The sequence below is a fragment of the Podarcis gaigeae genome (genome assembly GCF_964106915.1).
Source record: "Podarcis gaigeae genome assembly, chromosome: 11".
Taxonomy (NCBI): domain Eukaryota; kingdom Metazoa; phylum Chordata; class Lepidosauria; order Squamata; family Lacertidae; genus Podarcis; species Podarcis gaigeae.
In genome coordinates this window covers 13,550,764-13,622,492 of record NC_139687.1, presented here as the reverse complement: position 1 = coordinate 13,622,492, position 71,729 = coordinate 13,550,764, and positions in this window count along the sequence as shown.

Genomic DNA, 71,729 nt, shown 5'->3' with positions numbered 1-71,729 from the left:
CAATTTCAGCAAAAATCTGACTTTTTTCAAAACACTGCAAAATGGTGCCACACGGTTGCAAATGCTCCCCTGAAAGGTATGGTGGTCGAAACAGAAGGCTTTTTTTCACAGGACAAGAAATCTGCCCTCGAAAACTTAACCGGCGGAAAAAGATTTTTTTGTAAAAATCCCTAAGGTCCGGGGTCACAATTTCAGCAAAAATCTGACTTTTGTCAAAACACTCCAAAATGGTGCCACACGGTTGCAAATGCTCCCCTGAAAGGTTTGGTGGTCAAAACAGAAGGCTTTTTTTCACAGGACAAGAAATCTGCCCTCGAAAACTTAACCGGCGGAAAAAGATTTTTTTGAAAAAATCCCTAAGGTCCGGGGTCACAATTTCAGCAAAAATCTGACTTTTGTCAAAACACTCCAAAATGGTGCCACACGGTTGCAAATGCTCCCCTGAAAGGTTTGGCGGTCAAAAGAGAAGGCTTTTTTTCACAGGACAAGAAATCTGCCCTGGAAAACTTAACCGGCGGAAAAAGATTTTTTTGAAAAAATCCCTAAGGTCCGGGGTCACAATTTCAGCAAAAATCTGCCTTTTGTCAAAACACTCCAAAATGGTGCCACACAGTTGCAAATGCTCCCCTGAAAGGTTTGGTGGTCGAAACAGAAGGCTTTTTTTCACAGGACAAGAAATCTGCCCTCGAAAACTTAACCGGCGGAAAAAGATTTTTTTGTAAAAATCCCTAAGGTCCGGGGTCACAATTTCAGCAAAAATCTGACTTTTGTCAAAACACTGCAAAATGGTGCCACACGGTTGCAAATGCTCCCCTGAAAGGTATGGTGGTCGAAACAGAAGGCTTTTTTTCACAGGACAAGAAATCTGCCCTCGAAAACTTAACCGGCGGAAAAAGATTTTTTTGTAAAAATCCCTAAGGTCCGGGGTCACAATCTCAGCAAAAATCTGACTTTTGTCAAAACACTCCAAAATGGTGCCACACGGTTGCAAATGCTCCCCTGAAAGGTTTGGCGGTCAAAACTGAAGGCTTTTTATCACAGGACAAGAAATCTGCCCTCGAAAACTTAACCGGCGGAAAAAGATTTTTTTGAAAAAATCCCTAAGGTCCGGGGTCACAATTTCAGCAAAAATCTGACTTTTGTCAAAACACTCCAAATGGTGCCAAATGGTTGCAAATGCTCCCCTGAAAGTTTTGGTGGTCAAAACAGAAGGCTTTTTATCACAGGACAAGAAATCTGCCCTCGAGAACTTAACCGGCGGAAAAAGATTTTTTTGTAAAAATCCCTAAGGTCCGGGGTCACAATTTCAGCAAAAATCTGCCTTTTGTCAAAACACTCCAAAATGGTGCCACACGGTTGCAAATGCTCCCCTGAAAGGTTTGGCGGTCAAAACAGAAGGCTTTTTATCACAGGACAAGAAATCTGCCCTCGAAAACTTAACCGGCGGAAGAAGATTTTTTTGTAAAAATCCCTAAGGTCCGGGGTCACAATTTCAGCAAAAATCTGCCTTTTGTCAAAACACTCCAAAATGGAGCTACCTGGTTGCAAATGCTCCCCTGAAAGGTTTGGCGGTCAAAACAGAAGGCTTTTTTTCACAGGACAAGAAATCTGCCCTCGAAAACTTAACCGGCGGAAAAACATTTTTTTGAAAAAATCCCTAAGGTCCGGGGTCACAATTTCAGCAAAAATCTGACTTTTGTCAAAACACTCCAAAATGGTGCCACACGGTTGCAAATGCTCCCCTGAAAGGTTTGGCGGTCAAAAGAGAAGGCTTTTTTTCACAGGACAAGAAATCTGCCCTGGAAAACTTAACCGGCGGAAAAAGATTTTTTTGAAAAAATCCCTAAGGTCCGGGGTCACAATTTCAGCAAAAATCTGACTTTTCTCAAAAGACTCTAAAATGGTGCCACACGGTTGCAAATGCTCCCCTGAAAGGTTTGGCGGTCGAAACAGAAGGCTTTTTATCACAGGACAAGAAATCTGCCCTCGAAAACTTAACCGGCGGAAAAAGATTTTTTTGAAAAAATCCCTAAGGTCCGGGGTCACAATTTCAGCAAAAAGCTGACTTTTGTCAAAACACTCCAAAATGGTGCCACACAGTTGCAAATGCTCCCCTGAAAGGTTTCGCGGTCAAAACAGAAGACTTTTTATCACAGGACACAAATCTGCCCTCGAAAGCCTAACCGGCGGAAAAAGAGTTTTTTGAAAAAATCCCGAAGGTCCGGGGTCACAATTTCAGCAAAAATCTGACTTTTATCAAAACACTCCAAAATGGTCCCACACGGTTGCAAATGCTCCACTGAAAGGTTTCGCGGTCCAAACAGAAGGCTTTTTATCACAGGACAAGAAATCTGCCCTCGAAAACTTAACCGGCGGAAAAAGATTTTTTTGAAAAAATCCCTAAGGTCCGGGGTCACAATTTCAGCTAAAATCTGACTTTTGTCAAAACACTCCAAATGGTGCCAAATGGTTGCAAATGCTCCCCTGAAAGGTTTGGTGGTCAAAACAGAAGGCTTTTTATCACAGGACAAGAAATCTGCCCTCGAAAACTTAACCGGCGGAAAAAGATTTTTTTGAAAAAATCCCTAAGGTCCGGGGTCACAATTTCAGCAAAAATATGACTTTTGTCAAAACACTCCAAAATGGTGCCACACAGTTGCAAATGCTCCCCTGAAAGGTTTGGTGGTCGAAACAGAAGGCTTTTTTTCACAGGACAAGAAATCTGCCCTCGAAAACTTAACCGGCGGAAAAAGATCTTTTTGTAAAAATCCCTAAGGTCCGGGGTCACAATTTCAGCAAAAATCTGACTTTTGTCAAAACACTGCAAAATGGTGCCACACGGTTGCAAATGCTCCCCTGAAAGGTATGGTGGTCGAAACAGAAGGCTTTTTTTCACAGGACAAGAAATCTGCCCTCGAAAACTTAACCGGCGGAAAAAGATTTTTTTGTAAAAATCCCTAAGGTCCGGGGTCACAATCTCAGCAAAAATCTGACTTTTGTCAAAACACTCCAAAATGGTGCCACACGGTTGCAAATGCTCCCCTGAAAGGTTTGGCGGTCAAAACTGAAGGCTTTTTATCACAGGACAAGAAATCTGCCCTCGAAAACTTAACCGGCGGAAAAAGATTTTTTTGAAAAAATCCCTAAGGTCCGGGGTCACAATTTCAGCAAAAATCTGACTTTTGTCAAAACACTCCAAATGGTGCCAAATGGTTGCAAATGCTCCCCTGAAAGTTTTGGTGGTCAAAACAGAAGGCTTTTTATCACAGGACAAGAAATCTGCCCTCGAGAACTTAACCGGCGGAAAAAGATTTTTTTGTAAAAATCCCTAAGGTCCGGGGTCACAATTTCAGCAAAAATCTGCCTTTTGTCAAAACACTCCAAAATGGTGCCACACGGTTGCAAATGCTCCCCTGAAAGGTTTGGCGGTCAAAACAGAAGGCTTTTTATCACAGGACAAGAAATCTGCCCTCGAAAACTTAACCGGCGGAAGAAGATTTTTTTGTAAAAATCCCTAAGGTCCGGGGTCACAATTTCAGCAAAAATCTGCCTTTTGTCAAAACACTCCAAAATGGAGCTACCTGGTTGCAAATGCTCCCCTGAAAGGTTTGGCGGTCAAAACAGAAGGCTTTTTTTCACAGGACAAGAAATCTGCCCTCGAAAACTTAACCGGCGGAAAAACATTTTTTTGAAAAAATCCCTAAGGTCCGGGGTCACAATTTCAGCAAAAATCTGACTTTTGTCAAAACACTCCAAAATGGTGCCACACGGTTGCAAATGCTCCCCTGAAAGGTTTGGCGGTCAAAAGAGAAGGCTTTTTTTCACAGGACAAGAAATCTGCCCTGGAAAACTTAACCGGCGGAAAAAGATTTTTTTGAAAAAATCCCTAAGGTCCGGGGTCACAATTTCAGCAAAAATCTGACTTTTCTCAAAAGACTCTAAAATGGTGCCACACGGTTGCAAATGCTCCCCTGAAAGGTTTGGCGGTCGAAACAGAAGGCTTTTTATCACAGGACAAGAAATCTGCCCTCGAAAACTTAACCGGCGGAAAAAGATTTTTTTGAAAAAATCCCTAAGGTCCGGGGTCACAATTTCAGCAAAAAGCTGACTTTTGTCAAAACACTCCAAAATGGTGCCACACAGTTGCAAATGCTCCCCTGAAAGGTTTCGCGGTCAAAACAGAAGACTTTTTATCACAGGACACAAATCTGCCCTCGAAAGCCTAACCGGCGGAAAAAGAGTTTTTTGAAAAAATCCCGAAGGTCCGGGGTCACAATTTCAGCAAAAATCTGACTTTTATCAAAACACTCCAAAATGGTCCCACACGGTTGCAAATGCTCCACTGAAAGGTTTCGCGGTCCAAACAGAAGGCTTTTTATCACAGGACAAGAAATCTGCCCTCGAAAACTTAACCGGCGGAAAAAGATTTTTTTGAAAAAATCCCTAAGGTCCGGGGTCACAATTTCAGCTAAAATCTGACTTTTGTCAAAACACTCCAAATGGTGCCAAATGGTTGCAAATGCTCCCCTGAAAGGTTTGGTGGTCAAAACAGAAGGCTTTTTATCACAGGACAAGAAATCTGCCCTCGAAAACTTAACCGGCGGAAAAAGATTTTTTTGAAAAAATCCCTAAGGTCCGGGGTCACAATTTCAGCAAAAATATGACTTTTGTCAAAACACTCCAAAATGGTGCCACACGGTTGCAAATGCTCCCCTGAAATGTTTGGCGGTCGAGACAGAAGGCTTTTTATCACAGGACAAGAAATCTGCCCTCGAAAACTTAACCGGCGGAAAAAGTTTTTTTTGAAAAAATCCCTAAGGTCCGGGGTCACAATTTCAGCAAAAATCTGACTTTTGTCAAAACACTCCAAAATGGTGCCACACGGTTGCAAATGCTCCCCTGAAAGGTTTCGCAGTCAAAACAGAAGGCTTTTTATCACAGGACAAGAAATCTGCCCTCGAAAACTTAACCGGCGGAAAAAGATTTTTTTGAAAAAATCCCTAAAGTCCGGGGTCACAATTTCAGCAAAAATCTGACTTTTGTCAAAACACTCCAAATGGTGCCAAATGGTTGCAAATGCTCCCCTGAAAGGTTTGGTGGTCAAAACAGAAGGCTTTTTTTCACAGGACAAGAAATCTGCCCTCGAAAACTTAACCGGCGGAAAAAGATTTTTTTGAAAAAATCCCTAAGGTCCGGGGTCACAATTTCAGCAAAAATCTGACTTTTCTCAAAAGACTCTAAAATGGTGCCACACGGTTGCAAATGCTCCCCTGAAAGGTTTGGCGGTCGAAACAGAAGGCTTTTTATCACAGGACAAGAAATCTGCCCTCGAAAACTTAACCGGCGGAAAAAGATTTTTTTGAAAAAATCCCTAAGGTCCGGGGTCACAATTTCAGCAAAAAGCTGACTTTTGTCAAAACACTCCAAAATGGTGCCACACAGTTGCAAATGCTCCCCTGAAAGGTTTCGCGGTCAAAACAGAAGACTTTTTATCACAGGACACAAATCTGCCCTCGAAAGCCTAACCGGCGGAAAAAGAGTTTTTTGAAAAAATCCCGAAGGTCCGGGGTCACAATTTCAGCAAAAATCTGACTTTTATCAAAACACTCCAAAATGGTCCCACACGGTTGCAAATGCTCCACTGAAAGGTTTCGCGGTCCAAACAGAAGGCTTTTTATCACAGGACAAGAAATCTGCCCTCGAAAACTTAACCGGCGGAAAAAGATTTTTTTGAAAAAATCCCTAAGGTCCGGGGTCACAATTTCAGCTAAAATCTGACTTTTTTCAAAACACTGCAAAATGGTGCCACACGGTTGCAAATGCTCCCCTGAAAGGTATGGTGGTCGAAACAGAAGGCTTTTTTTCACAGGACAAGAAATCTGCCCTCGAAAACTTAACCGGCGGAAAAAGATTTTTTTGTAAAAATCCCTAAGGTCCGGGGTCACAATTTCAGCAAAAATCTGACTTTTGTCAAAACACTCCAAAATGGTGCCACACGGTTGCAAATGCTCCCCTGAAAGGTTTGGTGGTCAAAACAGAAGGCTTTTTTTCACAGGACAAGAAATCTGCCCTCGAAAACTTAACCGGCGGAAAAAGAGTTTTTTGTAAAAATCCCTAAGGTCCGGGGTCACAATTTCAGCAAAAATCTGACTTTTGTCAAAACACTCCAAATGGTGCCACACGGTTGCAAATGCTCCCCTGAAAGGTTTGGTGGTCGAAACAGAAGGCTTTTTTTCACAGGACAAGAAATCTGCCCTCGAAAACTTAACCGGCGGAAAAAGATTTTTTTGTAAAAATCCCTAAGGTCCGGGGTCACAATTTCAGCAAAAATCTGACTTTTTTCAAAACACTGCAAAATGGTGCCACACGGTTGCAAATGCTCCCCTGAAAGGTATGGTGGTCGAAACAGAAGGCTTTTTTTCACAGGACAAGAAATCTGCCCTCGAAAACTTAACCGGCGGAAAAAGATTTTTTTGTAAAAATCCCTAAGGTCCGGGGTCACAATTTCAGCAAAAATCTGACTTTTGTCAAAACACTCCAAAATGGTGCCACACGGTTGCAAATGCTCCCCTGAAAGGTTTGGTGGTCAAAACAGAAGGCTTTTTTTCACAGGACAAGAAATCTGCCCTCGAAAACTTAACCGGCGGAAAAAGATTTTTTTGAAAAAATCCCTAAGGTCCGGGGTCACAATTTCAGCAAAAATCTGACTTTTGTCAAAACACTCCAAAATGGTGCCACACGGTTGCAAATGCTCCCCTGAAAGGTTTGGCGGTCAAAAGAGAAGGCTTTTTTTCACAGGACAAGAAATCTGCCCTGGAAAACTTAACCGGCGGAAAAAGATTTTTTTGAAAAAATCCCTAAGGTCCGGGGTCACAATTTCAGCAAAAATCTGACTTTTTTCAAAACACTGCAAAATGGTGCCACACGGTTGCAAATGCTCCCCTGAAAGGTATGGTGGTCGAAACAGAAGGCTTTTTTTCACAGGACAAGAAATCTGCCCTCGAAAACTTAACCGGCGGAAAAAGATTTTTTTGTAAAAATCCCTAAGGTCCGGGGTCACAATTTCAGCAAAAATCTGACTTTTGTCAAAACACTCCAAAATGATGCCACACGGTTGCAAATGCTCCCCTGAAAGGTTTGGTGGTCAAAACAGAAGGCTTTTTTTCACAGGACAAGAAATCTGCCCTCGAAAACTTAACCGGCGGAAAAAGATTTTTTTGAAAAAATCCCTAAGGTCCGGGGTCACAATTTCAGCAAAAATCTGACTTTTGTCAAAACACTCCAAAATGGTGCCACACGGTTGCAAATGCTCCCCTGAAAGGTTTGGCGGTCAAAAGAGAAGGCTTTTTTTCACAGGACAAGAAATCTGCCCTGGAAAACTTAACCGGCGGAAAAAGATTTTTTTGAAAAAATCCCTAAGGTCCGGGGTCACAATTTCAGCAAAAATCTGACTTTTGTCAAAACACTCCAAATGGTGCCAAATGGTTGCAAATGCTCCCCTGAAAGTTTTGGTGGTCAAAACAGAAGGCTTTTTATCACAGGACAAGAAATCTGCCCTCGAGAACTTAACCGGCGGAAAAAGATTTTTTTGTAAAAATCCCTAAGGTCCGGGGTCACAATTTCAGCAAAAATCTGCCTTTTGTCAAAACACTCCAAAATGGTGCCACACGGTTGCAAATGCTCCCCTGAAAGGTTTGGCGGTCAAAACAGAAGGCTTTTTATCACAGGACAAGAAATCTGCCCTCGAAAACTTAACCGGCGGAAGAAGATTTTTTTGTAAAAATCCCTAAGGTCCGGGGTCACAATTTCAGCAAAAATCTGCCTTTTGTCAAAACACTCCAAAATGGAGCTACCTGGTTGCAAATGCTCCCCTGAAAGGTTTGGCGGTCAAAACAGAAGGCTTTTTTTCACAGGACAAGAAATCTGCCCTCGAAAACTTAACCGGCGGAAAAACATTTTTTTGAAAAAATCCCTAAGGTCCGGGGTCACAATTTCAGCAAAAATCTGACTTTTGTCAAAACACTCCAAAATGGTGCCACACGGTTGCAAATGCTCCCCTGAAAGGTTTGGCGGTCAAAAGAGAAGGCTTTTTTTCACAGGACAAGAAATCTGCCCTGGAAAACTTAACCGGCGGAAAAAGATTTTTTTGAAAAAATCCCTAAGGTCCGGGGTCACAATTTCAGCAAAAATCTGACTTTTCTCAAAAGACTCTAAAATGGTGCCACACGGTTGCAAATGCTCCCCTGAAAGGTTTGGCGGTCGAAACAGAAGGCTTTTTATCACAGGACAAGAAATCTGCCCTCGAAAACTTAACCGGCGGAAAAAGATTTTTTTGAAAAAATCCCTAAGGTCCGGGGTCACAATTTCAGCAAAAAGCTGACTTTTGTCAAAACACTCCAAAATGGTGCCACACAGTTGCAAATGCTCCCCTGAAAGGTTTCGCGGTCAAAACAGAAGACTTTTTATCACAGGACACAAATCTGCCCTCGAAAGCCTAACCGGCGGAAAAAGAGTTTTTTGAAAAAATCCCGAAGGTCCGGGGTCACAATTTCAGCAAAAATCTGACTTTTATCAAAACACTCCAAAATGGTCCCACACGGTTGCAAATGCTCCACTGAAAGGTTTCGCGGTCCAAACAGAAGGCTTTTTATCACAGGACAAGAAATCTGCCCTCGAAAACTTAACCGGCGGAAAAAGATTTTTTTGAAAAAATCCCTAAGGTCCGGGGTCACAATTTCAGCTAAAATCTGACTTTTGTCAAAACACTCCAAATGGTGCCAAATGGTTGCAAATGCTCCCCTGAAAGGTTTGGTGGTCAAAACAGAAGGCTTTTTATCACAGGACAAGAAATCTGCCCTCGAAAACTTAACCGGCGGAAAAAGATTTTTTTGAAAAAATCCCTAAGGTCCGGGGTCACAATTTCAGCAAAAATATGACTTTTGTCAAAACACTCCAAAATGGTGCCACACGGTTGCAAATGCTCCCCTGAAATGTTTGGCGGTCGAGACAGAAGCCTTTTTATCACAGGACAAGAAATCTGCCCTCGAAAACTTAACCGGCGGAAAAAGTTTTTTTTGAAAAAATCCCTAAGGTCCGGGGTCACAATTTCAGCAAAAATCTGACTTTTGTCAAAACACTCCAAAATGGTGCCACACGGTTGCAAATGCTCCCCTGAAAGGTTTCGCAGTCAAAACAGAAGGCTTTTTATCACAGGACAAGAAATCTGCCCTCGAAAACTTAACCGGCGGAAAAAGATTTTTTTGAAAAAATCCCTAAAGTCCGGGGTCACAATTTCAGCAAAAATCTGACTTTTGTCAAAACACTCCAAATGGTGCCAAATGGTTGCAAATGCTCCCCTGAAAGGTTTGGTGGTCAAAACAGAAGGCTTTTTTTCACAGGACAAGAAATCTGCCCTGGAAAACTTAACCGGCGGAAAAAGATTTTTTTGAAAAAATCCCTAAGGTCCGGGGTCACAATTTCAGCAAAAATCTGACTTTTCTCAAAAGACTCTAAAATGGTGCCACACGGTTGCAAATGCTCCCCTGAAAGGTTTGGCGGTCGAAACAGAAGGCTTTTTATCACAGGACAAGAAATCTGCCCTCGAAAACTTAACCGGCGGAAAAAGATTTTTTTGAAAAAATCCCTAAGGTCCGGGGTCACAATTTCAGCAAAAAGCTGACTTTTGTCAAAACACTCCAAAATGGTGCCACACAGTTGCAAATGCTCCCCTGAAAGGTTTCGCGGTCAAAACAGAAGACTTTTTATCACAGGACACAAATCTGCCCTCGAAAGCCTAACCGGCGGAAAAAGAGTTTTTTGAAAAAATCCCGAAGGTCCGGGGTCACAATTTCAGCAAAAATCTGACTTTTATCAAAACACTCCAAAATGGTCCCACACGGTTGCAAATGCTCCACTGAAAGGTTTCGCGGTCCAAACAGAAGGCTTTTTATCACAGGACAAGAAATCTGCCCTCGAAAACTTAACCGGCGGAAAAAGATTTTTTTGAAAAAATCCCTAAGGTCCGGGGTCACAATTTCAGCTAAAATCTGACTTTTTTCAAAACACTGCAAAATGGTGCCACACGGTTGCAAATGCTCCCCTGAAAGGTATGGTGGTCGAAACAGAAGGCTTTTTTTCACAGGACAAGAAATCTGCCCTCGAAAACTTAACCGGCGGAAAAAGATTTTTTTGTAAAAATCCCTAAGGTCCGGGGTCACAATTTCAGCAAAAATCTGACTTTTGTCAAAACACTCCAAAATGGTGCCACACGGTTGCAAATGCTCCCCTGAAAGGTTTGGTGGTCAAAACAGAAGGCTTTTTTTCACAGGACAAGAAATCTGCCCTCGAAAACTTAACCGGCGGAAAAAGAGTTTTTTGTAAAAATCCCTAAGGTCCGGGGTCACAATTTCAGCAAAAATCTGACTTTTGTCAAAACACTCCAAATGGTGCCACACGGTTGCAAATGCTCCCCTGAAAGGTTTGGTGGTCGAAACAGAAGGCTTTTTTTCACAGGACAAGAAATCTGCCCTCGAAAACTTAACCGGCGGAAAAAGATTTTTTTGTAAAAATCCCTAAGGTCCGGGGTCACAATTTCAGCAAAAATCTGACTTTTTTCAAAACACTGCAAAATGGTGCCACACGGTTGCAAATGCTCCCCTGAAAGGTATGGTGGTCGAAACAGAAGGCTTTTTTTCACAGGACAAGAAATCTGCCCTCGAAAACTTAACCGGCGGAAAAAGATTTTTTTGTAAAAATCCCTAAGGTCCGGGGTCACAATTTCAGCAAAAATCTGACTTTTGTCAAAACACTCCAAAATGGTGCCACACGGTTGCAAATGCTCCCCTGAAAGGTTTGGTGGTCAAAACAGAAGGCTTTTTTTCACAGGACAAGAAATCTGCCCTCGAAAACTTAACCGGCGGAAAAAGATTTTTTTGAAAAAATCCCTAAGGTCCGGGGTCACAATTTCAGCAAAAATCTGACTTTTGTCAAAACACTCCAAAATGGTGCCACACGGTTGCAAATGCTCCCCTGAAAGGTTTGGCGGTCAAAAGAGAAGGCTTTTTTTCACAGGACAAGAAATCTGCCCTGGAAAACTTAACCGGCGGAAAAAGATTTTTTTGAAAAAATCCCTAAGGTCCGGGGTCACAATTTCAGCAAAAATCTGACTTTTTTCAAAACACTGCAAAATGGTGCCACACGGTTGCAAATGCTCCCCTGAAAGGTATGGTGGTCGAAACAGAAGGCTTTTTTTCACAGGACAAGAAATCTGCCCTCGAAAACTTAACCGGCGGAAAAAGATTTTTTTGTAAAAATCCCTAAGGTCCGGGGTCACAATTTCAGCAAAAATCTGACTTTTGTCAAAACACTCCAAAATGGTGCCACACGGTTGCAAATGCTCCCCTGAAAGGTTTGGTGGTCAAAACAGAAGGCTTTTTTTCACAGGACAAGAAATCTGCCCTCGAAAACTTAACCGGCGGAAAAAGATTTTTTTGAAAAAATCCCTAAGGTCCGGGGTCACAATTTCAGCAAAAATCTGACTTTTGTCAAAACACTCCAAAATGGTGCCACACGGTTGCAAATGCTCCCCTGAAAGGTTTGGCGGTCAAAAGAGAAGGCTTTTTTTCACAGGACAAGAAATCTGCCCTGGAAAACTTAACCGGCGGAAAAAGATTTTTTTGAAAAAATCCCTAAGGTCCGGGGTCACAATTTCAGCAAAAATCTGACTTTTGTCAAAACACTCCAAATGGTGCCAAATGGTTGCAAATGCTCCCCTGAAAGTTTTGGTGGTCAAAACAGAAGGCTTTTTATCACAGGACAAGAAATCTGCCCTCGAGAACTTAACCGGCGGAAAAAGATTTTTTTGTAAAAATCCCTAAGGTCCGGGGTCACAATTTCAGCAAAAATCTGCCTTTTGTCAAAACACTCCAAAATGGTGCCACACGGTTGCAAATGCTCCCCTGAAAGGTTTGGCGGTCAAAACAGAAGGCTTTTTATCACAGGACAAGAAATCTGCCCTCGAAAACTTAACCGGCGGAAGAAGATTTTTTTGTAAAAATCCCTAAGGTCCGGGGTCACAATTTCAGCAAAAATCTGCCTTTTGTCAAAACACTCCAAAATGGAGCTACCTGGTTGCAAATGCTCCCCTGAAAGGTTTGGCGGTCAAAACAGAAGGCTTTTTTTCACAGGACAAGAAATCTGCCCTCGAAAACTTAACCGGCGGAAAAACATTTTTTTGAAAAAATCCCTAAGGTCCGGGGTCACAATTTCAGCAAAAATCTGACTTTTGTCAAAACACTCCAAAATGGTGCCACACGGTTGCAAATGCTCCCCTGAAAGGTTTGGCGGTCAAAAGAGAAGGCTTTTTTTCACAGGACAAGAAATCTGCCCTGGAAAACTTAACCGGCGGAAAAAGATTTTTTTGAAAAAATCCCTAAGGTCCGGGGTCACAATTTCAGCAAAAATCTGACTTTTCTCAAAAGACTCTAAAATGGTGCCACACGGTTGCAAATGCTCCCCTGAAAGGTTTGGCGGTCGAAACAGAAGGCTTTTTATCACAGGACAAGAAATCTGCCCTCGAAAACTTAACCGGCGGAAAAAGATTTTTTTGAAAAAATCCCTAAGGTCCGGGGTCACAATTTCAGCAAAAAGCTGACTTTTGTCAAAACACTCCAAAATGGTGCCACACAGTTGCAAATGCTCCCCTGAAAGGTTTCGCGGTCAAAACAGAAGACTTTTTATCACAGGACACAAATCTGCCCTCGAAAGCCTAACCGGCGGAAAAAGAGTTTTTTGAAAAAATCCCGAAGGTCCGGGGTCACAATTTCAGCAAAAATCTGACTTTTATCAAAACACTCCAAAATGGTCCCACACGGTTGCAAATGCTCCACTGAAAGGTTTCGCGGTCCAAACAGAAGGCTTTTTATCACAGGACAAGAAATCTGCCCTCGAAAACTTAACCGGCGGAAAAAGATTTTTTTGAAAAAATCCCTAAGGTCCGGGGTCACAATTTCAGCTAAAATCTGACTTTTGTCAAAACACTCCAAATGGTGCCAAATGGTTGCAAATGCTCCCCTGAAAGGTTTGGTGGTCAAAACAGAAGGCTTTTTATCACAGGACAAGAAATCTGCCCTCGAAAACTTAACCGGCGGAAAAAGATTTTTTTGAAAAAATCCCTAAGGTCCGGGGTCACAATTTCAGCAAAAATATGACTTTTGTCAAAACACTCCAAAATGGTGCCACACGGTTGCAAATGCTCCCCTGAAATGTTTGGCGGTCGAGACAGAAGCCTTTTTATCACAGGACAAGAAATCTGCCCTCGAAAACTTAACCGGCGGAAAAAGTTTTTTTTGAAAAAATCCCTAAGGTCCGGGGTCACAATTTCAGCAAAAATCTGACTTTTGTCAAAACACTCCAAAATGGTGCCACACGGTTGCAAATGCTCCCCTGAAAGGTTTCGCAGTCAAAACAGAAGGCTTTTTATCACAGGACAAGAAATCTGCCCTCGAAAACTTAACCGGCGGAAAAAGATTTTTTTGAAAAAATCCCTAAAGTCCGGGGTCACAATTTCAGCAAAAATCTGACTTTTGTCAAAACACTCCAAATGGTGCCAAATGGTTGCAAATGCTCCCCTGAAAGGTTTGGTGGTCAAAACAGAAGGCTTTTTTTCACAGGACAAGAAATCTGCCCTGGAAAACTTAACCGGCGGAAAAAGATTTTTTTGAAAAAATCCCTAAGGTCCGGGGTCACAATTTCAGCAAAAATCTGACTTTTCTCAAAAGACTCTAAAATGGTGCCACACGGTTGCAAATGCTCCCCTGAAAGGTTTGGCGGTCGAAACAGAAGGCTTTTTATCACAGGACAAGAAATCTGCCCTCGAAAACTTAACCGGCGGAAAAAGATTTTTTTGAAAAAATCCCTAAGGTCCGGGGTCACAATTTCAGCAAAAAGCTGACTTTTGTCAAAACACTCCAAAATGGTGCCACACAGTTGCAAATGCTCCCCTGAAAGGTTTCGCGGTCAAAACAGAAGACTTTTTATCACAGGACACAAATCTGCCCTCGAAAGCCTAACCGGCGGAAAAAGAGTTTTTTGAAAAAATCCCGAAGGTCCGGGGTCACAATTTCAGCAAAAATCTGACTTTTATCAAAACACTCCAAAATGGTCCCACACGGTTGCAAATGCTCCACTGAAAGGTTTCGCGGTCCAAACAGAAGGCTTTTTATCACAGGACAAGAAATCTGCCCTCGAAAACTTAACCGGCGGAAAAAGATTTTTTTGAAAAAATCCCTAAGGTCCGGGGTCACAATTTCAGCTAAAATCTGACTTTTGTCAACACACTCCAAATGGTGCCAAATGGTTGCAAATGCTCCCCTGAAAGGTTTGGTGGTCAAAACAGAAGGCTTTTTATCACAGGACAAGAAATCTGCCCTCGAAAACCTAACCGGCGGAAAAAGATTTTTTTGAAAAAATCCCTAAGGTCCGGGGTCACAATTTCAGCAAAAATATGACTTTTGTCAAAACACTCCAAAATGGTGCCACACGGTTGCAAATGCTCCCCTGAAATGTTTGGCGGTCGAGACAGAAGGCTTTTTATCACAGGACAAGAAATCTGCCCTCGAAAACTTAACCGGCGGAAAAAGTTTTTTTTGAAAAAATCCCTAAGGTCCGGGGTCACAATTTCAGCAAAAATCTGACTTTTGTCAAAACACTCCAAAATGGTGCCACACGGTTGCAAATGCTCCCCTGAAAGGTTTCGCAGTCAAAACAGAAGGCTTTTTATCACAGGACAAGAAATCTGCCCTCGAAAACTTAACCGGCGGAAAAAGATTTTTTTGAAAAAATCCCTAAAGTCCGGGGTCACAATTTCAGCAAAAATCTGACTTTTGTCAAAACACTCCAAATGGTGCCAAATGGTTGCAAATGCTCCCCTGAAAGGTTTGGTGGTCAAAACAGAAGGCTTTTTATCACAGGACAAGAAATCTGCCCTCGAAAACTTAACCGGCGGAAAAAGATTTTTTTGAAAAAATCCCTAAGGTCCGGGGTCACAATTTCAGCAAAAAGCTGACTTTTGTCAAAACACTCCAAAATGGTGCCACACAGTTGCAAATGCTCCCCTGAAAGGTTTCGCGGTCAAAACAGAAGACTTTTTATCACAGGACACAAATCTGCCCTCGAAAGCCTAACCGGCGGAAAAAGAGTTTTTTGTAAAAATCCCTAAGGTCCGGGGTCACAATTTCAGCAAAAATCTGACTTTTGTCAAAACACTCCAAATGGTGCCACACGGTTGCAAATGCTCCCCTGAAAGGTTTGGTGGTCGAAACAGAAGGCTTTTTTTCACAGGACAAGAAATCTGCCCTCGAAAACTTAACCGGCGGAAAAAGATTTTTTTGTAAAAATCCCTAAGGTCCGGGGTCACAATTTCAGCAAAAATCTGACTTTTGTCAAAACACTCCAAAATGGTGCCACACGGTTGCAAATGCTCCCCTGAAAGGTTTGGTGGTCAAAACAGAAGGCTTTTTTTCACAGGACAAGAAATCTGCCCTCGAAAACTTAACCGGCGGAAAAAGATTTTTTTGAAAAAATCCCTAAGGTCCGGGGTCACAATTTCAGCAAAAATCTGACTTTTGTCAAAACACTCCAAAATGGTGCCACACGGTTGCAAATGCTCCCCTGAAAGGTTTGGCGGTCAAAAGAGAAGGCTTTTTTTCACAGGACAAGAAATCTGCCCTGGAAAACTTAACCGGCGGAAAAAGATTTTTTTGAAAAAATCCCTAAGGTCCGGGGTCACAATTTCAGCAAAAATCTGACTTTTTTCAAAACACTGCAAAATGGTGCCACACGGTTGCAAATGCTCCCCTGAAAGGTATGGTGGTCGAAACAGAAGGCTTTTTTTCACAGGACAAGAAATCTGCCCTCGAAAACTTAACCGGCGGAAAAAGATTTTTTTGTAAAAATCCCTAAGGTCCGGGGTCACAATTTCAGCAAAAATCTGACTTTTGTCAAAACACTCCAAAATGGTGCCACACGGTTGCAAATGCTCCCCTGAAAGGTTTGGTGGTCAAAACAGAAGGCTTTTTTTCACAGGACAAGAAATCTGCCCTCGAAAACTTAACCGGCGGAAAAAGATTTTTTTGAAAAAATCCCTAAGGTCCGGGGTCACAATTTCAGCAATAATCTGACTTTTGTCAAAACACTCCAAAATGGTGCCACACGGTTGCAAATGCTCCCCTGAAAGGTTTGGCGGTCGAAACAGAAGGCTTTTTATCACATGACAAGAAATCTTCCCTCGAAAACTTAACCGGCAGAAAAAGATTTTTTTGAAAAAATCCCTAAGGTCCGGGGTCACAATTTCAGCAAAAATCTGCCTTTTGTCAAAACACTCCAAAATGGAGCTACCTGGTTGCAAATGCTCCCCTGAAAGGTTTGGTGGTCGAAACAGAAGGCTTTTTTTCACAGGACAAGAAATCTGCCCTCGAAAACTTAACCGGCGGAAAAAGATTTTTTTGTAAAAATCCCTAAGGTCCGGGGTCACAATTTCAGCAAAAATCTGACTTTTGTCAAAACACTGCAAAATGGTGCCACACGGTTGCAAATGCTCCCCTGAAAGGTATGGTGGTCGAAACAGAAGGCTTTTTTTCACAGGACAAGGAATCTGCCCTCGAAAACTTAACCGGCGGAAAAAGATTTTTTTGTAAAAATCCCTAAGGTCCGGGGTCACAATCTCAGCAAAAATCTGACTTTTGTCAAAACACTCCAAAATGGTGCCACACGGTTGCAAATGCTCCCCTGAAAGGTTTGGCGGTCAAAACTGAAGGCTTTTTATCACAGGACAAGAAATCTGCCCTCGAAAACTTAACCGGCGGAAAAAGATTTTTTTGAAAAAATCCCTAAGGTCCGGGGTCACAATTTCAGCAAAAATCTGACTTTTGTCAAAACACTCCAAATGGTGCCAAATGGTTGCAAATGCTCCCCTGAAAGTTTTGGTGGTCAAAACAGAAGGCTTTTTATCACAGGACAAGAAATCTGCCCTCGAGAACTTAACCGGCGGAAAAAGATTTTTTTGTAAAAATCCCTAAGGTCCGGGGTCACAATTTCAGCAAAAATCTGACTTTTGTCAAAACACTCCAAAATGGTGCCACACGGTTGCAAATGCTCCCCTGAAAGGTTTGGCGGTCAAAACAGAAGGCTTTTTATCACAGGACAAGAAATCTGCCCTCGAAAACTTAACCGGCGGAAGAAGATTTTTTTGTAAAAATCCCTAAGGTCCGGGGTCACAATTTCAGCAAAAATCTGCCTTTTGTCAAAACACTCCAAAATGGAGCTACCTGGTTGCAAATGCTCCCCTGAAAGGTTTGGCGGTCAAAACAGAAGGCTTTTTTTCACAGGACAAGAAATCTGCCCTCGAAAACTTAACCGGCGGAAAAACATTTTTTTGAAAAAATCCCTAAGGTCCGGGGTCACAATTTCAGCAAAAATCTGACTTTTGTCAAAACACTCCAAAATGGTGCCACACGGTTGCAAATGCTCCCCTGAAAGGTTTGGCGGTCAAAAGAGAAGGCTTTTTTTCACAGGACAAGAAATCTGCCCTGGAAAACTTAACCGGCGGAAAAAGATTTTTTTGAAAAAATCCCTAAGGTCCGGGGTCACAATTTCAGCAAAAATCTGACTTTTCTCAAAAGACTCTAAAATGGTGCCACACGGTTGAAAATGCTCCCCTGAAAGGTTTGGCGGTCGAAACAGAAGGCTTTTTATCACAGGACAAGAAATCTGCCCTCGAAAACTTAACCGGCGGAAAAAGATTTTTTTGAAAAAATCCCTAAGGTCCGGGGTCACAATTTCAGCAAAAAGCTGACTTTTGTCAAAACACTCCAAAATGGTGCCACACAGTTGCAAATGCTCCCCTGAAAGGTTTCGCGGTCAAAACAGAAGACTTTTTATCACAGGACACAAATCTGCCCTCGAAAGCCTAACCGGCGGAAAAAGAGTTTTTTGAAAAAATCCCGAAGGTCCGGGGTCACAATTTCAGCAAAAATCTGACTTTTATCAAAACACTCCAAAATGGTCCCACACGGTTGCAAATGCTCCACTGAAAGGTTTCGCGGTCCAAACAGAAGGCTTTTTATCACAGGACAAGAAATCTGCCCTCGAAAACTTAACCGGCGGAAAAAGATTTTTTTGAAAAAATCCCTAAGGTCCGGGGTCACAATTTCAGCTAAAATCTGACTTTTGTCAAAACACTCCAAATGGTGCCAAATGGTTGCAAATGCTCCCCTGAAAGGTTTGGTGGTCAAAACAGAAGGCTTTTTATCACAGGACAAGAAATCTGCCCTCGAAAACTTAACCGGCGGAAAAAGATTTTTTTGAAAAAATCCCTAAGGTCCGGGGTCACAATTTCAGCAAAAATATGACTTTTGTCAAAACACTCCAAAATGGTGCCACACGGTTGCAAATGCTCCCCTGAAATGTTTGGCGGTCGAGACAGAAGGCTTTTTATCACAGGACAAGAAATCTGCCCTCGAAAACTTAACCGGCGGAAAAAGTTTTTTTTGAAAAAATCCCTAAGGTCCGGGGTCACAATTTCAGCAAAAATCTGACTTTTGTCAAAACACTCCAAATGGTGCCAAATGGTTGCAAATGCTCCCCTGAAAGTTTTGGTGGTCAAAACAGAAGGCTTTTTATCACAGGACAAGAAATCTGCCCTCGAGAACTTAACCGGCGGAAAAAGATTTTTTTGTAAAAATCCCTAAGGTCCGGGGTCACAATTTCAGCAAAAATCTGACTTTTGTCAAAACACTCCAAAATGGTGCCACACGGTTGCAAATGCTCCCCTGAAAGGTTTGGCGGTCAAAACAGAAGGCTTTTTATCACAGGACAAGAAATCTGCCCTCGAAAACTTAACCGGCGGAAGAAGATTTTTTTGTAAAAATCCCTAAGGTCCGGGGTCACAATTTCAGCAAAAATCTGCCTTTTGTCAAAACACTCCAAAATGGAGCTACCTGGTTGCAAATGCTCCCCTGAAAGGTTTGGCGGTCAAAACAGAAGGCTTTTTTTCACAGGACAAGAAATCTGCCCTCGAAAACTTAACCGGCGGAAAAACATTTTTTTGAAAAAATCCCTAAGGTCCGGGGTCACAATTTCAGCAAAAATCTGACTTTTGTCAAAACACTCCAAAATGGTGCCACACGGTTGCAAATGCTCCCCTGAAAGGTTTGGCGGTCAAAAGAGAAGGCTTTTTTTCACAGGACAAGAAATCTGCCCTGGAAAACTTAACCGGCGGAAAAAGATTTTTTTGAAAAAATCCCTAAGGTCCGGGGTCACAATTTCAGCAAAAATCTGACTTTTCTCAAAAGACTCTAAAATGGTGCCACACGGTTGCAAATGCTCCCCTGAAAGGTTTGGCGGTCGAAACAGAAGGCTTTTTATCACAGGACAAGAAATCTGCCCTCGAAAACTTAACCGGCGGAAAAAGATTTTTTTGAAAAAATCCCTAAGGTCCGGGGTCACAATTTCAGCAAAAAGCTGACTTTTGTCAAAACACTCCAAAATGGTGCCACACAGTTGCAAATGCTCCCCTGAAAGGTTTCGCGGTCAAAACAGAAGACTTTTTATCACAGGACACAAATCTGCCCTCGAAAGCCTAACCGGCGGAAAAAGAGTTTTTTGAAAAAATCCCGAAGGTCCGGGGTCACAATTTCAGCAAAAATCTGACTTTTATCAAAACACTCCAAAATGGTCCCACACGGTTGCAAATGCTCCACTGAAAGGTTTCGCGGTCCAAACAGAAGGCTTTTTATCACAGGACAAGAAATCTGCCCTCGAAAACTTAACCGGCGGAAAAAGATTTTTTTGAAAAAATCCCTAAGGTCCGGGGTCACAATTTCAGCTAAAATCTGACTTTTGTCAAAACACTCCAAATGGTGCCAAATGGTTGCAAATGCTCCCCTGAAAGGTTTGGTGGTCAAAACAGAAGGCTTTTTATCACAGGACAAGAAATCTGCCCTCGAAAACTTAACCGGCGGAAAAAGATTTTTTTGAAAAAATCCCTAAGGTCCGGGGTCACAATTTCAGCAAAAATATGACTTTTGTCAAAACACTCCAAAATGGTGCCACACGGTTGCAAATGCTCCCCTGAAATGTTTGGCGGTCGAGACAGAAGGCTTTTTATCACAGGACAAGAAATCTGCCCTCGAAAACTTAACCGGCGGAAAAAGTTTTTTTTGAAAAAATCCCTAAGGTCCGGGGTCACAATTTCAGCAAAAATCTGACTTTTGTCGAAACACTCCAAAATGGTGCCACACGGTTGCAAATGCTCCCCTGAAAGGTTTCGCAGTCAAAACAGAAGGCTTTTTATCACAGGACAAGAAATCTGCCCTCGAAAACTTAACCGGCGGAAAAAGATTTTTTTGAAAAAATCCCTAAAGTCCGGGGTCACAATTTCAGCAAAAATCTGACTTTTGTCAAAACACTCCAAATGGTGCCAAATGGTTGCAAATGCTCCCCTGAAAGGTTTGGTGGTCAAAACAGAAGGCTTTTTAAAACAGGACAAGAAATCTGCCCTCGAAAACTTAACCGGCGGAAAAAGATTTTTTTGAAAAAATCCCTAAGGTCCGGGGTCACAATTTCAGCAAAAAGCTGACTTTTGTCAAAACACTCCAAAATGGTGCCACACAGTTGCAAATGCTCCCCTGAAAGGTTTCGCGGTCAAAACAGAAGACTTTTTATCACAGGACACAAATCTGCCCTCGAAAGCCTAACCGGCGGAAAAAGAGTTTTTTGTAAAAATCCCTAAGGTCCGGGGTCACAATTTCAGCAAAAATCTGACTTTTGTCAAAACACTCCAAATGGTGCCACACGGTTGCAAATGCTCCCCTGAAAGGTTTGGTGGTCGAAACAGAAGGCTTTTTTTCACAGGACAAGAAATCTGCCCTCGAAAACTTAACCGGCGGAAAAAGATTTTTTTGTAAAAATCCCTAAGGTCCGGGGTCACAATTTCAGCAAAAATCTGACTTTTTTCAAAACACTGCAAAATGGTGCCACACGGTTGCAAATGCTCCCCTGAAAGGTATGGTGGTCGAAACAGAAGGCTTTTTTTCACAGGACAAGAAATCTGCCCTCGAAAACTTAACCGGCGGAAAAAGATTTTTTTGTAAAAATCCCTAAGGTCCGGGGTCACAATTTCAGCAAAAATCTGACTTTTGTCAAAACACTCCAAAATGGTGCCACACGGTTGCAAATGCTCCCCTGAAAGGTTTGGTGGTCAAAACAGAAGGCTTTTTTTCACAGGACAAGAAATCTGCCCTCGAAAACTTAACCGGCGGAAAAAGATTTTTTTGAAAAAATCCCTAAGGTCCGGGGTCACAATTTCAGCAAAAATCTGACTTTTGTCAAAACACTCCAAAATGGTGCCACACGGTTGCAAATGCTCCCCTGAAAGGTTTGGCGGTCAAAAGAGAAGGCTTTTTTTCACAGGACAAGAAATCTGCCCTGGAAAACTTAACCGGCGGAAAAAGATTTTTTTGAAAAAATCCCTAAGGTCCGGGGTCACAATTTCAGCAAAAATCTGCCTTTTGTCAAAACACTCCAAAATGGAGCTACCTGGTTGCAAATGCTCCCCTTAAAGGTTTGGTGGTCGAAACAGAAGGCTTTTTTTCACAGGACAAGAAATCTGCCCTCGAAAACTTAACCGGCGGAAAAAGATTTTTTTGTAAAAATCCCTAAGGTCCGGGGTCACAATTTCAGCAAAAATCTGACTTTTGTCAAAACACTGCAAAATGGTGCCACACGGTTGCAAATGCTCCCCTGAAAGGTATGGTGGTCGAAACAGAAGGCTTTTTTTCACAGGACAAGAAATCTGCCCTCGAAAACTTAACCGGCGGAAAAAGATTTTTTTGTAAAAATCCCTAAGGTCCGGGTTCACAATCTCAGCAAAAATCTGACTTTTGTCAAAACACTCCAAAATGGTGCCACACGGTTGCAAATGCTCCCCTGAAAGGTTTGGCGGTCAAAACTGAAGGCTTTTTATCACAGGACAAGAAATCTGCCCTCGAAAACTTAACCGGCGGAAAAAGATTTTTTTGAAAAAATCCCTAAGGTCCGGGGTCACAATTTCAGCAAAAATCTGACTTTTGTCAAAACACTCCAAATGGTGCCAAATGGTTGCAAATGCTCCCCTGAAAGTTTTGGTGGTCAAAACAGAAGGCTTTTTATCACAGGACAAGAAATCTGCCCTCGAGAACTTAACCGGCGGAAAAAGTTTTTTTTGTAAAAATCCCTAAGGTCCGGGGTCACAATTTCAGCAAAAATCTGCCTTTTGTCAAAACACTCCAAAATGGTGCCACACGGTTGCAAATGCTCCCCTGAAAGGTTTGGCGGTCAAAACAGAAGGCTTTTTATCACAGGACAAGAAATCTGCCCTCGAAAACTTAACCGGCGGAAGAAGATTTTTTTGTAAAAATCCCTAAGGTCCGGGGTCACAATTTCAGCAAAAATCTGCCTTTTGTCAAAACACTCCAAAATGGAGCTACCTGGTTGCAAATGCTCCCCTGAAAGGTTTGGCGGTCAAAACAGAAGGCTTTTTTTCACAGGACAAGAAATCTGCCCTCGAAAACTTAACCGGCGGAAAAACATTTTTTTGAAAAAATCCCTAAGGTCCGGGGTCACAATTTCAGCAAAAATCTGACTTTTCTCAAAAGACTCTAAAATGGTGCCACACGGTTGCAAATGCTCCCCTGAAAGGTTTGGCGGTCGAAACAGAAGGCTTTTTATCACAGGACAAGAAATCTGCCCTCGAAAACTTAACCGGCGGAAAAAGATTTTTTTGAAAAAATCCCTAAGGTCCGGGGTCACAATTTCAGCAAAAAGCTGACTTTTGTCAAAACACTCCAAAATGGTGCCACACAGTTGCAAATGCTCCCCTGAAAGGTTTCGCGGTCAAAACAGAAGACTTTTTATCACAGGACACAAATCTGCCCTCGAAAGCCTAACCGGCGGAAAAAGAGTTTTTTGAAAAAATCCCGAAGGTCCGGGGTCACAATTTCAGCAAAAATCTGACTTTTATCAAAACACTCCAAAATGGTCCCACACGGTTGCAAATGCTCCACTGAAAGGTTTCGCGGTCCAAACAGAAGGCTTTTTATCACAGGACAAGAAATCTGCCCTCGAAAACTTAACCGGCGGAAAAAGATTTTTTTGAAAAAATCCCTAAGGTCCGGGGTCACAATTTCAGCTAAAATCTGACTTTTGTCAAAACACTCCAAATGGTGCCAAATGGTTGCAAATGCTCCCCTGAAAGGTTTGGTGGTCAAAACAGAAGGCTTTTTATCACAGGACAAGAAATCTGCCCTCGAAAACTTAACCGGCGGAAAAAGATTTTTTTGAAAAAATCCCTAAGGTCCGGGGTCACAATTTCAGCAAAAATATGACTTTTGTCAAAACACTCCAAAATGGTGCCACACGGTTGCAAATGCTCCCCTGAAATGTTTGGCGGTCGAGACAGAAGGCTTTTTATCACAGGACAAGAAATCTGCCCTCGAAAACTTAACCGGCGGAAAAAGTTTTTTTTGAAAAAATCCCTAAGGTCCGGGGTCACAATTTCAGCAAAAATCTGACTTTTGTCAAAACACTCCAAAATGGTGCCACACGGTTGCAAATGCTCCCCTGAAAGGTTTCGCAGTCAAAACAGAAGGCTTTTTATCACAGGACAAGAAATCTGCCCTCGAAAACTTAACCGGCGGAAAAAGATTTTTTTGAAAAAATCCCTAAAGTCCGGGGTCACAATTTCAGCAAAAATCTGACTTTTGTCAAAACACTCCAAATGGTGCCAAATGGTTGCAAATGCTCCCCTGAAAGGTTTGGTGGTCAAAACAGAAGGCTTTTTATCACAGGACAAGAAATCTGCCCTCGAAAACTTAACCGGCGGAAAAAGATTTTTTTGAAAAAATCCCTAAGGTCCGGGGTCACAATTTCAGCAAAAAGCTGACTTTTGTCAAAACACTCCAAAATGGTGCCACACAGTTGCAAATGCTCCCCTGAAAGGTTTCGCGGTCAAAACAGAAGACTTTTTATCACAGGACACAAATCTGCCCTCGAAAGCCTAACCGGCGGAAAAAGAGTTTTTTGAAAAAATCCCGAAGGTCCGGGGTCACAATTTCAGCAAAAATCTGACTTTTATCAAAACACTCCAAAATGGTCCCACACGGTTGCAAATGCTCCACTGAAATGTTTCGCGGTCCAAACAGAAGGCTTTTTATCACAGGACAAGAAATCTGCCCTCGAAAACTTAACCGGCGGAAAAAGATTTTTTTGAAAAAATCCCTAAGGTCCGGGGTCACAATTTCAGCTAAAATCTGACTTTTGTCAAAACACTACAAATGGTGCCAAATGGTTGCAAATGCTCCCCTGAAAGGTTTGGTGGTCAAAACAGAAGGCTTTTTATCACAGGACAAGAAATCTGCCCTCGAAAACTTAACCGGCGGAAAAAGATTTTTTTGAAAAAATCCCTAAGGTCCGGGGTCACAATTTCAGCAAAAATATGACTTTTGTCAAAACACTCCAAAATGGTGCCACACGGTTGCAAATGCTCCCCTGAAATGTTTGGCGGTCGAGACAGAAGGCTTTTTATCACAGGACAAGAAATCTGCCCTCGAAAACTTAACCGGCGGAAAAAGATTTTTTTGAAAAAATCCCTAAGGTCCGGGGTCACAATTTCAGCAAAAATCTGCCTTTTGTCAAAACACTCCAAAATGGAGCTACCTGGTTGCAAATGCTCCCCTGAAAGGTTTGGCGGTCAAAACAGAAGGCTTTTTTTCACAGGACAAGAAATCTGCCCTCGAAAACTTAACCGGCGGAAAAACATTTTTTTGAAAAAATCCCTAAGGTCCGGGGTCACAATTTCAGCAAAAATCTGACTTTTCTCAAAAGACTCTAAAATGGTGCCACACGGTTGCAAATGCTCCCCTGAAAGGTTTGGCGGTCGAAACAGAAGGCTTTTTATCACAGGACAAGAAATCTGCCCTCGAAAACTTAACCGGCGGAAAAAGATTTTTTTGAAAAAATCCCTAAGGTCCGGGGTCACAATTTCAGCAAAAAGCTGACTTTTGTCAAAACACTCCAAAATGGTGCCACACAGTTGCAAATGCTCCCCTGAAAGGTTTCGCGGTCAAAACAGAAGACTTTTTATCACAGGACACAAATCTGCCCTCGAAAGCCTAACCGGCGGAAAAAGAGTTTTTTGAAAAAATCCCGAAGGTCCGGGGTCACAATTTCAGCAAAAATCTGACTTTTATCAAAACACTCCAAAATGGTCCCACACGGTTGCAAATGCTCCACTGAAAGGTTTCGCGGTCCAAACAGAAGGCTTTTTATCACAGGACAAGAAATCTGCCCTCGAAAACTTAACCGGCGGAAAAAGATTTTTTTGAAAAAATCCCTAAGGTCCGGGGTCACAATTTCAGCTAAAATCTGACTTTTGTCAAAACACTCCAAATGGTGCCAAATGGTTGCAAATGCTCCCCTGAAAGGTTTGGTGGTCAAAACAGAAGGCTTTTTATCACAGGACAAGAAATCTGCCCTCGAAAACTTAACCGGCGGAAAAAGATTTTTTTGAAAAAATCCCTAAGGTCCGGGGTCACAATTTCAGCAAAAATATGACTTTTGTCAAAACACTCCAAAATGGTGCCACACGGTTGCAAATGCTCCCCTGAAATGTTTGGCGGTCGAGACAGAAGGCTTTTTATCACAGGACAAGAAATCTGCCCTCGAAAACTTAACCGGCGGAAAAAGTTTTTTTTGAAAAAATCCCTAAGGTCCGGGGTCACAATTTCAGCAAAAATCTGACTTTTGTCAAAACACTCCAAAATGGTGCCACACGGTTGCAAATGCTCCCCTGAAAGGTTTCGCAGTCAAAACAGAAGGCTTTTTATCACAGGACAAGAAATCTGCCCTCGAAAACTTAACCGGCGGAAAAAGATTTTTTTGAAAAAATCCCTAAAGTCCGGGGTCACAATTTCAGCAAAAATCTGACTTTTGTCAAAACACTCCAAATGGTGCCAAATGGTTGCAAATGCTCCCCTGAAAGGTTTGGTGGTCAAAACAGAAGGCTTTTTATCACAGGACAAGAAATCTGCCCTCGAAAACTTAACCGGCGGAAAAAGATTTTTTTGAAAAAATCCCTAAGGTCCGGGGTCACAATTTCAGCAAAAAGCTGACTTTTGTCAAAACACTCCAAAATGGTGCCACACAGTTGCAAATGCTCCCCTGAAAGGTTTCGCGGTCAAAACAGAAGACTTTTTATCACAGGACACAAATCTGCCCTCGAAAGCCTAACCGGCGGAAAAAGAGTTTTTTGAAAAAATCCCGAAGGTCCGGGGTCACAATTTCAGCAAAAATCTGACTTTTATCAAAACACTCCAAAATGGTCCCACACGGTTGCAAATGCTCCACTGAAAGGTTTCGCGGTCCAAACAGAAGGCTTTTTATCACAGGACAAGAAATCTGCCCTCGAAAACTTAACCGGCGGAAAAAGATTTTTTTGAAAAAATCCCTAAGGTCCGGGGTCACAATTTCAGCTAAAATCTGACTTTTGTCAAAACACTACAAATGGTGCCAAATGGTTGCAAATGCTCCCCTGAAAGGTTTGGTGGTCAAAACAGAAGGCTTTTTATCACAGGACAAGAAATCTGCCCTCGAAAACTTAACCGGCGGAAAAAGATTTTTTTGAAAAAATCCCTAAGGTCCGGGGTCACAATTTCAGCAAAAATATGACTTTTGTCAAAACACTCCAAAATGGTGCCACACGGTTGCAAATGCTCCCCTGAAATGTTTGGCGGTCGAGACAGAAGGCTTTTTATCACAGGACAAGAAATCTGCCCTCGAAAACTTAACAGGCGGAAAAAGATTTTTTTGAAAAAATCCCTAAAGTCCGGGGTCACAATTTCAGCAAAAATCTGACTTTTGTCAAAACACTCCAAATGGTGCCAAATGGTTGCAAATGCTCCCCTGAAAGGTTTGGTGGTCAAAACAGAAGGCTTTTTATCACAGGACAAGAAATCTGCCCTCGAAAACTTAACCGGCGGAAAAAGATTTTTTTGAAAAAATCCCTAAGGTCCGGGGTCACAATTTCAGCAAAAAGCTGACTTTTGTCAAAACACTCCAAAATGGTGCCACACAGTTGCAAATGCTCCCCTGAAAGGTTTCGCGGTCAAAACAGAAGACTTTTTATCACAGGACACAAATCTGCCCTCGAAAGCCTAACCGGCGGAAAAAGAGTTTTTTGAAAAAATCCCTAAGGTCCGGGGTCACAATTTCAGCAAAAATCTGACTTTTATCAAAACACTCCAAAATGGTCCCACACGGTTGCAAATGCTCCACTGAAAGGTTTCGCGGTCCAAACAGAAGGCTTTTTATCACAGGACAAGAAATCTGCCCTCGAAAACTTAACCGGCGGAAAAAGATTTTTTTGAAAAAATCCCTAAGGTCCGGGGTCACAATTTCAGCTAAAATCTGACTTTTGTCAAAACACTCCAAATGGTGCCAAATGGTTGCAAATGCTCCCCTGAAAGGTTTGGTGGTCAAAACAGAAGGCTTTTTATCACAGGACAAGAAATCTGCCCTCGAAAACTTAACCGGCGGAAAAAGATTTTTTTGAAAAAATCCCTAAGGTCCGGGGTCACAATTTCAGCAAAAATATGACTTTTGTCAAAACACTCCAAAATGGTGCCACACGGTTGCAAATGCTCCCCTGAAATGTTTGGCGGTCGAGACAGAAGGCTTTTTATCACAGGACAAGAAATCTGCCCTCGAAAACTTAACCGGCGGAAAAAGTTTTTTTTGAAAAAATCCCTAAGGTCCGGGGTCACAATTTCAGCAAAAAGCTGACTTTTGTCAAAACACTCCAAAATGGTGCCACACGGTTGCAAATGCTCCCCTGAAAGGTTTCGCAGTCAAAACAGAAGGCTTTTTATCACAGGACAAGAAATCTGCCCTCGAAAACTTAACCGGCGGAAAAAGATTTTTTTGAAAAAATCCCTAAAGTCCGGGGTCACAATTTCAGCAAAAATCTGACTTTTGTCAAAACACTCCAAATGGTGCCAAATGGTTGCAAATGCTCCCCTGAAAGGTTTGGTGGTCAAAACAGAAGGCTTTTTATCACAGGACAAGAAATCTGCCCTCGAAAACTTAACCGGCGGAAAAAGATTTTTTTGAAAAAATCCCTAAGGTCCGGGGTCACAATTTCAGCAAAAATATGACTTTTGTCAAAACACTCCAAAATGGTGCCACACGGTTGCAAATGCTCCCCTGAAATGTTTGGCGGTCGAGACAGAAGGCTTTTTATCACAGGACAAGAAATCTGCCCTCGAAAACTTAACCGGCGGAAAAATATTTTTTTGAAAAAATCCCTAAGGTCCGGGGTCACAATTTCAGCAAAAAGCTGACTTTTGTCAAAACACTCCAAAATGGTGCCACACGGTTGCAAATGCTCCCCTGAAAGGTTTGGTGGTCGAAACAGAAGGCTTTTTTTCACAGGACAAGAAATCTGCCCTCGAAAATTTAACCAGCGGAAAAATATATTTTTGAAAAAATCCCTAAGGTCCGGGGTCACAATTTCAGCTAAAATCTGACTTTTGTAAAAACACTCCAAAATGGTGCTACGTGGTTGCAAATGCTCCCCTGAAAGGTTTGGCGGTCGAAACAGAAGGCTTTTTATCACAGGACAAGAAATCTGCCCTCGAAAACTTAACCGGTGGAAAAAGATTTTTTTGTAAAAATCCCTAAGGTCCGGGGTCACAATTTCAGCAAAAATCTGCCTTTTGTCAAAACACTCCAAAATGGAGCTACCTGGTTGCAAATGCTCCCCTGAAAGGTTTGGCGGTCGAAACAGAAGGCTTTTTTTCACAGGACAAGAAATCTGCCCTCGAAAACTTAACCGGCGGAAAAAGATTTTTTTGAAAAAATCCCTAAGGTCCGGGGTCACAATTTCAGCAAAAATCTGACTTTTGTCAAAACACTCCAAAATGGTGCCACACGGTTGCAAATGCTCCCCTGAAAGGTTTGGCGGTCAAAACAGAAGGCTTTTTTTCACAGGACAAGAAATCTGCCCTGGAAAACTTAACCGGCGGAAAAAGATTTTTTTGAAAAAATCCCTAAGGTCCGGGGTCACAATTTCAGCAAAAATATGACTTTTGTCAAAACACTCCAAAATGGTGCCACACGGTTGCAAATGCTCCCCTGAAAGGTTTGGCGGTCGAGACAGAAGGCTTTTTATCACAGGACAAGAAATCTGCCCTCGAAAACTTAACCGGCGGAAAAATATTTTTTTGAAAAAATCCCTAAGGTCCGGGGTCACAATTTCAGCAAAAAGCTGACTTTTGTCAAAACACTCCAAAATGGTGCCACACGGTTGCAAATGCTCCCCTGAAAGGTTTCGCAGTCAAAACAGAAGGCTTTTTATCACAGGACACAAATCTGCCCTCGAAAATTTAACCAGCGGAAAAATATATTTTTGAAAAAATCCCTAAGGTCCGGGGTCACAATTTCAGCAAAAAGCTGACTTTTGTCAAAACACTCCAAAATGGTGCCACACGGTTGCAAATGCTCCCCTGAAAGGTTTGGCGGTCAAAACAGAAGGCTTTTTATCACAGGACAAGAAATCTGCCCTCGAAAACTTAACCGGCGGAAAAAGATTTTTTTGAAAAAATCCCTAAGGTCCGGGGTCACAATTTCAGCAAAAATCTGACTTTTGTCAAAACACTCCAAATGGTGCCAAATGGTTGCAAATGCTCCCCTGAAAGTTTTGGTGGTCAAAACAGAAGGCTTTTTATCACAGGACAAGAAATCTGCCCTCGAGAACTTAACCGGCGGAAAAAGATTTTTTTGTAAAAATCCCTAAGGTCCGGGGTCACAATTTCAGCAAAAATCTGCCTTTTGTCAAAACACTCCAAAATGGTGCCACACGGTTGCAAATGCTCCCCTGAAAGGTTTGGCGGTCAAAACAGAAGGCTTTTTATCACAGGACAAGAAATCTGCCCTCGAAAACTTAACCGGCGGAAAAAGATTTTTTTGAAAAAATCCCTAAGGTCCGGGGTCACAATTTCAGCAAAAATCTGACTTTTGTCAAAACACTCCAAATGGTGCCAAATGGTTGCAAATGCTCCCCTGAAAGGTTTGGTGGTCAAAACAGAAGGCTTTTTATCACAGGACAAGAAATCTGCCCTCGAAAACTTAACCGGCGGAAAAAGATTTTTTTGAAAAAATCCCTAAGGTCCGGGGTCACAATTTCAGCAAAAATCTGACTTTTGTCAAAACACTCCAAATGGTGCCAAATGGTTGCAAATGCTCCCCTGAAAGGTTTGGTGGTCAAAACAGAAGGCTTTTTATCACAGGACAAGAAATCTGCCCTCGAGAACTTAACCGGCGGAAGAAGATTTTTTTGTAAAAATCCTTAAGGTCCGGGGTCACAATTTCAGCAAAAATCTGCCTTTTGTCAAAACACTCCAAAATGGAGCTACCTGGTTGCAAATGCTCCCCTGAAAGGTTTGGCGGTCGAAACAGAAGGCTTTTTATCACAGGACAAGAAATCTGCCCTCGAAAACTTAACCGGCGGAAAAATATTTTTTTGAAAAAATCCCTAAGGTCCGGGGTCACAATTTCAGCAAAAATCTGACTTTTGTCAAAACACTCCAAAATGGTGCCACACGGTTGCAAATGCTCCCCTGAAAGGTTTGGCGGTCAAAACAGAAGGCTTTTTTTTCACAGGACAAGAAATCTGCCCTGGAAAACTTAACCGGCGGAAAAAGATTTTTTTGAAAAAATCCCTAAGGTCCGGGGTCACAATTTCAGCAAAAATCTGACTTTTCTCAAAAGACTCTAAAATGGTGCCACACGGTTGCAAATGCTCCCCTGAAAGGTTTGGCGGTCGAAACAGAAGGCTTTTTATCACAGGACAAGAAATCTGCCCTCGAAAACTTAACCGGCGGAAAAAGATTTTTTTGAAAAAATCCCTAAGGTCCGGGGTCACAATTTCAGCAAAAAGCTGACTTTTGTCAAAACACTCCAAAATGGTGCCACACAGTTGCAAATGCTCCCCTGAAAGGTTTCGCGGTCAAAACAGAAGACTTTTTATCACAGGACACAAATCTGCCCTCGAAAGCCTAACCGGCGGAAAAAGAGTTTTTTGAAAAAATCCCTAAGGTCCGGGGTCACAATTTCAGCAAAAATCTGACTTTTATCAAAACACTCCAAAATGGTCCCACACGGTTGCAAATGCTCCACTGAAAGGTTTGGCGGTCAAAACAGAAGGCTTTTTATCACAGGACAAGAAATCTGCCCTCGAAAACTTAACCGGCGGAAAAAGATTTTTTTGAAAAAATCCCTAAGGTCCGGGGTCACAATTTCAGCAAAAATCTGACTTTTGTCAAAACACTCCAAATGTTGCCAAATGGTTGCAAATGCTCCCCTGAAAGTTTTGGTGGTCAAAACAGAAGGCTTTTTATCACAGGACAAGAAATCTGCCCTCGAGAACTTAACCGGCGGAAAAAGATTTTTTTGTAAAAATCCCTAAGGTCCGGGGTCACAATTTCAGCAAAAATATGACTTTTGTCAAAACACTCCAAAATGGTGCCACACGGTTGCAAATGCTCCCCTGAAATGTTTGGCGGTCGAGACAGAAGGCTTTTTATCACAGGACAAGAAATCTGCCCTCGAAAACTTAACCGGCGGAAAAAGTTTTTTTTGAAAAAATCCCTAAGGTCCGGGGTCACAATTTCAGCAAAAAGCTGTCTTTTGTCAAAACACTCCAAAATGGTGCCACACGGTTGCAAATGCTCCCCTGAAAGGTTTCGCAGTCAAAACAGAAGGCTTTTTATCACAGGACAAGAAATCTGCCCTCGAAAACTTAACCGGCGGAAAAAGATTTTTTTGAAAAAATCCCTAAAGTCCGGGGTCACAATTTCAGCAAAAATCTGACTTTTGTCAAAACACTCCAAATGGTGCCAAATGGTTGCAAATGCTCCCCTGAAAGGTTTGGTGGTCAAAACAGAAGGCTTTTTATCACAGGACAAGAAATCTGCCCTCGAAAACTTAACCGGCGGAAAAAGATTTTTTTGAAAAAATCCCTAAGGTCCGGGGTCACAATTTCAGCAAAAATATGACTTTTGTCAAAACACTCCAAAATGGTGCCACACGGCTGCAAATGCTCCCCTGAAATGTTTGGCGGTCGAGACAGAAGGCTTTTTATCACAGGACAAGAAATCTGCCCTCGAAAACTTAACCGGCGGAAAAAGATTTTTTTGAAAAAATCCCTAAGGTCCGGGGTCACAATTTCAGCAAAAATCTGACTTTTGTCAAAACACTCCAAAATGGTGCCACACGGTTGCAAATGCTCCCCTGAAAGGTTTGGCGGTCAAAACAGAAGGCTTTTTTTCACAGGACAAGAAATCTGCCCTGGAAAACTTAACCGGCGGAAAAAGATTTTTTTGAAAAAATCCCTAAGGTCCGGGGTCACAATTTCAGCAAAAATCTGACTTTTCTCAAAAGACTCTAAAATGGTGCCACACGGTTGCAAATGCTCCCCTGAAAGGTTTGGCGGTCGAAACAGAAGGCTTTTTATCACAGGACAAGAAATCTGCCCTCGAAAACTTAACCGGCGGAAAAAGATTTTTTTGAAAAAATCCCTAAGGTCCGGGGTCACAATTTCAGCAAAAAGCTGACTTTTGTCAAAACACTCCAAAATGGTGCCACACAGTTGCAAATGCTCCCCTGAAAGGTTTCGCGGTCAAAACAGAAGACTTTTTATCACAGGACACAAATCTGCCCTCGAAAGCCTAACCGGCGGAAAAAGAGTTTTTTGAAAAAATCCCTAAGGTCCGGGGTCACAATTTCAGCAAAAATCTGACTTTTATCAAAACACTCCAAAATGGTCCCACACGGTTGCAAATGCTCCACTGAAAGGTTTCGCGGTCCAAACAGAAGGCTTTTTATCACAGGACAAGAAATCTGCCCTCGACAACTTAACCGGCGGAAAAAGATTTTTTTGAAAAAATCCCTAAGGTCCGGGGTCACAATTTCAGCTAAAATCTGACTTTTGTCAAAACACTCCAAATGGTGCCAAATGGTTGCAAATGCTCCCCTGAAAGGTTTGGTGGTCAAAACAGAAGGCTTTTTATCACAGGACAAGAAATCTGCCCTCGAAAACTTAACCGGCGGAAAAAGATTTTTTTGAAAAAATCCCTAAGGTCCGGGGTCACAATTTCAGCAAAAATATGACTTTTGTCAAAACACTCCAAAATGGTGCCACACGGTTGCAAATGCTCCCCTGAAATGTTTGGCGGTCGAGACAGAAGGCTTTTTATCACAGGACAAGAAATCTGCCCTCGAAAACTTAACCGGCGGAAAAAGTTTTTTTTGAAAAAATCCCTAAGGTCCGGGGTCACAATTTCAGCAAAAAGCTGACTTTTGTCAAAACACTCCAAAATGGTGCCACACGGTTGCAAATGCTCCCCTGAAAGGTTTCGCAGTCAAAACAGAAGGCTTTTTATCACAGGACAAGAAATCTGCCCTCGAAAACTTAACCGGCGGAAAAAGATTTTTTTGAAAAAATCCCTAAAGTCCGGGGTCACAATTTCAGCAAAAATCTGACTTTTGTCAAAACACTCCAAATGGTGCCAAATGGTTGCAAATGCTCCCCTGAAAGGTTTGGTGGTCAAAACAGAAGGCTTTTTATCACAGGACAAGAAATCTGCCCTCGAAAACTTAACCGGCGGAAAAAGATTTTTTTGAAAAAATCCCTAAGGTCCGGGGTCACAATTTCAGCAAAAATCTGACTTTTGTCAAAACACTCCAAAATGGTGCCACACGGTTGCAAATGCTCCCCTGAAATGTTTGGCGGTCGAGACAGAAGGCTTTTTATCACAGGACAAGAAATCTGCCCTCGAAAACTTAACCGGCGGAAAAATATTTTTTTGAAAAAATCCCTAAGGTCCGGGGTCACAATTTCAGCAAAAAGCTGACTTTTGTCAAAACACTCCAAAATGGTGCCACACGGTTGCAAATGCTCCCCTGAAAGGTTTCGCAGTCAAAACAGAAGGCTTTTTTTCACAGGACACAAATCTGCCCTCGAAAATTTAACCGGCGGAAAAAGATTTTTTTGAAAAAATCCCTAAGGTCCGGGGTCACAATTTCAGCAAAAATCTGACTTTTGTAAAAACACTCCAAAATGGTGCTACGTGGTTGCAAATGCTCCCCTGAAAGGTTTGGTGGTCGAAACAGAAGGCTTTTTATCACAGGACAAGAAATCTGCCCTCGAAAACTTAACCGGCGGAAAAAGATTTTTTTGAAAAAATCCCTAAGGTCCGGGGTCACAATTTCAGCAAAAATATGACTTTTGTCAAAACACTCCAAAATGGTGCCACACGGTTGCAAATGCTCCCCTGAAATGTTTGGCGGTCAAAACAGAAGGCTTTTTATCACAGGACAAGAAATCTGCCCTCGAAAACTTAACCGGCGGAAAAAGATTTTTTTGAAAAAATCCCTAAGGTCTGGGATCACAATTTCAGCAAAAATATGACTTTTGTCAAAACACTCCAAAATGGTGCCACACGGTTGCAAATGCTCCCCTGAAATGTTTGGCGGTCAAAACAGAAGGCTTTTTATCACAGGACAAGAAATCTGCCCTCGAAAACTTAACCGGCGGAAAAAGATTTTTTTGAAAAAATCCCTAAGGTCCGGGGTCACAATTTCAGCAAAAAGCTGACTTTTGTCAAAACACTCCAAAATGGTGCCACACAGTTGCAAATGCTCCCCTGAAAGGTTTCGCGGTCAAAACAGAAGGCTTTTTATCACAGGACAAGAAATCTGCCCTCGAGAACTTAACCGGCGGAAAAAGATTTTTTTGTAAAAATCCCTAAGGTCCGGGGTCACAATTTCAGCAAAAATCTGCCTTTTGTCAAAACACTCCAAAATGGAGCTACCTGGTTGCAAATGCTCCCCTGAAAGGTTTGGTGGTCGAAACAGAAGGCTTTTTTTCACAGGACAAGAAATCTGCCCTGGAAAACTTAACCGGCGGAAAAAGATTTTTTTGAAAAAATCCCTAAGGTCCGGGGTCACAATTTCAGCAAAAATCTGACTTTTCTCAAAAGACTCTAAAATGGTGCCACACGGTTGCAAATGCTCCCCTGAAAGGTTTGGCGGTCGAAACAGAAGGCTTTTTATCACAGGACAAGAAATCTGCCCTCGAAAACTTAACCGGCGGAAAAAGATTTTTTTGAAAAAATCCCTAAGGTCCGGGGTCACAATTTCAGCAAAAAGCTGACTTTTGTCAAAACACTCCAAAATGGTGCCACACAGTTGCAAATGCTCCCCTGAAAGGTTTCGCGGTCAAAACAGAAGACTTTTTATCACAGGACACAAATCTGCCCTCGAAAGCCTAACCGGCGGAAAAAGAGTTTTTTGAAAAAATCCCTAAGGTCCGGGGTCACAATTTCAGCAAAAATCTGACTTTTATCAAAACACTCCAAAATGGTCCCACACGGTTGCAAATGCTCCACTGAAAGGTTTCGCGGTCAAAACAGAAGGCTTTTTATCACAGGACAAGAAATCTGCCCTCGAAAACTTAACCGGCGGAAAAAGATTTTTTTGAAAAAATCCCTAAGGTCCGGGGTCACAATTTCAGCTAAAATCTGACTTTTGTCAAAACACTCCAAATGGTGCCAAATGGTTGCAAATGCTCCCCTGAAAGGTTTGGTGGTCAAAACAGAAGGCTTTTTATCACAGGACAAGAAATCTGCCCTCGAAAACTTAACCGGCGGAAAAAGATTTTTTTGAAAAAATCCCTAAGGTCCGGGGTCACAATTTCAGCAAAAATATGACTTTTGTCAAAACACTCCAAAATGGTGCCACACGGTTGCAAATGCTCCCCTGAAATGTTTGGTGGTCGAGACAGAAGGCTTTTTATCACAGGACAAGAAATCTGCCCTCGAAAACTTAACCGGCGGAAAAAGTTTTTTTTGAAAAAATCCCTAAGGTCCGGGGTCACAATTTCAGCAAAAATCTGACTTTTATCAAAACACTCCAAAATGGTCCCACACGGTTGCAAATGCTCCACTGAAAGGTTTCGCGGTCCAAACAGAAGGCTTTTTATCACAGGACAAGAAATCTGCCCTCGAAAACTTAACCGGCGGAAAAAGATTTTTTTGAAAAAATCCCTAAGGTCCGGGGTCACAATTTCAGCTAAAATCTGACTTTTGTCAAAACACTCCAAATGGTGCCAAATGGTTGCAAATGCTCCCCTGAAAGGTTTGGTGGTCAAAACAGAAGGCTTTTTATCACAGGACAAGAAATCTGCCCTCGAAAACTTAACCGGCGGAAAAAGATTTTTTTGAAAAAATCCCTAAGGTCCGGGGTCACAATTTCAGCAAAAATATGACTTTTGTCAAAACACTCCAAAATGGTGCCACACGGTTGCAAATGCTCCCCTGAAATGTTTGGCGGTCGAGACAGAAGGCTTTTTATCACAGGACAAGAAATCTGCCCTCGAAAACTTAACCGGCGGAAAAAGTTTTTTTTGAAAAAATCCCTAAGGTCCGGGGTCACAATTTCAGCAAAAAGCTGACTTTTGTCAAAACACTCCAAAATGGTGCCACACGGTTGCAAATGCTCCCCTGAAAGGTTTCGCAGTCAAAACAGAAGGCTTTTTATCACAGGACAAGAAATCTGCCCTCGAAAACTTAACCGGCGGAAAAAGATTTTTTTGAAAAAATCCCTAAAGTCCGGGGTCACAATTTCAGCAAAAATCTGACTTTTGTCAAAACACTCCAAATGGTGCCAAATGGTTGCAAATGCTCCCCTGAAAGGTTTGGTGGTCAAAACAGAAGGCTTTTTATCACAGGACAAGAAATCTGCCCTCGAAAACTTAACCGGCGGAAAAAGATTTTTTTGAAAAAATCCCTAAGGTCCGGGGTCACAATTTCAGCAAAAATATGACTTTTGTCAAAACACTCCAAAATGGTGCCACACGGTTGCAAATGCTCCCCTGAAATGTTTGGCGGTCGAGACAGAAGGCTTTTTATCACAGGACAAGAAATCTGCCCTCAAAAACTTAACCGGCGGAAAAATATTTTTTTGAAAAAATCCCTAAGGTCCGGGGTCACAATTTCAGCAAAAAGCTGACTTTTGTCAAAACACTCCAAAATGGTGCCACACGGTTGCAAATGCTCCCCTGAAAGGTTTCGCAGTCAAAACAGAAGGCTTTTTATCACAGGACACAAATCTGCCCTCGAAAATTTAACCAGCGGAAAAATATATTTTTGAAAAAATCCCTAAGGTCCGGGGTCACAATTTCAGCAAAAATCTGACTTTTGTAAAAACACTCCAAAATGGTGCTACGTGGTTGCAAATGCTCCCCTGAAAGGTTTGGCGGTCGAAACAGAAGGCTTTTTATCACAGTACAAGAAATCTGCCCTCGAGAACTTAACCGGCGGAAAAAGATTTTTTTGTAAAAATCCCTAAGGTCCGGGGTCACAATTTCAGCAAAACTCTGCCTTTTGTCAAAACACTCCAAAATGGAGCTACCTGGTTGCAAATGCTCCCCTGAAAGGTATGGTGGTCGAAACAGAAGGCTTTTTTTCACAGGACAAGAAATCTGCCCTCGAAAACTTAACCGGCGGAAAAAGATTTTTTTGAAAAAATCCCTAAGGTCCGGGATCACAATTATAGCAAAAATCTGACTTTTGTCAAAACACTCCAAATGGTGCCAAATGGTTGCAAATGCTCCCCTGAAAGGTTTGGTGGTCGAAACAGAAGGCTTTTTATCACAGGACAAGAAATCTGCCCTCGAAAACTTAACCGGCGGAAAAAGATTTTTTTGAAAAAATCCCTAAGGTCCGGGGTCACAATTTCAGCAAAAATATGACTTTTGTCAAAACACTCCAAAATGGTGCCACACGGTTGCAAATGCTCCCCTGAAAGGTTTGGCGGTCAAAACAGAAGGCTTTTTATCACAGGACAAGAAATCTGCGCTCGATAACTTAACCGGCGGAAAAAGATTTTTTTGAAAAAATCCCTAAGGTCCGGGGTCACAATTTCAGCAAAAATCTGACTTTTGTCAAAACACTCCAGAATGGTGCTACGCGGTAGCAAATGCTCCCCTTAAAGGTTTGGCGGTCAAAACAGAAGGCTTATTATCACAGGACAAGAAATCTGCCCTCGAAAACTTAACCGGCCTTAAAATATATTATTGAAAAAATCCCTATGCCCCGGGGTCACAATTTCAGCAAAAATCTGACTTTTGTCAAAACACTCCAAAATGGTGCCAAATGGTTGGAAATGCTCCCCTGAAAGGTTTGGTAGTCGAAACAGAAGGCTTTTTATCACAGGACAAGAAAACTGCCCTCGAAAACTTAACCGGCGGATAAAGATTTTTTTGAAAAAATCCCTAAGGTCCGGGGTCACAATTTCAGCAAAAATCTGACTTTTGTCAAAACACTCCAAAATGGTGCCAAATGGTTGGAAATGCTCCCCTGAAAGGTTTGGCGGTCGAAACAGAAGGCTTTTTATCACAGGACAAGAAATCTGCCCTCGAAAACTTAACCGGCGGAAACAGATTTTTTTGAAAAAATCCCTAAGGTCCCGGGTCACAATTTCAGCAAAAATCTGACTTTTGTCAAAACACTCCAAAATGGTGCCAAATGGTTGGAAATGCTCCCCTGAAAGGTTTGGCGGTCGAAACAGAAGGCTTTTTATCACAGGACAAGAAATCTGCGCTCGAAAACTTAACCGGCGGAAAAAGATTTTTTTGCAAAAATCCCTAAGGTCCGTGGTCAGAATTTCAGCAAAAATCTGACTTTTGTCAAAACACTCCAAAATGGTGCTACGTGGTTGCAAATGCTCCCCTGAAAGGTTTGGTAGTTGAAACAGAAGGCTTTTTATCACAGGACAAGAAATCTGCCCTCGAAAACTTAACCGGCGGAAAAAGATTTTTTTGAAAAAATCCCTAAGGTCCGGGGTCAGAATTTCAGCAAAAATCTGACTTTTGTCAAAACACTCCAAAATGGTGCCAAATGGTTGGAAATGCTCCCCTGAAAGGTTTGGCGGTTGAAACAGAAGGCTTTTTATCACAGGACAAGAAATCTGCCCTCGAAAACTTAACCGGCGGAAAAAGATTTTTTTGAAAAAATCCCTAAGGTCCGGGGTCACAATTTCAGCAAAAATCTGACTTTTGTCAAAACACTCCAAAATGGTGCCAAATGGTTGGAAATGCTCCCCTGAAAGGTTTGGCGGTCGAAACAGAAGGCTTTTTATCACACGACAAGAAATCTGCCCTCGTAAACTTAACTGGCGGAAACTGATTTTTTTGAATAAATCCCTAAGGTCCGGGGTCACAATTTCAGCAAAAATCTGACTTTTGTCAAAACACTCCAAAATGGTGCCAAATGGTTGGAAATGCTCCCCTGAAAGGTTTGGCGGTCGAAACAGAAGGCTTTTTATCACACGACAAGAAATCTGCCCTCGAAAACTTAACCGGCGGAAAAAGATTTTTTTGAAAAAATCCCTAAGGTCCGGGGTCAGAATTTCAGCAAAAATCTGACTTTTGTCAAAACACTCCAAAATGTTGCCAAATGGTTGGAAATGCTCCCCTGAAAGGTTTGGCGGTCGAAACAGAAGGCTTTTTCCTCACAGGACAAGAAACCTGCCCTCGAAAACTTAACCGGCGGAAAAAGATTTTTTTGAAAAAATCCCTAAGGTCTGGGGTCAGAATTTCAGCAAAAATCTGACTTTTGTCAAAACACTCCAAAATGGTGCCACACGGTTGCAAATGCTCCCCTGAAAGGTTTGGCGGTCAAAACAGAAGGCTTTTTATCACAGGACAAGAAATCTGCGCTCGAAAACTTAACCGGCGGAAAAAGATTTTTTTGAAAAAATCCCTAAGGTCCGGGGTCACAATTTCAGCAAAAATCTGACTTTTGTCAAAACACTCCAGAATGGTGCTACGCGGTAGCAAATGCTCCCCTTAAAGGTTTGGCGGTCAAAACAGAAGGCTTATTATCACAGGACAAGAAATCTGCCCTCGAAAACTTAACCGGCCTTAAAATATATTATTGAAAAAATCCCTATGCCCCGGGGTCACAATTTCAGCAAAAATCTGACTTTTGTCAAAACACTCCAAAATGGTGCCAAATGGTTGGAAATGCTCCCCTGAAAGGTTTGGTAGTCGAAACAGAAGGCTTTTTATCACAGGACAAGAAAACTGCCCTCGAAAACTTAACCGGCGGATAAAGATTTTTTTGAAAAAATCCCTAAGGTCCGGGGTCACAATTTCAGCAAAAATCTGACTTTTGTCAAAACACTCCAAAATGGTTCCAAATGGTTGGAAATGCTCCCCTGAAAGGTTTGGCGGTCGAAACAGAAGGCTTTTTATCACACGACAAGAAATCTGCCCTCGAAAACTTAACCGGAGGAAAAAGATTTTTTTGAAAAAATCCGTAAGGTCCGGGGTCAGAATTTCAGCAAAAATCTGACTTTTGTCAAAACACTCCAAAATGGTGCTACGCGGTTGCAAATGCTCCCCTGAAAGGTTTGGCGGTCGAAACAGAAGGCTTTTTATCACAGGACAAGAAATCTGCCCTCGGAAACTTAACCGGCGGAAAAAGATTTTTTTGAAAAAATACCTAAGCCCCGGGGTCACAATTTCAGCAAAAATCTGACTTTTGTCAAAACACTCCAAAATGGTGCCAAATGGTTGGAAATGCTCCCCTGAAAGGTTTGGCGGTCGAAACAGAAGGCTTTTTATCACACGACAAGAAATCTGCCCTCGAAAACTTAACCGGCGGAAAAAGATTTTTTTGAAAAAATCCCTAAGGTCCGGGGTCACAATTTCAGCAAAAATCTGACTTTTGTCAAAACACTCCAAAATGGTGCCAAATGGTTGGAAATGCTCCCCTGAAAGGTTTGGCGGTCGAAACAGAAGGCTTTTTATCACAGGACAAGAAATCTGCGCTCGAAAACTTAACCGGCGGAAAAAGATTTTTTTGCAAAAATCCCTAAGGTCCGTGGTCAGAATTTCAGCAAAAATCTGACTTTTGTCAAAACACTCCAAAATGGTGCTACGCGGTTGCAAATGCTCCCCTGAAAGGTTTGGTAGTTGAAACAGAAGGCTTTTTATCACAGGACAAGAAATCTGCCCTCGAAAACTTAACCGGCGGAAAAAGATTTTTTTGAAAAAATCCCTAAGGTCCGGGGTCAGAATTTCAGCAAAAATCTGACTTTTGTCAAAACACTCCAAAATGGTGCCAAATGGTTGGAAATGCTCCCCTGAAAGGTTTGGCGGTCGAAACAGAAGGCTTTTTATCACATGACAAGAAATCTGCCCTCGAAAACTTAACCGGCGGAAAAAGATTTTTTTGAAAAAATCCCTAAGGTCCGGGGTCACAATTTCAGCAAAAATCTGACTTTTGTCAAAACACTCCAAAATGGTGCCAAATGGTTGGAAATGCTCCCCTGAAAGGTTTGGCGGTCGAAACAGAAGGCTTTTTATCACACGACAAGAAATCTGCCCTCGTAAACTTAACTGGCGGAAACTGATTTTTTTGAATAAATCCCTAAGGTCCGGGGTCACAATTTCAGCAAAAATCTGACTTTTGTCAAAACACTCCAAAATGGTGCCAAATGGTTGGAAATGCTCCCCTGAAAGGTTTGGCGGTCGAAACAGAAGGCTTTTTATCACACGACAAGAAATCTGCCCTCGAAAACTTAACCGGCGGAAAAAGATTTTTTTGAAAAAATCCCTAAGGTCCGGGGTCAAAATTTCAGCAAAAATCTGACTTTTGTCAAAACACTCCAAAATGTTGCCAAATGGTTGGAAATGCTCCCCTGAAAGGTTTGGCGGTCGAAACAGAAGGCTTTTTCCTCACAGGACAAGAAACCTGCCCTCGAAAACTTAACCGGCGGAAAAAGATTTTTTTGAAAAAATCCCTAAGGTCTGGGGTCAGAATTTCAGCAAAAATCTGACTTTTGTCAAAACACTCCAAAATGGTGCCAAATGGTTGGAAATGCTCCCCTGAAAGGTTTGGCGGTCAAAACAGAAGGCTTTTTATCACAGGACAAGAAATCTGCGCTCGAAAACTTAACCGGCGGAAAAAGATTTTTTTGAAAAAATCCCTAAGGTCCGGGGTCACAATTTCAGCAAAAATCTGACTTTTGTCAAAACACTCCAGAATGGTGCTACGCGGTAGCAAATGCTCCCCTTAAAGGTTTGGCGGTCAAAACAGAAGGCTTATTATCACAGGACAAGAAATCTGCCCTTGAAAACTTAACCGGCCTCAAAATATATTATTGAAAAAATCCCTATGCCCCGGGGTCACAATTTCAGCAAAAATCTGACTTTTGTCAAAACACTCCAAAATGGTGCCAAATGGTTGGAAATGCTCCCCTGAAAGGTTTGGTGGTCGAAACAGAAGGCTTTTTATCACAGGACAAGAAAACTGCCCTCGAAAACTTAACCGGCGGATAAAGATTTTTTTGAAAAAATCCCTAAGGTCCGGGGTCACAATTTCAGCAAAAATCTGACTTTTGTCAAAACACTCCAAAATGGTTCCAAATGGTTGGAAATGCTCCCCTGAAAGGTTTGGCGGTCGAAACAGAAGGCTTTTTATCACACGACAAGAAAACTGCCCTCGAAAACTTAACCGGCGGATAAAGATTTTTTTGAAAAAATCCCTAAGGTCCGGGGTCACAATTTCAGCAAAAATCTGACTTTTGTCAAAACACTCCAAAATGGTTCCAAATGGTTGGAAATGCTCCCCTGAAAGGTTTGGCGGTCGAAACAGAAGGCTTTTTATCACACGACAAGAAATCTGCCCTCGAAAACTTAACCGGAGGAAAAAGATTTTTTTGAAAAAATCCGTAAGGTCCGGGGTCAGAATTTCAGCAAAAATCTGACTTTTGTCAAAACACTCCAAAATGGTGCTACGCGGTTGCAAATGCTCCCCTGAAAGGTTTGGCGGTCGAAACAGAAGGCTTTTTATCACAGGACAAGAAATCTGCCCTCGGAAACTTAACCGGCGGAAAAAGATTTTTTTGAAAAAATACCTAAGCCCCGGGGTCACAATTTCAGCAAAAATCTGACTTTTGTCAAAACACTCCAAAATGGTGCCAAATGGTTGGAAATGCTCCCCTGAAAGGTTTGGCGGTCGAAACAGAAGGCTTTTTATCACACGACAAGAAATCTGCCCTCGAAAACTTAACCGGCGGAAAAAGATTTTTTTGAAAAAATCCCTAAGGTCCGGGGTCACAATTTCAGCAAAAATCTGACTTTTGTCAAAACACTCCAAAATGGTGCCAAATGGTTGGAAATGCTCCCCTGAAAGGTTTGGCGGTCGAAACAGAAGGCTTTTTATCACAGGACAAGAAATCTGCGCTCGAAAACTTAACCGGCGGAAAAAGATTTTTTTGCAAAAATCCCTAAGGTCCGTGGTCAGAATTTCAGCAAAAATCTGACTTTTGTCAAAACACTCCAAAATGGTGCTACGCGGTTGCAAATGCTCCCCTGAAAGGTTTGGTAGTTGAAACAGAAGGCTTTTTATCACAGGACAAGAAATCTGCCCTCGAAAACTTAACCGGCGGAAAAAGATTTTTTTGAAAAAATCCCTAAGGTCCGGGGTCAGAATTTCAGCAAAAATCTGACTTTTGTCAAAACACTCCAAAATGGTGCCAAATGGTTGGAAATGCTCCCCTGAAAGGTTTGGCGGTCGAAACAGAAGGCTTTTTATCACATGACAAGAAATCTGCCCTCGAAAACTTAACCGGCGGAAAAAGATTTTTTTGAAAAAATCCCTAAGGTCCGGGGTCACAATTTCAGCAAAAATCTGACTTTTGTCAAAACACTCCAAAATGGTGCCAAATGGTTGGAAATGCTCCCCTGAAAGGTTTGGCGGTCGAAACAGAAGGCTTTTTATCACACGACAAGAAATCTGCCCTCGTAAACTTAACTGGCGGAAACTGATTTTTTTGAATAAATCCCTAAGGTCCGGGGTCACAATTTCAGCAAAAATCTGACTTTTGTCAAAACACTCCAAAATGGTGCCAAATGGTTGGAAATGCTCCCCTGAAAGGTTTGGCGGTCGAAACAGAAGGCTTTTTATCACACGACAAGAAATCTGCCCTCGAAAACTTAACCGGCGGAAAAAGATTTTTTTGAAAAAATCCCTAAGGTCCGGGGTCAGAATTTCAGCAAAAATCTGACTTTTGTCAAAACACTCCAAAATGTTGCCAAATGGTTGGAAATGCTCCCCTGAAAGGTTTGGCGGTCGAAACAGAAGGCTTTTTCCTCACAGGACAAGAAACCTGCCCTCGAAAACTTAACCGGCGGAAAAAGATTTTTTTGAAAAAATCCCTAAGGTCTGGGGTCAGAATTTCAGCAAAAATCTGACTTTTGTCAAAACACTCCAAAATGGTGCCAAATGGTTGGAAATGCTCCCCTGAAAGGTTTGGCGGTCAAAACAGAAGGCTTTTTATCACAGGACAAGAAATCTGCGCTCGAAAACTTAACCGGCGGAAAAAGATTTTTTTGAAAAAATCCCTAAGGTCCGGGGTCACAATTTCAGCAAAAATCTGACTTTTGTCAAAACACTCCAGAATGGTGCTACGCGGTAGCAAATGCTCCCCTTAAAGGTTTGGCGGTCAAAACAGAAGGCTTATTATCACAGGACAAGAAATCTGCCCTTGAAAACTTAACCGGCCTTAAAATATATTATTGAAAAAATCCCTATGCCCCGGGGTCACAATTTCAGCAAAAATCTGACTTTTGTCAAAACACTCCAAAATGGTGCCAAATGGTTGGAAATGCTCCCCTGAAAGGTTTGGTGGTCGAAACAGAAGGCTTTTTATCACAGGACAAGAAAACTGCCCTCGAAAACTTAACCGGCGGATAAAGATTTTTTTGAAAAAATCCCTAAGGTCCGGGGTCACAATTTCAGCAAAAATCTGACTTTTGTCAAAACACTCCAAAATGGTTCCAAATGGTTGGAAATGCTCCCCTGAAAGGTTTGGCGGTCGAAACAGAAGGCTTTTTATCACACGACAAGAAATCTGCCCTCGAAAACTTAACCGGAGGAAAAAGATTTTTTTGAAAAAATCCGTAAGGTCCGGGGTCAGAATTTCAGCAAAAATCTGACTTTTGTCAAAACACTCCAAAATGGTGCTACGCGGTTGCAAATGCTCCCCTGAAAGGTTTGGCGGTCGAAACAGAAGGCTTTTTATCACAGGACAAGAAATCTGCCCTCGAAAACTTAACCGGTGGAAAAAGATTTTTTTGTAAAAATCCCTAAGGTCCGGGGTCACAATTTCAGCAAAAATCTGCCTTTTGTCAAAACACTCCAAAATGGAGCTACCTGGTTGCAAATGCTCCCCTGAAAGGTTTGGCGGTCGAAACAGAAGGCTTTTTTTCACAGGACAAGAAATCTGCCCTCGAAAACTTAACCGGCGGAAAAAGATTTTTTTGAAAAAATCCCTAAGGTCCGGGGTCACAATTTCAGCAAAAATCTGACTTTTGTCAAAACACTCCAAAATGGTGCCACACGGTTGCAAATGCTCCCCTGAAAGGTTTGGCGGTCAAAACAGAAGGCTTTTTTTCACAGGACAAGAAATCTGCCCTGGAAAACTTAACCGGCGGAAAAAGATTTTTTTGAAAAAATCCCTAAGGTCCGGGGTCACAATTTCAGCAAAAATATGACTTTTGTCAAAACACTCCAAAATGGTGCCACACGGTTGCAAATGCTCCCCTGAAAGGTTTGGCGGTCGAGACAGAAGGCTTTTTATCACAGGACAAGAAATCTGCCCTCGAAAACTTAACCGGCGGAAAAATATTTTTTTGAAAAAATCCCTAAGGTCCGGGGTCACAATTTCAGCAAAAAGCTGACTTTTGTCAAAACACTCCAAAATGGTGCCACACGGTTGCAAATGCTCCCCTGAAAGGTTTCGCAGTCAAAACAGAAGGCTTTTTATCACAGGACACAAATCTGCCCTCGAAAATTTAACCAGCGGAAAAATATATTTTTGAAAAAATCCCTAAGGTCCGGGGTCACAATTTCAGCAAAAAGCTGACTTTTGTCAAAACACTCCAAAATGGTGCCACACGGTTGCAAATGCTCCCCTGAAAGGTTTGGCGGTCAAAACAGAAGGCTTTTTATCACAGGACAAGAAATCTGCCCTCGAAAACTTAACCGGCGGAAAAAGATTTTTTTGAAAAAATCCCTAAGGTCCGGGGTCACAATTTCAGCAAAAATCTGACTTTTGTCAAAACACTCCAAATGGTGCCAAATGGTTGCAAATGCTCCCCTGAAAGTTTTGGTGGTCAAAACAGAAGGCTTTTTATCACAGGACAAGAAATCTGCCCTCGAGAACTTAACCGGCGGAAAAAGATTTTTTTGTAAAAATCCCAAAGGTCCGGGGTCACAATTTCAGCAAAAATCTGCCTTTTGTCAAAACACTCCAAAATGGTGCCACACGGTTGCAAATGCTCCCCTGAAAGGTTTGGCGGTCAAAACAGAAGGCTTTTTATCACAGGACAAGAAATCTGCCCTCGAAAACTTAACCGGCGGAAAAAGATTTTTTTGAAAAAATCCCTAAGGTCCGGGGTCACAATTTCAGCAAAAATCTGACTTTTGTCAAAACACTCCAAATGGTGCCAAATGGTTGCAAATGCTCCCCTGAAAGGTTTGGTGGTCAAAACAGAAGGCTTTTTATCACAGGACAAGAAATCTGCCCTCGAAAACTTAACCGGCGGAAAAAGATTTTTTTGAAAAAATCCCTAAGGTCCGGGGTCACAATTTCAGCAAAAATCTGACTTTTGTCAAAACACTCCAAATGGTGCCAAATGGTTGCAAATGCTCCCCTGAAAGGTTTGGTGGTCAAAACAGAAGGCTTTTTATCACAGGACAAGAAATCTGCCCTCGAGAACTTAACCGGCGGAAGAAGATTTTTTTGTAAAAATCCCTAAGGTCCGGGGTCACAATTTCAGCAAAAATCTGCCTTTTGTCAAAACACTCCAAAATGGAGCTACCTGGTTGCAAATGCTCCCCTGAAAGGTTTGGCGGTCGAAACAGAAGGCTTTTTTTCACAGGACAAGAAATCTGCCCTCGAAAACTTAACCGGCGGAAAAAGATTTTTTTGAAAAAATCCCTAAGGTCCGGGGTCACAATTTCAGCAAAAATCTGACTTTTGTCAAAACACTCCAAAATGGTGCCACACGGTTGCAAATGCTCCCCTGAAAGGTTTGGCGGTCAAAACAGAAGGCTTTTTTTCACAGGACAAGAAATCTGCCCTGGAAAACTTAACCGGCGGAAAAAGATTTTTTTGAAAAAATCCCTAAGGTCCGGGGTCACAATTTCAGCAAAAATCTGACTTTTCTCAAAAGACTCTAAAATGGTGCCACACGGTTGCAAATGCTCCCCTGAAAGGTTTGGCGGTCGAAACAGAAGGCTTTTTATCACAGGACAAGAAATCTGCCCTCGAAAACTTAACCGGCGGAAAAAGATTTTTTTGAAAAAATCCCTAAGGTCCGGGGTCACAATTTCAGCAAAAAGCTGACTTTTGTCAAAACACTCCAAAATGGTGCCACACAGTTGCAAATGCTCCCCTGAAAGGTTTCGCGGTCAAAACAGAAGACTTTTTATCACAGGACACAAATCTGCCCTCGAAAGCCTAACCGGCGGAAAAAGAGTTTTTTGAAAAAATCCCTAAGGTCCGGGGTCACAATTTCAGCAAAAATCTGACTTTTATCAAAACACTCCAAAATGGTCCCACACGGTTGCAAATGCTCCACTGAAAGGTTTGGCGGTCAAAACAGAAGGCTTTTTATCACAGGACAAGAAATCTGCCCTCGAAAACTTAACCGGCGGAAAAAGATTTTTTTGAAAAAATCCCTAAGGTCCGGGGTCACAATTTCAGCAAAAATCTGACTTTTGTCAAAACACTCCAAATGGTGCCAAATGGTTGCAAATGCTCCCCTGAAAGTTTTGGTGGTCAAAACAGAAGGCTTTTTATCACAGGACAAGAAATCTGCCCTCGAGAACTTAACCGGCGGAAAAAGATTTTTTTGTAAAAATCCCTAAGGTCCGGGGTCACAATTTCAGCAAAAATATGACTTTTGTCAAAACACTCCAAAATGGTGCCACACGGTTGCAAATGCTCCCCTGAAATGTTTGGCGGTCGAGACAGAAGGCTTTTTATCACAGGACAAGAAATCTGCCCTCGAAAACTTAACCGGCGGAAAAAGTTTTTTTTGAAAAAATCCCTAAGGTCCGGGGTCACAATTTCAGCAAAAATATGACTTTTGTCAAAACACTCCAAAATGGTGCCACACGGTTGCAAATGCTCCCCTGAAAGGTTTCGCAGTCAAAACAGAAGGCTTTTTATCACAGGACAAGAAATCTGCCCTCGAAAACTTAACCGGCGGAAAAAGATTTTTTTGAAAAAATCCCTAAAGTCCGGGGTCACAATTTCAGCAAAAATCTGACTTTTGTCAAAACACTCCAAATGGTGCCAAATGGTTGCAAATGCTCCCCTGAAAGGTTTGGTGGTCAAAACAGAAGGCTTTTTATCACAGGACAAGAAATCTGCCCTCGAAAACTTAACCGGCGGAAAAAGATTTTTTTGAAAAAATCCCTAAGGTCCGGGGTCACAATTTCAGCAAAAATATGACTTTTGTCAAAACACTCCAAAATGGTGCCACACGGTTGCAAATGCTCCCCTGAAATGTTTGGCGGTCGAGACAGAAGGCTTTTTATCACAGGACAAGAAATCTGCCCTCGAAAACTTAACCGGCGGAAAAAGATTTTTTTGAAAAAATCCCTAAGGTCCGGGGTCACAATTTCAGCAAAAATCTGACTTTTGTCAAAACACTCCAAAATGGTGCCACACGGTTGCAAATGCTCCCCTGAAAGTTTTGGCGGTCAAAACAGAAGGCTTTTTTTCACAGGACAAGAAATCTGCCCTGGAAAACTTAACCGGCGGAAAAAGATTTTTTTGAAAAAATCCCTAAGGTCCGGGGTCACAATTTCAGCAAAAATCTGACTTTTCTCAAAAGACTCTAAAATGGTGCCACACGGTTGCAAATGCTCCCCTGAAAGGTTTGGCGGTCGAAACAGAAGGCTTTTTATCACAGGACAAGAAATCTGCCCTCGAAAACTTAACCGGCGGAAAAAGATTTTTTTGAAAAAATCCCTAAGGTCCGGGGTCACAATTTCAGCAAAAAGCTGACTTTTGTCAAAACACTCCAAAATGGTGCCACACAGTTGCAAATGCTCCCCTGAAAGGTTTCGCGGTCAAAACAGAAGACTTTTTATCACAGGACACAAATCTGCCCTCGAAAGCCTAACCGGCGGAAAAAGAGTTTTTTGAAAAAATCCCTAAGGTCCGGGGTCACAATTTCAGCAAAAATCTGACTTTTATCAAAACACTCCAAAATGGTCCCACACGGTTGCAAATGCTCCACTGAAAGGTTTCGCGGTCCAAACAGAAGGCTTTTTATCACAGGACAAGAAATCTGCCCTCGAAAACTTAACCGGCGGAAAAAGATTTTTTTGAAAAAATCCCTAAGGTCCGGGGTCACAATTTCAGCTAAAATCTGACTTTTGTCAAAACACTCCAAATGGTGCCAAATGGTTGCAAATGCTCCCCTGAAAGGTTTGGTGGTCAAAACAGAAGGCTTTTTATCACAGGACAAGAAATCTGCCCTCGAAAACTTAACCGGCGGAAAAAGATTTTTTTGAAAAAATCCCTAAGGTCCGGGGTCACAATTTCAGCAAAAATATGACTTTTGTCAAAACACTCCAAAATGGTGCCACACGGTTGCAAATGCTCCCCTGAAATGTTTGGCGGTCGAGACAGAAGGCTTTTTATCACAGGACAAGAAATCTGCCCTCGAAAACTTAACCGGCGGAAAAAGTTTTTTTTGAAAAAATCCCTAAGGTCCGGGGTCACAATTTCAGCAAAAAGCTGACTTTTGTCAAAACACTCCAAAATGGTGCCACACGGTTGCAAATGCTCCCCTGAAAGGTTTCGCAGTCAAAACAGAAGGCTTTTTATCACAGGACAAGAAATCTGCCCTCGAAAACTTAACCGGCGGAAAAAGATTTTTTTGAAAAAATCCCTAAAGTCCGGGGTCACAATTTCAGCAAAAATCTGACTTTTGTCAAAACACTCCAAATGGTGCCAAATGGTTGCAAATGCTCCCCTGAAAGGTTTGGTGGTCAAAACAGAAGGCTTTTTATCACAGGACAAGAAATCTGCCCTCGAAAACTTAACCGGCGGAAAAAGATTTTTTTGAAAAAATCCCTAAGGTCCGGGGTCACAATTTCAGCAAAAATATGACTTTTGTCAAAACACTCCAAAATGGTGCCACACGGTTGCAAATGCTCCCCTGAAATGTTTGGCGGTCGAGACAGAAGGCTTTTTATCACAGGACAAGAAATCTGCCCTCGAAAACTTAACCGGCGGAAAAATATTTTTTTGAAAAAATCCCTAAGGTCCGGGGTCACAATTTCAGCAAAAAGCTGACTTTTGTCAAAACACTCCAAAATGGTGCCACACGGTTGCAAATGCTCCCCTGAAAGGTTTCGCAGTCAAAACAGAAGGCTTTTTTTCACAGGACACAAATCTGCCCTCGAAAATTTAACCGGCGGAAAAAGATTTTTTTGAAAAAATCCCTAAGGTCCGGGGTCACAATTTCAGCAAAAATCTGACTTTTGTAAAAACACTCCAAAATGGTGCTACGTGGTTGCAAATGCTCCCCTGAAAGGTTTGGTGGTCGAAACAGAAGGCTTTTTATCACAGGACAAGAAATCTGCCCTCGAAAACTTAACCGGCGGAAAAAGATTTTTTTGAAAAAATCCCTAAGGTCCGGGGTCACAATTTCAGCAAAAATATGACTTTTGTCAAAACACTCCAAAATGGTGCCACACGGTTGCAAATGCTCCCCTGAAATGTTTGGCGGTCAAAACAGAAGGCTTTTTATCACAGGACAAGAAATCTGCCCTCGAAAACTTAACCGGCGGAAAAAGATTTTTTTGAAAAAATCCCTAAGGTCTGGGATCACAATTTCAGCAAAAATATGACTTTTGTCAAAACACTCCAAAATGGTGCCACACGGTTGCAAATGCTCCCCTGAAATGTTTGGCGGTCAAAACAGAAGGCTTTTTATCACAGGACAAGAAATCTGCCCTCGAAAACTTAACCGGCGGAAAAAGATTTTTTTGAAAAAATCCCTAAGGTCCGGGGTCACAATTTCAGCAAAAAGCTGACTTTTGTCAAAACACTCCAAAATGGTGCCACACAGTTGCAAATGCTCCCCTGAAAGGTTTCGCGGTCAAAACAGAAGGCTTTTTATCACAGGACAAGAAATCTGCCCTCGAGAACTTAACCGGCGGAAAAAGATTTTTTTGTAAAAATCCCTAAGGTCCGGGGTCACAATTTCAGCAAAAATCTGCCTTTTGTCAAAACACTCCAAAATGGAGCTACCTGGTTGCAAATGCTCCCCTGAAAGGTTTGGTGGTCGAAACAGAAGGCTTTTTTTCACAGGACAAGAAATCTGCCCTGGAAAACTTAACCGGCGGAAAAAGATTTTTTTGAAAAAATCCCTAAGGTCCGGGGTCACAATTTCAGCAAAAATCTGACTTTTCTCAAAAGACTCTAAAATGGTGCCACACGGTTGCAAATGCTCCCCTGAAAGGTTTGGCGGTCGAAACAGAAGGCTTTTTATCACAGGACAAGAAATCTGCCCTCGAAAACTTAACCGGCGGAAAAAGATTTTTTTGAAAAAATCCCTAAGGTCCGGGGTCACAATTTCAGCAAAAAGCTCACTTTTGTCAAAACACTCCAAAATGGTGCCACACAGTTGCAAATGCTCCCCTGAAAGGTTTCGCGGTCAAAACAGAAGACTTTTTATCACAGGACACAAATCTGCCCTCGAAAGCCTAACCGGCGGAAAAAGAGTTTTTTGAAAAAATCCCTAAGGTCCGGGGTCACAATTTCAGCAAAAATCTGACTTTTATCAAAACACTCCAAAATGGTCCCACACGGTTGCAAATGCTCCACTGAAAGGTTTCGCGGTCAAAACAGAAGGCTTTTTATCACAGGACAAGAAATCTGCCCTCGAAAACTTAACCGGCGGAAAAAGATTTTTTTGAAAAAATCCCTAAGGTCCGGGGTCACAATTTCAGCTAAAATCTGACTTTTGTCAAAACACTCCAAATGGTGCCAAATGGTTGCAAATGCTCCCCTGAAAGGTTTGGTGGTCAAAACAGAAGGCTTTTTATCACAGGACAAGAAATCTGCCCTCGAAAACTTAACCGGCGGAAAAAGATTTTTTTGAAAAAATCCCTAAGGTCCGGGGTCACAATTTCAGCAAAAATATGACTTTTGTCAAAACACTCCAAAATGGTGCCACACGGTTGCAAATGCTCCCCTGAAATGTTTGGTGGTCGAGACAGAAGGCTTTTTATCACAGGACAAGAAATCTGCCCTCGAAAACTTAACCGGCGGAAAAAGTTTTTTTTGAAAAAATCCCTAAGGTCCGGGGTCACAATTTCAGCAAAAATCTGACTTTTATCAAAACACTCCAAAATGGTCCCACACGGTTGCAAATGCTCCACTGAAAGGTTTCGCGGTCCAAACAGAAGGCTTTTTATCACAGGACAAGAAATCTGCCCTCGAAAACTTAACCGGCGGAAAAAGATTTTTTTGAAAAAATCCCTAAGGTCCGGGGTCACAATTTCAGCTAAAATCTGACTTTTGTCAAAACACTCCAAATGGTGCCAAATGGTTGCAAATGCTCCCCTGAAAGGTTTGGTGGTCAAAACAGAAGGCTTTTTATCACAGGACAAGAAATCTGCCCTCGAAAACTTAACCGGCGGAAAAAGATTTTTTTGAAAAAATCCCTAAGGTCCGGGGTCACAATTTCAGCAAAAATATGACTTTTGTCAAAACACTCCAAAATGGTGCAACACGGTTGCAAATGCTCCCCTGAAATGTTTGGCGGTCGAGACAGAAGGCTTTTTATCACAGGACAAGAAATCTGCCCTCGAAAACTTAACCGGCGGAAAAAGTTTTTTTTGAAAAAATCCCTAAGGTCCGGGGTCACAATTTCAGCAAAAAGCTGACTTTTGTCAAAACACTCCAAAATGGTGCCACACGGTTGCAAATGCTCCCCTGAAAGGTTTCGCAGTCAAAACAGAAGGCTTTTTATCACAGGACAAGAAATCTGCCCTCGAAAACTTAACCGGCGGAAAAAGATTTTTTTGAAAAAATCCCTAAAGTCCGGGGTCACAATTTCAGCAAAAATCTGACTTTTGTCAAAACACTCCAAATGGTGCCAAATGGTTGCAAATGCTCCCCTGAAAGGTTTGGTGGTCAAAACAGAAGGCTTTTTATCACAGGACAAGAAATCTGCCCTCGAAAACTTAACCGGCGGAAAAAGATTTTTTTGAAAAAATCCCTAAGGTCCGGGGTCACAATTTCAGCAAAAATATGACTTTTGTCAAAACACTCCAAAATGGTGCCACACGGTTGCAAATGCTCCCCTGAAATGTTTGGCGGTCGAGACAGAAGGCTTTTTATCACAGGACAAGAAATCTGCCCTCGAAAACTTAACCGGCGGAAAAATATTTTTTTGAAAAAATCCCTAAGGTCCGGGGTCACAATTTCAGCAAAAAGCTGACTTTTGTCAAAACACTCCAAAATGGTGCCACACGGTTGCAAATGCTCCCCTGAAAGGTTTCGCAGTCAAAACAGAAGGCTTTTTATCACAGGACACAAATCTGCCCTCGAAAATTTAACCAGCGGAAAAATATATTTTTGAAAAAATCCCTAAGGTCCGGGGTCACAATTTCAGCAAAAATCTGACTTTTGTAAAAACACTCCAAAATGGTGCTACGTGGTTGCAAATGCTCCCCTGAAAGGTTTGGCGGTCGAAACAGAAGGCTTTTTATCACAGTACAAGAAATCTGCCCTCGAAAACTTAACCGGCGGAAAAAGATTTTTTTGAAAAAATCCCTAAGGTCCGGGGTCACAATTTCAGCTAAAATCTGACTTTTGTCAAAACACTCCAAATGGTGCCAAATGGTTGCAAATGCTCCCCTGAAAGGTTTGGTGGTCAAAACAGAAGGCTTTTTATCACAGGACAAGAAATCTGCCCTCGAAAACTTAACCGGCGGAAAAAGATTTTTTTGAAAAAATCCCTAAGGTCCGGGGTCACAATTTCAGCAAAAATATGACTTTTGTCAAAACACTCCAAAATGGTGCAACACGGTTGCAAATGCTCCCCTGAAATGTTTGGCGGTCGAGACAGAAGGCTTTTTATCACAGGACAAGAAATCTGCCCTCGAAAACTTAACCGGCGGAAAAAGTTTTTTTTGAAAAAATCCCTAAGGTCCGGGGTCACAATTTCAGCAAAAAGCTGACTTTTGTCAAAACACTCCAAAATGGTGCCACACGGTTGCAAATGCTCCCCTGAAAGGTTTCGCAGTCAAAACAGAAGGCTTTTTATCACAGGACAAGAAATCTGCCCTCGAAAACTTAACCGGCGGAAAAAGATTTTTTTGAAAAAATCCCTAAAGTCCGGGGTCACAATTTCAGCAAAAATCTGACTTTTGTCAAAACACTCCAAATGGTGCCAAATGGTTGCAAATGCTCCCCTGAAAGGTTTGGTGGTCAAAACAGAAGGCTTTTTATCACAGGACAAGAAATCTGCCCTCGAAAACTTAACCGGCGGAAAAAGATTTTTTTGAAAAAATCCCTAAGGTCCGGGGTCACAATTTCAGCAAAAATATGACTTTTGTCAAAACACTCCAAAATGGTGCCACACGGTTGCAAATGCTCCCCTGAAATGTTTGGCGGTCGAGACAGAAGGCTTTTTATCACAGGACAAGAAATCTGCCCTCGAAAACTTAACCGGCGGAAAAATATTTTTTTGAAAAAATCCCTAAGGTCCGGGGTCACAATTTCAGCAAAAAGCTGACTTTTGTCAAAACACTCCAAAAGGGTGCCACACGGTTGCAAATGCTCCCCTGAAAGGTTTCGCAGTCAAAACAGAAGGCTTTTTATCACAGGACACAAATCTGCCCTCGAAAATTTAACCAGCGGAAAAATATATTTTTGAAAAAATCCCTAAGGTCCGGGGTCACAATTTCAGCAAAAATCTGACTTTTGTAAAAACACTCCAAAATGGTGCTACGTGGTTGCAAATGCTCCCCTGAAAGGTTTGGCGGTCGAAACAGAAGGCTTTTTATCACAGTACAAGAAATCTGCCCTCGAGAACTTAACCGGCGGAAAAAGATTTTTTTGTAAAAATCCCTAAGGTCCGGGGTCACAATTTCAGCAAAAATCTGCCTTTTGTCAAAACACTCCAAAATGGAGCTACCTGGTTGCAAATGCTCCCCTGAAAGGTATGGTGGTCGAAACAGAAGGCTTTTTTTCACAGGACAAGAAATCTGCCCTCGAAAACTTAACCGGCGGAAAAAGATTTTTTTGAAAAAATCCCTAAGGTCCGGGATCACAATTATAGCAAAAATCTGACTTTTGTCAAAACACTCCAAATGGTGCCAAATGGTTGCAAATGCTCCCCTGAAAGGTTTGGTGGTCGAAACAGAAGGCTTTTTATCACAGGACAAGAAATCTGCCCTCGAAAACTTAACCGGCGGAAAAAGATTTTTTTGAAAAAATCCCTAAGGTCCGGGGTCACAATTTTAGCAAAAATATGACTTTTGTCAAAACACTCCAAAATGGTGCCACACGGTTGCAAATGCTCCCCTGAAATGTTTGGCGGTCAAAACAGAAGGCTTTTTATCACAGGACAACAAATCTGCCCTCGAAAACTTAACCGGCGGAAAAAGATTTTTTTGAAAAAATCCCTAAGGTCCGGGGTCACAATTTCAGCAAAAAGCTGACTTTTGTCAAAACACTCCAAAATGGTGCCACACAGTTGCAAATGCTCCCCTGAAAGGTTTCGCGGTCAAAACAGAAGGCTTTTTATCACAGGACACAAATCTGCCCTCGAAAGCCTAACCGGCGGAAAAAGAGTTTTTTGAAAAAATCCCTAAGGTCCGGGGTCACAATTTCAGCAAAAATCTGACTTTTGTCAAAACACTCCAAATGGTGCCAAATGGTTGCAAATGCTCCCCTGAAAGGTTTGGTGGTCAAAACAGAAGGCTTTTTATCACAGGACAAGAAATCTGCCCTCGAGAACTTAACCGGCGGAAAAAGATTTTTTTGTAAAAATCCCTAAGGTCCGGGGTCACAATTTCAGCAAAAATCTGCCTTTTGTCAAAACACTCCAAAATGGAGCTACCTGGTTGCAAATGCTCCCCTGAAAGGTTTGGTGGTCGAAACAGAAGGCTTTTTTTCACAGGACAAGAAATCTGCCCTGGAAAACTTAACCGGCGGAAAAAGATTTTTTTGAAAAAATCCCTAAGGTCCGGGGTCACAATTTCAGCAAAAATCTGACTTTTCTCAAAAGACTCTAAAATGGTGCCACACGGTTGCAAATGCTCCCCTGAAAGGTTTGGCGGTCGAAACAGAAGGCTTTTTATCACAGGACAAGAAATCTGCCCTCGAAAACTTAACCGGCGGAAAAAGATTTTTTTGAAAAAATCCCTAAGGTCCGGGGTCACAATTTCAGCAAAAAGCTGACTTTTGTCAAAACACTCCAAAATGGTGCCACACAGTTGCAAATGCTCCCCTGAAAGGTTTCGCGGTCAAAACAGAAGACTTTTTATCACAGGACACAAATCTGCCCTCGAAAGCCTAACCGGCGGAAAAAGAGTTTTTTGAAAAAATCCCTAAGGTCCGGGGTCACAATTTCAGCAAAAATCTGACTTTTATCAAAACACTCCAAAATGGTCCCAAACGGTTGCAAATGCTCCACTGAAAGGTTTCGCGGTCAAAACAGAAGGCTTTTTATCACAGGACAAGAAATCTGCCCTCGAAAACTTAACCGGCGGAAAAAGATTTTTTTGAAAAAATCCCTAAGGTCCGGGGTCACAATTTCAGCTAAAATCTGACTTTTGTCAAAACACTCCAAATGGTGCCAAATGGTTGCAAATGCTCCCCTGAAAGGTTTGGTGGTCAAAACAGAAGGCTTTTTATCACAGGACAAGAAATCTGCCCTCGAAAACTTAACCGGCGGAAAAAGATTTTTTTGAAAAAATCCCTAAGGTCCGGGGTCACAATTTCAGCAAAAATATGACTTTTGTCAAAACACTCCAAAATGGTGCCACACGGTTGCAAATGCTCCCCTGAAATGTTTGGTGGTCGAGACAGAAGGCTTTTTATCACAGGACAAGAAATCTGCCCTCGAAAACTTAACCGGCGGAAAAAGATTTTTTTTCAAAAAATCCCTAAGGTCCGGGGTCACAATTTCAGCTAAAATCTGACTTTTGTCAAAACACTCCAAATGGTGCCAAATGGTTGCAAATGCTCCCCTGAAAGGTTTGGTGGTCGAAACAGAAGGCTTTTTTTCACAGGACAAGAAATCTGCCCTCGAGAACTTAACCGGCGGAAAAAGATTTTTTTGTAAAAATCCCTAAGGTCCGGGGTCACAATTTCAGCAAAAATCTGCCTTTTGTCAAAACACTCCAAAATGGAGCTACCTGGTTGCAAATGCTCCCCTGAAAGGTTTGGTGGTCGAAACAGAAGGCTTTTTTTCACAGGACAAGAAATCTGCCCTGGAAAACTTAACCGGCGGAAAAAGATTTTTTTGAAAAAATCCCTAAGGTCCGGGGTCACAATTTCAGCAAAAATCTGACTTTTCTCAAAAGACTCTAAAATGGTGCCACACGGTTGCAAATGCTCCCCTGAAAGGTTTGGCGGTCGAAACAGAAGGCTTTTTATCACAGGACAAGAAATCTGCCCTCGAAAACTTAACCGGCGGAAAAAGATTTTTTTGAAAAAATCCCTAAGGTCCGGGGTCACAATTTCAGCAAAAAGCTGACTTTTGTCAAAACACTCCAAAATGGTGCCACACAGTTGCAAATGCTCCCCTGAAAGGTTTCGCGGTCAAAACAGAAGACTTTTTATCACAGGACACAAATCTGCCCTCGAAAGCCTAACCGGCGGAAAAAGAGTTTTTTGAAAAAATCCCTAAGGTCCGGGGTCACAATTTCAGCAAAAATCTGACTTTTATCAAAACACTCCAAAATGGTCCCACACGGTTGCAAATGCTCCACTGAAAGGTTTCGCGGTCAAAACAGAAGGCTTTTTATCACAGGACAAGAAATCTGCCCTCGAAAACTTAACCGGCGGAAAAAGATTTTTTTGAAAAAATCCCTAAGGTCCGGGGTCACAATTTCAGCTAAAATCTGACTTTTGTCAAAACACTCCAAATGTTGCCAAATGGTTGCAAATGCTCCCCTGAAAGGTTTGGTGGTCAAAACAGAAGGCTTTTTATCACAGGACAAGAAATCTGCCCTCGAAAACTTAACCGGCGGAAAAAGATTTTTTTGTAAAAATCCCTAAGGTCCGGGGTCACAATTTCAGCAAAAATCTGCCTTTTGTCAAAACACTCCAAAATGGAGCTACCTGGTTGCAAATGCTCCCCTGAAAGGTATGGTGGTCGAAACAGAAGGCTTTTTTTCACAGGACAAGAAATCTGCCCTCGAAAACTTAACCGGCGGAAAAAGATTTTTTTGAAAAAATCCCTAAGGTCCGGGATCACAATTATAGCAAAAATCTGACTTTTGTCAAAACACTCCAAATGGTGCCAAATGGTTGCAAATGCTCCCCTGAAAGGTTTGGTGGTCGAAACAGAAGGCTTTTTATCACAGGACAAGAAATCTGCCCTCGAAAACTTAACCGGCGGAAAAAGATTTTTTTGAAAAAATCCCTAAGGTCCGGGGTCACAATTTCAGCAAAAATATGACTTTTGTCAAAACACTCCAAAATGGTGCCACACGGTTGCAAATGCTCCCCTGAAATGTTTGGCGGTCAAAACAGAAGGCTTTTTATCACAGGACAAGAAATCTGCCCTCGAAAACTTAACCGGCGGAAAAAGATTTTTTTGAAAAAATCCCTAAGGTCTGGGATCACAATTTCAGCAAAAATATGACTTTTGTCAAAACACTCCAAAATGGTGCCACACGGTTGCAAATGCTCCCCTGAAATGTTTGGCGGTCAAAACAGAAGGCTTTTTATCACAGGACAAGAAATCTGCCCTCGAAAACTTAACCGGCGGAAAAAGATTTTTTTGAAAAAATCCCTAAGGTCCGGGGTCACAATTTCAGCAAAAAGCTGACTTTTGTCAAAACACTCCAAAATGGTGCCACACAGTTGCAAATGCTCCCCTGAAAGGTTTCGCGGTCAAAATAGAAGGCTTTTTATCACAGGACACAAATCTGCCCTCGAAAGCCTAACCGGCGGAAAAAGATTTTTTTGAAAAAATCCCTAAGGTCCGGGGTCACAATTTCAGCAAAAATCTGACTTTTGTCAAAACACTCCAAATGGTGCCAAATGGTTGCAAATGCTCCCCTGAAAGGTTTGGTGGTAAAAACAGAAGGCTTTTTATCACAGGACAAGAAATCTGCCCTCGAGAACTTAACCGGCGGAAAAAGATTTTTTTGTAAAAATCCCTAAGGTCCGGGGTCACAATTTCAGCAAAAATCTGCCTTTTGTCAAAACACTCCAAAATGGAGCTACCTGGTTGCAAATGCTCCCCTGAAAGGTTTGGTGGTCGAAACAGAAGGCTTTTTTTCACAGGACAAGAAATCTGCCCTGGAAAACTTAACCGGCGGAAAAAGATTTTTTTGAAAAAATCCCTAAGGTCCGGGGTCACAATTTCAGCAAAAATCTGACTTTTCTCAAAAGACTCTAAAATGGTGCCACACGGTTGCAAATGCTCCCCTGAAAGGTTTGGCGGTCGAAACAGAAGGCTTTTTATCACAGGACAAGAAATCTGCCCTCGAAAACTTAACCGGCGGAAAAAGATTTTTTTGAAAAAATCCCTAAGGTCCGGGGTCACAATTTCAGCAAAAAGCTGACTTTTGTCAAAACACTCCAAAATGGTGCCACACAGTTGCAAATGCTCCCCTGAAAGGTTTCGCGGTCAAAACAGAAGACTTTTTATCACAGGACACAAATCTGCCCTCGAAAGCCTAACCGGCGGAAAAAGAGTTTTTTGAAAAAATCCCTAAGGTCCGGGGTCACAATTTCAGCAAAAATCTGACTTTTATCAAAACACTCCAAAATGGTCCCACACGGTTGCAAATGCTCCACTGAAAGGTTTCGCGGTCAGAACAGAAGGCTTTTTATCACAGGACAAGAAATCTGCCCTCGAAAACTTAACCGGCGGAAAAAGATTTTTTTGAAAAAATCCCTAAGGTCCGGGGTCACAATTTCAGCTAAAATCTGACTTTTGTCAAAACACTCCAAATGGTGCCAAATGGTTGCAAATGCTCCCCTGAAAGGTTTGGTGGTCAAAACAGAAGACTTTTTATCACAGGACAAGAAATCTGCCCTCGAAAACTTAACCGGCGGAAAAAGATTTTTTTGAAAAAATCCCTAAGGTCCGGGGTCACAATTTCAGCAAAAATATGACTTTTGTCAAAACACTCCAAAATGGTGCCACACGGTTGCAAATGCTCCCCTGAAATGTTTGGTGGTCGAGACAGAAGGCTTTTTATCACAGGACAAGAAATCTGCCCTCGAAAACTTAACCGGCGGAAAAAGATTTTTTTGAAAAAATCCCTAAGGTCCGGGGTCACAATTTCAGCAAAAATCTGACTTTTGTCAAAACACTCCAAATGGTGCCAAATGGTTGCAAATGCTCCCCTGAAAGGTTTGGTGGTCAAAACAGAAGGCTTTTTATCACAGGACAAGAAATCTGCCCTCGAGAACTTAACCGGCGGAAAAAGATTTTTTTGTAAAAATCCCTAAGGTCCGGGGTCACAATTTCAGCAAAAATCTGCCTTTTGTCAAAACACTCCAAAATGGAGCTACCTGGTTGCAAATGCTCCCCTGAAAGGTTTGGTGGTCGAAACAGAAGGCTTTTTTTCACAGGACAAGAAATCTGCCCTGGAAAACTTAACCGGCGGAAAAAGATTTTTTTGAAAAAATCCCTAAGGTCCGGGGTCACAATTTCAGCAAAAATCTGACTTTTCTCAAAAGACTCTAAAATGGTGCCACACGGTTGCAAATGCTCCCCTGAAAGGTTTGGCGGTCGAAACAGAAGGCTTTTTATCACAGGACAAGAAATCTGCCCTCGAAAACTTAACCGGCGGAAAAAGATTTTTTTGAAAAAATCCCTAAGGTCCGGGGTCACAATTTCAGCAAAAAGCTGACTTTTGTCAAAACACTCCAAAATGGTGCCACATAGTTGCAAATGCTCCCCTGAAAGGTTTCGCGGTCAAAACAGAAGACTTTTTATCACAGGACACAAATCTGCCCTCGAAAGCCTAACCGGCGGAAAAAGAGTTTTTTGAAAAAATCCCTAAGGTCCGGGGTCACAATTTCAGCAAAAATCTGACTTTTATCAAAACACTCCAAAATGGTCCCACACGGTTGCAAATGCTCCACTGAAAGGTTTCGCGGTCAAAACAGAAGGCTTTTTATCACAGGACAAGAAATCTGCCCTCGAAAACTTAACCGGCGGAAAAAGATTTTTTTGAAAAAATCCCTAAGGTCCGGGGTCACAATTTCAGCTAAAATCTGACTTTTGTCAAAACACTCCAAATGTTGCCAAATGGTTGCAAATGCTCCCCTGAAAGGTTTGGTGGTCAAAACAGAAGGCTTTTTATCACAGGACAAGAAATCTGCCCTCGAAAACTTAACCGGCGGAAAAAGATTTTTTTGAAAAAATCCCTAAGGTCCAGGGTCACAATTTCAGCAAAAATATGACTTTTGTCAAAACACTCCAAAATGGTGCCACACGGTTGCAAATGCTCCCCTGAAATGTTTGGTGGTCGAGACAGAAGGCTTTTTATCACAGGACAAGAAATCTGCCCTCGAAAACTTAACCGGCGGAAAAAGATTTTTTTGAAAAAATCCCTAAGGTCCGGGATCACAATTATAGCAAAAATCTGACTTTTGTCAAAACACTCCAAATGGTGCCAAATGGTTGCAAATGCTCCCCTGAAAGGTTTGGTGGTCGAAACAGAAGGCTTTTTATCACAGGACAAGAAATCTGCCCTCGAAAACTTAACCGGCGGAAAAAGATTTTTTTGAAAAAATCCCTAAGGTCCGGGGTCACAATTTCAGCAAAAATATGACTTTTGTCAAAACACTCCAAAATGGTGCCACACGGTTGCAAATGCTCCCCTGAAAGGTTTGGTGGTCAAAACAGAAGGCTTTTTATCACAGGACAAGAAATCTGCCCTCGAAAACTTAACCGGCGGAAAAAGATTTTTTTGAAAAAATCCCTAAGGTCCGGGGTCACAATTTCAGCAAAAATATGACTTTTGTCAAAACACTCCAAAATGGTGCCACACGGTTGCAAATGCTCCCCTGAAATGTTTGGCGGTCGAGACAGAAGGCTTTTTATCACAGGACAAGAAATCTGCCCTCGAAAACTTAACCGGCGGAAAAATATTTTTTTGAAAAAATCCCTAAGGTCCGGGGTCACAATTTCAGCAAAAAGCTGACTTTTGTCAAAACACTCCAAAATGGTGCCACACGGTTGCAAATGCTCCCCTGAAAGGTTTCGCAGTCAAAACAGAAGGCTTTTTATCACAGGACACAAATCTGCCCTCGAAAATTTAACCAGCGGAAAAATATATTTTTGAAAAAATCCCTTAAGGTCCGGGGTCACAATTTCAGCAAAAATCTGACTTTTGTAAAAACACTCCAAAATGGTGCTACGTGGTTGCAAATGCTCCCCTGAAAGGTTTGGCGGTCGAAACAGAAGGCTTTTTATCACAGTACAAGAAATCTGCCCTCGAGAACTTAACCGGCGGAAAAAGATTTTTTTGTAAAAATCCCTAAGGTCCGGGGTCACAATTTCAGCAAAAATCTGCCTTTTGTCAAAACACTCCAAAATGGAGCTACCTGGTTGCAAATGCTCCCCTGAAAGGTATGGTGGTCGAAACAGAAGGCTTTTTTTCACAGGACAAGAAATCTGCCCTCGAAAACTTAACCGGCGGAAAAAGATTTTTTTGAAAAAATCCCTAAGGTCCGGGATCACAATTATAGCAAAAATCTGACTTTTGTCAAAACACTCCAAATGGTGCCAAATGGTTGCAAATGCTCCCCTGAAAGGTTTGGTGGTCGAAACAGAAGGCTTTTTATCACAGGAAAAGAAATCTGCCCTCGAAAACTTAACCGGCGGAAAAAGATTTTTTTGAAAAAATCCCTAAGGTCCGGGGTCACAATTTCAGCAAAAATATGACTTTTGTCAAAACACTCCAAAATGGTGCCACACGGTTGCAAATGCTCCCCTGAAATGTTTGGCGGTCAAAACAGAAGGCTTTTTATCACAGGACAAGAAATCTGCCCTCGAAAACTTAACCGGCGGAAAAAGATTTTTTTGAAAAAATCCCTAAGGTCCGGGGTCACAATTTCAGCAAAAATATGACTTTTGTCAAAACACTCCAAAATGGTGCCACACGGTTGCAAATGCTCCCCTGAAATGTTTGGCGGTCAAAACAGAAGGCTTTTTATCACAGGACAACAAATCTGCCCTCGAAAACTTAACCGGCGGAAAAAGATTTTTTTGAAAAAATCCCTAAGGTCCGGGGTCACAATTTCAGCAAAAAGCTGACTTTTGTCAAAACACTCCAAAATGGTGCCACACAGTTGCAAATGCTCCCCTGAAAGGTTTCGCGGTCAAAACAGAAGACTTTTTATCACAGGACACAAATCTGCCCTCGAAAGCCTAACCGGCGGAAAAAGAGTTTTTTGAAAAAATCCCTAAGGTCCGGGGTCACAATTTCAGCAAAAATCTGACTTTTGTCAAAACACTCCAAATGGTGCCAAATGGTTGCAAATGCTCCCCTGAAAGGTTTGGTGGTCAAAACAGAAGGCTTTTTATCACAGGACAAGAAATCTGCCCTCGAAAACTTAACCGGCGGAAAAAGATTTTTTTGAAAAAATCCCTAAGGTCCGGGGTCACAATTTCAGCAAAAATATGACTTTTGTCAAAACACTCCAAAATGGTGCCACACGGTTGCAAATGCTCCCCTGAAATGTTTGGCGGTCGAGACAGAAGGCTTTTTATCACAGGACAAGAAATCTGCCCTCGAAAACTTAACCGGCGGAAAAAGATTTTTTTGAAAAAATCCCTAAGGTCCGGGGTCACAATTTCAGCAAAAAGCTGACTTTTGTCAAAACACTCCAAAATGGTGCCACACAGTTGCAAATGCTCCCCTGAAAGGTTTCGCGGTCAAAACAGAAGACTTTTTATCACAGGACACAAATCTGCCCTCGAAAGCCTAACCGGCGGAAAAAGAGTTTTTTGAAAAAATCCCTAAGGTCCGGGGTCACAATTTCAGCAAAAATCTGACTTTTATCAAAACACTCCAAAATGGTCCCACACGGTTGCAAATGCTCCACTGAAAGGTTTCGCGGTCAAAACAGAAGGCTTTTTATCACAGGACAAGAAATCTGCCCTCGAAAACTTAACCGGCAGAAAAAGATTTTTTTGAAAAAATCCCTAAGGTCCGGGGTCACAATTTCAGCTAAAATCTGACTTTTGTCAAAACACTCCAAATGGTGCCAAATGGTTGCAAATGCTCCCCTGAAAGGTTTGGTGGTCAAAACAGAAGACTTTTTATCACAGGACAAGAAATCTGCCCTCGAAAACTTAACCGGCGGAAAAAGATTTTTTTGAAAAAATCCCTAAGGTCCGGGGTCACAATTTCAGCAAAAATATGACTTTTGTCAAAACACTCCAAAATGGTGCCACACGGTTGCAAATGCTCCCCTGAAATGTTTGGTGGTCGAGACAGAAGGCTTTTTATCACAGGACAAGAAATCTGCCCTCGAAAACTTAACCGGCGGAAAAAGTTTTTTTTGAAAAAATCCCTAAGGTCCGGGGTCACAATTTCAGCAAAAATCTGACTTTTGTCAAAACACTCCAAATGGTGCCAAATGGTTGCAAATGCTCCCCTGAAAGGTTTGGTGGTCAAAACAGAAGGCTTTTTATCACAGGACAAGAAATCTGCCCTCGAGAACTTAACCGGCGGAAAAAGATTTTTTTGTAAAAATCCCTAAGGTCCGGGGTCACAATTTCAGCAAAAATCTGCCTTTTGTCAAAACACTCCAAAATGGAGCTACCTGGTTGCAAATGCTCCCCTGAAAGGTTTGGTGGTCGAAACAGAAGGCTTTTTTTCACAGGACAAGAAATCTGCCCTGGAAAACTTAACCGGCGGAAAAAGATTTTTTTGAAAAAATCCCTAAGGTCCGGGGTCACAATTTCAGCAAAAATCTGACTTTTCTCAAAAGACTCTAAAATGGTGCCACACGGTTGCAAATGCTCCCCTGAAAGGTTTGGCGGTCGAAACAGAAGGCTTTTTATCACAGGACAAGAAATCTGCCCTCGAAAACTTAACCGGCGGAAAAAGATTTTTTTGAAAAAATCCCTAAGGTCCGGGGTCACAATTTCAGCAAAAAGCTGACTTTTGTCAAAACACTCCAAAATGGTGCCACACAGTTGCAAATGCTCCCCTGAAAGGTTTCGCGGTCAAAACAGAAGACTTTTTATCACAGGACACAAATCTGCCCTCGAAAGCCTAACCGGCGGAAAAAGAGTTTTTTGAAAAAATCCCTAAGGTCCGGGGTCACAATTTCAGCAAAAATCTGACTTTTATCAAAACACTCCAAAATGGTCCCACACGGTTGCAAATGCTCCACTGAAAGGTTTCGCGGTCAAAACAGAAGGCTTTTTATCACAGGACAAGAAATCTGCCCTCGAAAACTTAACCGGCGGAAAAAGATTTTTTTGAAAAAATCCCTAAGGTCCGGGGTCACAATTTCAGCTAAAATCTGACTTTTGTCAAAACACTCCAAATGTTGCCAAATGGTTGCAAATGCTCCCCTGAAAGGTTTGGTGGTCAAAACAGAAGGCTTTTTATCACAGGACAAGAAATCTGCCCTCGAAAACTTAACCGGCGGAAAAAGATTTTTTTGAAAAAATCCCTAAGGTCCAGGGTCACAATTTCAGCAAAAATATGACTTTTGTCAAAACACTCCAAAATGGTGCCACACGGTTGCAAATGCTCCCCTGAAATGTTTGGTGGTCGAGACAGAAGGCTTTTTATCACAGGACAAGAAATCTGCCCTCGAAAACTTAACCGGCGGAAAAAGATTTTTTTGAAAAAATCCCTAAGGTCCGGGATCACAATTATAGCAAAAATCTGACTTTTGTCAAAACACTCCAAATGGTGCCAAATGGTTGCAAATGCTCCCCTGAAAGGTTTGGTGGTCGAAACAGAAGGCTTTTTATCACAGGACAAGAAATCTGCCCTCGAAAACTTAACCGGCGGAAAAAGATTTTTTTGAAAAAATCCCTAAGGTCCGGGGTCACAATTTCAGCAAAAATATGACTTTTGTCAAAACACTCCAAAATGGTGCCACACGGTTGCAAATGCTCCCCTGAAAGGTTTGGTGGTCAAAACAGAAGGCTTTTTATCACAGGACAAGAAATCTGCCCTCGAAAACTTAACCGGCGGAAAAAGATTTTTTTGAAAAAATCCCTAAGGTCCGGGGTCACAATTTCAGCAAAAATATGACTTTTGTCAAAACACTCCAAAATGGTGCCACACGGTTGCAAATGCTCCCCTGAAATGTTTGGCGGTCGAGACAGAAGGCTTTTTATCACAGGACAAGAAATCTGCCCTCGAAAACTTAACCGGCGGAAAAATATTTTTTTGAAAAAATCCCTAAGGTCCGGGGTCACAATTTCAGCAAAAAGCTGACTTTTGTCAAAACACTCCAAAATGGTGCCACACGGTTGCAAATGCTCCCCTGAAAGGTTTCGCAGTCAAAACAGAAGGCTTTTTATCACAGGACACAAATCTGCCCTCGAAAATTTAACCAGCGGAAAAATATATTTTTGAAAAAATCCCTAAGGTCCGGGGTCACAATTTCAGCAAAAATCTGACTTTTGTAAAAACACTCCAAAATGGTGCTACGTGGTTGCAAATGCTCCCCTGAAAGGTTTGGCGGTCGAAACAGAAGGCTTTTTATCACAGTACAAGAAATCTGCCCTCGAGAACTTAACCGGCGGAAAAAGATTTTTTTGTAAAAATCCCTAAGGTCCGGGGTCACAATTTCAGCAAAAATCTGCCTTTTGTCAAAACACTCCAAAATGGAGCTACCTGGTTGCAAATGCTCCCCTGAAAGGTATGGTGGTCGAAACAGAAGGCTTTTTTTCACAGGACAAGAAATCTGCCCTCGAAAACTTAACCGGCGGAAAAAGATTTTTTTGAAAAAATCCCTAAGGTCCGGGATCACAATTATAGCAAAAATCTGACTTTTGTCAAAACACTCCAAATGGTGCCAAATGGTTGCAAATGCTCCCCTGAAAGGTTTGGTGGTCGAAACAGAAGGCTTTTTATCACAGGAAAAGAAATCTGCCCTCGAAAACTTAACCGGCGGAAAAAGATTTTTTTGAAAAAATCCCTAAGGTCCGGGGTCACAATTTCAGCAAAAATATGACTTTTGTCAAAACACTCCAAAATGGTGCCACACGGTTGCAAATGCTCCCCTGAAATGTTTGGCGGTCAAAACAGAAGGCTTTTTATCACAGGACAAGAAATCTGCCCTCGAAAACTTAACCGGCGGAAAAAGATTTTTTTGAAAAAATCCCTAAGGTCCGGGGTCACAATTTCAGCAAAAATATGACTTTTGTCAAAACACTCCAAAATGGTGCCACACGGTTGCAAATGCTCCCCTGAAATGTTTGGCGGTCAAAACAGAAGGCTTTTTATCACAGGACAACAAATCTGCCCTCGAAAACTTAACCGGCGGAAAAAGATTTTTTTGAAAAAATCCCTAAGGTCCGGGGTCACAATTTCAGCAAAAAGCTGACTTTTGTCAAAACACTCCAAAATGGTGCCACACAGTTGCAAATGCTCCCCTGAAAGGTTTCGCGGTCAAAACAGAAGACTTTTTATCACAGGACACAAATCTGCCCTCGAAAGCCTAACCGGCGGAAAAAGAGTTTTTTGAAAAAATCCCTAAGGTCCGGGGTCACAATTTCAGCAAAAATCTGACTTTTGTCAAAACACTCCAAATGGTGCCAAATGGTTGCAAATGCTCCCCTGAAAGGTTTGGTGGTCAAAACAGAAGGCTTTTTATCACAGGACAAGAAATCTGCCCTCGAAAACTTAACCGGCGGAAAAAGATTTTTTTGAAAAAATCCCTAAGGTCCGGGGTCACAATTTCAGCAAAAATATGACTTTTGTCAAAACACTCCAAAATGGTGCCACACGGTTGCAAATGCTCCCCTGAAATGTTTGGCGGTCGAGACAGAAGGCTTTTTATCACAGGACAAGAAATCTGCCCTCGAAAACTTAACCGGCGGAAAAATATTTTTTTGAAAAAATCCCTAAGGTCCGGGGTCACAATTTCAGCAAAAAGCTGACTTTTGTCAAAACACTCCAAAATGGTGCCACACGGTTGCAAATGCTCCCCTGAAAGGTTTCGCAGTCAAAACAGAAGGCTTTTTATCACAGGACACAAATCTGCCCTCGAAAATTTAACCAGCGGAAAAATATATTTTTGAAAAAATCCCTAAGGTCCGGGGTCACAATTTCAGCAAAAATCTGACTTTTGTAAAAACACTCCAAAATGGTGCTACGTGGTTGCAAATGCTCCCCTGAAAGGTTTGGCGGTCGAAACAGAAGGCTTTTTATCACAGTACAAGAAATCTGCCCTCGAGAACTTAAACGGCGGAAAAAGATTTTTTTGTAAAAATCCCTATGGTCCGGGGTCACAATTTCAGCAAAAATCTGCCTTTTGTCAAAACACTCCAAAATGGAGCTACCTGGTTGCAAATGCTCCCCTGAAAGGTATGGTGGTCGAAACAGAAGGCTTTTTTTTACAGGACAAGAAATCTGCCCTCGAAAACTTAACCGGCGGAAAAAGATTTTTTTGAAAAAATCCCTAAGGTCCGGGATCACAATTATAGCAAAAATCTGACTTTTGTCAAAACACTCCAAATGGTCCCAAATGGTTGCAAATGCTCCCCTGAAAGGTTTGGTGGTCGAAACAGAAGGCTTTTTATCACAGGACAAGAAATCTGCCCTCGAAAACTTAACCGGCGGAAAAAGATTTTTTTGAAAAAATCCCTAAGGGGTCACAATTTCAGCAAAAATATGACTTTTGTCAAAACACTCCAAAATGGTGCCACACGGTTGCAAATGCTCCCCTGAAATGTTTGGCGGTCAAAACAGAAGGCTTTTTATCACAGGACAAGAAATCTGCCCTCGAAAACTTAACCGGCGGAAAAAGATTTTTTTGAAAAAATCCCTAAGGTCCGGGGTCACAATTTCAGCAAAAATATGACTTTTGTCAAAACACTCCAAAATGGTGCCACACGGTTGCAAATGCTCCCCTGAAATGTTTGGCGGTCAAAACAGAAGGCTTTTTATCACAGGACAACAAATCTGCCCTCGAAAACTTAACCGGCGGAAAAAGATTTTTTTGAAAAAATCCCTAAGGTCCGGGGTCACAATTTCAGCAAAAAGCTGACTTTTGTCAAAACACTCCAAAATGGTGCCACACAGTTGCAAATGCTCCCCTGAAAGGTTTCGCGGTCAAAACAGAAGGCTTTTTATCACAGGACACAAATCTGCCCTCGAAAGCCTAACCGGCGGAAAAAGATTTTTTTGAAAAAATCCCTAAGGTCCGGGGTCACAATTTCAGCAAAAATCTGACTTTTGTCAAAACACTCCAAATGGTGCCAAATGGTTGCAAATGCTCCCCTGAAAGGTTTGGTGGTCAAAACAGAAGGCTTTTTATCACAGGACAAGAAATCTGCCCTCGAGAACTTAACCGGCGGAAAAAGATTTTTTTGTAAAAATCCCTAAGGTCCGGGGTCACAATTTCAGCAAAAATCTGCCTTTTGTCAAAACACTCCAAAATGGAGCTACCTGGTTGCAAATGCTCCCCTGAAAGGTTTGGTGGTCGAAACAGAAGGCTTTTTTTCACAGGACAAGAAATCTGCCCTCGAAAACTTAACCGGCGGAAAAAGATTTTTTTGAAAAAATCCCTAAGGTCCGGGGTCACAATTTCAGCAAAAAGCTGACTTTTGTCAAAACACTCCAAAATGGTGCCACACGGTTGCAAATGCTCCCCTGAAAGGTTTGGCGGTCAAAACAGAAGGCTTTTTATCACAGGACAAGAAATCTGCCCTCGAAAACTTAACCGGCGGAAAAAGATTTTTTTGAAAAAATCCCTAAGGTCCGGGGTCACAATTTCAGCAAAAATATGACTTTTGTCAAAACACTCCAAAATGGTGCCACACGGTTGCAAATGCTCCCCTGAAATGTTTGGCGGTCAAAACAGAAGGCTTTTTATCACAGGACAACAAATCTGCCCTCGAAAACTTAACCGGCGGAAAAAGATTTTTTTGAAAAAATCCCTAAGGTCCGGGGTCACAATTTCAGCAAAAATCTGACTTTTGCCAAAAGACTCTAAAATGGTGCCACACGGTTGCATATGCTCCCCTGAAAGGTTTGGCGGTCGAGACAGAAGGCTTTTCATCACAGGACAAGAAATCTGCCCTCGAAAACTTAACCGGCGGAAAAATATTTTTTTGAAAAAATCCCTAAGGTCCGGGGTCACAATTTCAGCAAAAAGCTGACTTTTGTCAAAACACTCCAAAATGGTGCCACACGGTTGCAAATGCTCCCCTGAAAGGTTTCGCGGTCAAAACAGAAGGCTTTTTATCACAGGACACAAATCTGCCCTCGAAAACTTAACCGGCGGAAAAATATATTTTTGAAAAAATCCCTAAGGTCCGGGATCACAATTATAGCAAAAATCTGACTTTTGTCAAAACACTCCAAATGGTGCCAAATGGTTGCAAATGCTCCCCTGAAAGGTTTGGTGGTCGAAACAGAAGGCTTTTTATCACAGGACAAGAAATCTGCCCTCGAAAACTTAACCGGCGGAAAAAGATTTTTTTGAAAAAATCCCTAAGGGGTCACAATTTCAGCAAAAATATGACTTTTGTCAAAACACTCCAAAATGGTGCCACACGGTTGCAAATGCTCCCCTGAAATGTTTGGCGGTCAAAACAGAAGGCTTTTTATCACAGGACAAGAAATCTGCCCTCGAAAACTTAACCGGCGGAAAAAGATTTTTTTGAAAAAATCCCTAAGGTCCGGGGTCACAATTTCAGCAAAAATATGACTTTTGTCAAAACACTCCAAAATGGTGCCACACGGTTGCAAATGCTCCCCTGAAATGTTTGGCGGTCAAAACAGAAGGCTTTTTATCACAGGACAACAAATCTGCCCTCGAAAACTTAACCGGCGGAAAAAGATTTTTTTGAAAAAATCCCTAAGGTCCGGGGTCACAATTTCAGCAAAAAGCTGACTTTTGTCAAAACACTCCAAAATGGTGCCACACAGTTGCAAATGCTCCCCTGAAAGGTTTCGCGGTCAAAACAGAAGGCTTTTTATCACAGGACACAAATCTGCCCTCGAAAGCCTAACCGGCGGAAAAAGATTTTTTTGAAAAAATCCCTAAGGTCCGGGGTCACAATTTCAGCAAAAATCTGACTTTTGTCAAAACACTCCAAATGGTGCCAAATGGTTGCA